Genomic DNA, 72,089 nt, shown 5'->3' with positions numbered 1-72,089 from the left:
TGATATTGCATTTTGCTTTTTTTGTTTTGTCATTTTCACCTTTCAGGCTAATATTTGTTCTTTCAATTCCACTCTAGTCTCTACTGTTGGTAGTGTGTATTTTAGGGTCCTCCTGTGTGATTGATATATGTCAATTGCTGGGTGCCACAATGAAGAGGTGGACCAGTCATGTGAATTCCTCCTGAAAGGCCTGTTGGGTTAGCCCTATATTTTTCCTAGGCTGACAATCTAAGAGTATTGATATAATTCAACCATTAGTTACTGCTGTTACTATGTTTTCAGGTTGTTCCAGGTCACCAGATCTCCCTGTTAAAAGTGTTTGTCTTGGCTGGGACCCTACTGTGCCACTGGTTATGTATCAGAAGCCCTTTTAAATTTCTCCAGTTTGGGGGAGGCCTTATTGGCATCCTCCTCAACCTGCCTGATGTTCTTTGTGTGGAATAAGGGCTCATCCACACTCTTGCCAAGATTGCCAAGGTCCTACATCTGGAAGGAGTTTGCTATTGCTCCTATTTTCCCACTGAAAGTGATAAACTCTATTCCTATTTTAGGGGCAAACACCAGACTGAGGGAAGCCTGCTGAGGTGTTCTCTTTGGATGAGGGGTTACTGAGTCTCCCGTTAGCCCAGCATGGTTAATCCACTGCAGTTCAAGATTCTGGGAGGGAGAGTAAGAGCCAAAGATTAACAGCAATACTAGGTCCAGGAGGTGGTGGTGGGGTCCCCCAGGGTGGCGGGCATGGAAGCAGCATGGCCCAGCCCAGCCCTGCATGCCACTGAAGGTCCTGTGTTCTAAGGGCAGGTGGCTCTAGTACATTTTTTTAAAAAAGAATAACAGTGAAACCTATCCCTTATAAGGGAAGGATAAAAACTGTCTCTGGCAAGCATCACTAGCAGACCAGACTTATGTGAAACATTTAAAGGATTCCTATATCTAAAAACAAAAGGGCAACAAATACCATCATGAAAATATGTCAAAGTACAAAGCTCACAACTAGAGCAGACACATAATATAGAAAGAGAAAATCAAATCTCATCAATATAGAAAATATCAAACTACAAAGATGAACAGAGCAGAATAAATAAACAATAAATATACAGAACAATCAGGAAAAGTTAGAACAAATGAGAGGAGTAAGCCCTTACTTGTCAGTATTAACTTTCAATGTAAAGAGATTAAACCAGTCAGTTAAAAGTTTTAGTCTATATTATCTTTTTTTGAAGTCCTGTAAGGTCTCCAGTATAGGTTTTATTAGTCTTGTTCTGTACTGTTTTCATCAGTTCTATTATACCTGATGATATAGGCAACTCAATTTAAAAATAGCAAGAGGCACAATTGTAACCACTTTTGATCACTTGGCATTCTATTTTTGCATCATGTACTATGCCCATCCTTCTGTTCTGACTCTGTTTTGCTTAGTCACGTTTGGGTTTATTCTCTTCAAAAAAAAAAGTAACAAGAACTGTGGGAGTAATAAAACCCAAAAAGTGTAATTGTTATTGTAAAAAAGAGAGGAAAGGAAGGTGGACTAAGGGATATAACCACAGGTATGTTTGAGTGTGTAGGATGGAAAACCATATTACTGAGCTTTTGCTGGATCATTGAACGGAACTGTTTCCAATATCACGGTATGAATGTCCACTTTATATGCTTTAATTTTATAATTTGGACAACTGTTTCTAAGAAGACAATATGTAACCTATTAACTAGTGATTTCTTACTGTATATTTTTTTCTTGATGTTCTGTATTACTTGTACCCTTTTACTGTTTGTTTTTTATGTCCTTTCTTTTTTCTCTTTAAACAAAAAAATTTTTAGTCTAGCTGAATGGAAAGAAGGAGGGAAAGAAGGATGAAAGAAGCAGGGAGGGAAGGAAGGAAGGAAGAAAAAAGCCTGCCAGCAATGTGTTGCCTATAAAAATTCAGTTCACCCATAAAGACATAAATAGAGTGAAGTGAAGGGACAGTGAAAAGTATTCCATATGAATGGAAAGCAAAAAATAAACAGCAGATTAAACAGACTTTAGGTCAAAAATATGAAGTAAGGCCAGGAATTTAGCTCAGTAGCATAAATGCCTGCCTGGCAAGTGTGAGATCACAAGTTTGATCCCCAGTACCAAAAAAAAAAAAAAAAAAGTAAAATAAGACATAGAAAGTAATTATATAATAATTGATTCAATAGGAGGAAATATATAAACACCCAATGCCAGAGTACTCAATTACATTTTTTAAAACCACTTTTAGACCTACAAAGGGAGGTAGACTCAATACAATAAGAGCAAGGGATTTCATCCCTTCCTTTCCATCAATGGTAAGGTCATCCAGAACAAAAAAAAAATCACCAAGAAACACTGGATTTATATGGAATCACACACCAAATGCACCTAACAGATATTGATAGGACATGACAAGCAAAAGCTGCAGATTGCACGTTCTTTTCATCAGCACATGAAACAGTTTCTAGGATAGGCCATATATTAGGCCATGAACAAATCATAGGAAATTCAAAATGATACAAAGAAAAACAAAGATTGGGGAAGAAATAAATACAATCAAGATTTTTAAAAATACAAAACCTCAGCAAAGTAAAGAAGTGGTTTCTCCAAAAAATAAAGTTGGCAAACCTTTAGTTACATTAGCCAAGAAAAAAATGAAATAAAAACAGTAAACAAGAGCAAGAAAAAGAGGAACCATCACAATCACTATCACAAAAAGTATCATTTAGGGATAATTATGAACAACTATGTGCCAACTAGAAAACCTAGAAGAAATGTTTAAGCTTCTAGGCACATGTATCTACAAAATTGAATCATGAAGACATAGAAAACTTGAGCAGACTACAAACAAACAACTGAGTTAGTAATTATCTCCCAAGAAAGAGTATATTACTACCAGAAGGTCTCATTGCTGAATTTCACCAAAGTTTTGAAGAATTAAAACCAAATTCTTCTCAAACTATTTCAAAAAACTTAAACAGCAGGAATTGCTTCAAATAGATTCTATAAACCTAGCATTTTTCTGATACCAAAACCAGACAAGAACATACAAACAGAATATAGACCAATAGTCTTTTTTTTTTAATTTTTATTTAAGGAGAAAAGAAAAGAAAGAAAAAAAAACAGTGAAGGGGTACAAGTTTTACAGATTTACAGAATAAAAAAATGCGCAGTAGGAAATCACTAGTTAATGGATTACATATTGCCATCTTAGAAATAATTGTTCAAGTCACAAAATTAAAGCTTGTAGAGTGGACATTCCACCAATGATACTGCAAACAGTTCTGTTCAATGATCCAATAAAACTCTGTGATATCATTTTCTATCTTATACTTTTAAATATACATGCAGTTATATAGTTTAGAGCACTTTCTTTTCCTCTCTTTTGTACAGTGACTATTACACATTTTGGGTTTCATTGCTCCCACGGTTCTTGTTGCTTTTTTGGAAGAGAGTAAAACCAAATGTGACATAACAGAACAGAATCGGTCAAGTCAAAAGGGTGGACATAATAGATAATATAAAAACATAATACAAGGTGATCAACAATGGTTACCCTAATGCCTCCCGCTATTTCTAATAGAATTGCCTATATCATTAGTTGTACTACAATTGAACAAAACCGTAAAGAATAAAACCGACAAAACCAAAACACTGGAGACATTGTAGGTCTTCAAAAGTAGATAAAAGTCAACGAGAATGGGCGTTATAATGAATCTCATTATCTTCTCAGCTGATGCCTAAACTTTCGAACCTGATACTATCCAGCAAAACAGAATATAGGAACCTCAGTCAAAAACAAGATGGTGAGAGTAATACAGGGCTTCAAATCGAGATAATAGAAAGTCAAAGTGGGTTACTATATTATATCCTGCTATATTTTTCCCTGTAATTAAATGGGTAAAAATAAAAAAGTAAATAATGGAGTGGAGATTGAGAAAAAAAGAGGGCATAACAGCGAAACAGGGCAGATCAAAACATAACCATTTAAGCAGAATAGTGTTTCACCACCAGCTAATCCTGACCCAAAAATAGTTACCATATTGACTCCCTCCCTGAAGTCCTTGAGTACAACTTCATATACTGTAGCATTAAGTATATCAAAACAATGTAAATCCATTTAAGAGAATAACAGCATTATAGAGTATTTAGAATCGACTAACAGAAAATGAACAATGGTCTCTGTATAATCTCCTTGTCTTTAAAAGGTTTTTTCTTATACTATCGTACATAGTAAAATCCAATAAGATACAACCTGTTTAGACCATTGGAGACAGAAGAACAAAAGCTAGATGAGACTTCAAAACAAGATGGTACTAAATCAGCATTACCTATTAAGATGTCATTTTCTCCAAAAAAAGCTGTTCCTATCATCCAATCTTCTCTGTCTCATTTCTGTTGAGCTCTTTTTCTGTCAGTAGCTGTCAGTTTGTCTTCTTCGTTTTGGTCTCTGCTCTATTCGTTGTGGCCTCCCCGCCCCTATTTCTGGGTTCTTTGTATTTTTCTTTTTTTAGAATATCCTGCAATACTTTCTGTAGGGTTGGATTGGTGGTTGCAAATTCCCCCAGTTCCTCTTTATCTTGGAAGCACCTCGTTTTTCCATCAATTTCCAGGGACAGTTGTGCAGGATATCTCAATCTTGGCTGTAGATTATTATCTTTCAAAGCTTGAATTATTTCTCCCCATGCTCTTCATGATTTGATGGTTTGTGAAGAGAAATCTGCTGTAATTTTGATGGGTCTTCCCTTGTAAGTGATCTGTTTCTTGTCTCTTACAGCTTTTAATATTCTGTTCTTGTATTGAATTTCTGGAATTTTTATTATTATATGCCTGGGTGTTTCTCTGTTAGGGTTGTAGGTAGCTGGGGTCCTGTATGCCTCATACATTTGAGTATCTTTACCTTTTGCTAAATTAGGAAAATTCTCCTGGATTATTTCTGTGAGTAGCTTTTGTAGTTCACTTGTTTGTGTCCCTACTTCTTCTTTTATGTTCTTAATCCTTAAGTTATGGCTCCTCTTATCATCTTCTTGTCTTTGTATTATTGCTGTGTGTTTCTTTGTTATTTTTAAGAAGTTTTTCATTTCATTCTCCCATGTTTCAAGTCTGCCCTCCAATTCAGATAGTCTGTCCTTAGTTTCTTTCAAGCTGTTATGCCAGTCTTGGGTAGACTTCTTGATTTCTTGATAGTCCCTTTGCACCTGCTTCACATACTCAATGCTTTCTCTGTTTTCTCCATCAAGCAATTCTCCCCTCTTTTTCTGTTCTTCCACTCCACCATCTGCTTTTTCCTGGGTGGTGCTTAGCATTTCTCTAACTATTCTGCATACTTCTAGCTTCAGGTCATTGATAACTTCATTCCTGAATTGGTCTATGAGGCTCTCTAAATGGCGCTTAATGTATATTGGTACAGTGTCCACTATTGCCTGATTCTCAGGATTGGGGGTCGAGGAGCCTTCTTTGTTGCTTCCCTTCCCCATATTTTCTGTTCCTTATAAAATGTAATCTTACACAGGAGGCCCGGCTTCCCTGCCTGTCAGCTACAGCTTGATCGAATTGCGCTGGCTAGTTGTTCCAGCTCACCGCTGCGCCCCAGGGAGTTGCGGAGGAGGCAGCCTACGCGGAAGTCGGTCGCTCCTCCGGGCCACCGTCAGGCTCTGGGATCTGGGTTAGGCCAGCCTAGGGAGTCCGCGAGCAGCGTCCCTCCGGCAATGGCACCTTTCACCAATCCCGTCCGAGAGGGAAATGCGCAGCTGGAGTTGCCACCGCGCCCTGCTCTTACAGGACTGTCCGCGCCCAGAAAATACTCCGCTGGAGTCAGACTGCGGTAGGGAGTCAGTTCCTCGCTCACCTCGCCACCAGTCAGCCTTCCTTCCTGCCCGTCGCGTTTCCGAGACCGTTCCCAGACGCCCGTTCCCAGAGCTCGGGGGTCGCGTCTCTCCTTGCTGAGCCGCTAGGAGGTAGCCGGCCGCCGCGCGGCGGGAAATCCAAGCCGCGGTTTCCAATGGCGCGGAGTCGAGCCTCCACACCGAGATTTTTCTGTTCCTATTTTAGCGCCAGGACTGTATTCCAAGTTGGATTCTCTCAGCCCAGTTCGTTCCTGAGTCAGCAGAGCATATCTCTACTGGTTCGTATCTCCTTAGTCCGCATCATTCCTGGCCTCTGAGCCGAGCCTTTAGAGAGCGTTCAGTAGTTGCTGTTGTCTGTCTGCCATGTTCTCCAGAGTCCGAGACCAATAGTCTTGATGAACATAAATTCAAATATTTTCAACAAAATATGAGAAAATTAAATATAAAGGCATATTAAGGTCATATATATATGTAATGATCAAGAGGAATTTATGCAAATGATGCAAGGATGGTTTATCATATGCAAATCAATATATGTAGTACATCAACAAAAGGTAAAACCATATAATCACTGCAATAGAAGCAAAAAAATTTTTTTAAATTAAATAGCCTTTTATTTTAAAAGTCCTCAACAAATTAATTATAGAAAAAAAGTTACCTCAACACAGTGAGGGCTACATGTGACAAACCCACAAGCAACATCATATTGAATGGGAAAAGGTGGAATTATTTCTGCTGAGATCTGGAGAAAGATAAGGTTGTTCATTTCACCACTCATATTCAACATAATGATAGAAACCTTAGACCATCAGGCAAGAGAAAGAAATAAAGGACATCCAATAAGACAGGAGGGGATCAATTTATTTTTTTTCAAAGATGACATAATTTTATATCTAGAAAAACCTACAGACTTCATTAAAAAGTTAGAACTGATAAATTCAGTAAATTCGAAGAACATAAAATCTCATACAAAAGGTTGTAGCATTTTTGCACACCAATAATGATTTTTTCAAAAATAAAGGAATCTCACAGTAGCTATAAAAATAAAATATCTAAGAATATGTTTAACAAGGAAGAGAAATGTTCTCTAAAATGAAAATTGCAAAGCACTAGTGAAAGAAATTAAGAATGCAAAAATTGTGAAAACATTCCATATTTATGGATTGGAAGAATAAATAATGAAAGAATATTAGTCCATAATATCTAAAGTAATTCATGTATTCAGTACAATCCTCATCGAAATACTAATAGTGTCTTCACAGAAATAGAAGAAAAACCCAAACATTCATATAGAAAAACAAATGACGGATTCTGAAAATGGCGGCGGGCTAGGGGATCGAGCGAAGAGTCTCACCAGAGAATTCAAACTCGAAGCTAAAAAAAGACAGCATGGAGAGGGCCAGACAAATTGATAGCAATTCTTATTAACCAAGACAGTACAGCTGGAGGATTTAAAGTCGTGCTGAGACCTTCAATGCCAATATCTGGAGGCTGCAAATCCCGCGCCCTTAAATCAACAAACAGACTTGTGGACCCAGCACGAAAAGCTGAGTTGCTTTTGGGGACTGCGGGAAACGGAGACCCGGACCGAGACTCCAAGTAGCAGCCGGTTCTGCACCGCTGCACCAGAGCGGATGCACAAAGCTCTGGCATTTCAAATCTAAACGGCTCACAGATATCTGACTGGTCAGCATTGTGCTGGGAGTGCGGGAAAAGTGGACAGCTTGGTGTGCGGCGGTCCCGGAACGAGGACTTGCACCGGACTCTGGTGAGTACAGAGAACCCCGTGGCTGCTGGGTTTGGCCAGAGAACAGCTGGCCCGCCACCACGGGGAAATCAATAACAGAGTCTGGTGCAGACATATTAGCCTGGCGGCAGAAACCACAGCTTGGTGACATCACCAGGTCCCCTTGTAGGGAGGGCTGGTGGAAGACATCTTGAGTCCTGGCAGAGCCTGATTACTTGCTAGCTTCAGCTCCACACAGAGAACTTAGTGGGAGCCATCTTAGTTTTGGGCAGATCTGCTTTTCTGGTGCTCCTGTCACAGAGAGGTTTGGAAGAGAACGGCTGGGACTTGGGCAGAATCCTGTGCCATTACTCAGCTGCTTCTGATTCAAAGAGAACTGTCAGGAGCTACTGGGGCTAAACCAAGCCTCTGGTTGGGGCCCAATAAGCGGATACAAAATAGTCACAACTCAGTGACAACCAGAAAGTACAGCCTAATTTATGAACTAACTGACACAGAGGCTAGAGACTAGACTGTACCGCCCCTGCATCCCAGCCTACCCAAGATAACAGCAAATTGGGGAGGACAGCAAAAACTCAAGCCAGCATGCTTCTGAGAGGCCCTAGGCAATTCGGAGAGGGCCAGAGACAGTCTGGACAGTCCTGGACAGTCCAGGACAGTCTGAAAGAAACCAGAAACATGACAAGAGATAAAAATAAAAAAAAACTCCAGCTGTTCAACAGGACAAAATAAACCCAAGAGAACTAAACACTGAAGAGAACAAACACAGTAACCATCCTCTACTCGACACAGCATCAGCCGAAATTAAAAAGTACTTACATGATCTCATAGAGGAATTTAAAGATGTACTCCTGATCCAAGTGAGGCAAGATATAAAGAGATTAATTAAAGAAATGACAAGCCCTGCCCAAGAGAACACAGATGGAAGAACTGAGGAAATCAGAAATGAAAGAGAAGCATCTGAAGAAGAATTTAAGCATAATTTAGAATACATGAAACAGATCCAAAGAGAATATCAGGAATCTAAAAACTCCATTGAACACTGGCAAAATGCCTTGACAGAAACTAAAGACAACCTTCTGAAACTTGAAGAGAGATTTAGGGCTTATGAACGTGAAAGAAAAAGCCTCTTAAAAATAACAAGGAACCAGAAAGAAGCAATTCTAAAACTGGAAGATGATAAAAAGATACATAACCTAAGAATAAAGAATGTGAGTGAGGAAGCAGGAACATCCAAAAATGAAATACAAAAAATATTCACAGATATATTAAAGCAAAATTTCCCACATATAGCAAAAAGAAATGATATCCAGATAAAAGAAGCATACAGAACGCCAGCTACCTACAACCAAAACAGATCTACGCCTAGGCATATAATAATCGAGATCCCAGAAATCCACCAAAAAAACAGAATATTAAAAGCAGCCAGAGAAAAGATGCAGGTTACCTATAACGGGAAATCTATCAAAATAACAGCAGACTTATCAACACAAACTCTTAAGTCAAGATGGGAGTGGGGAGAAATATTCCAAGTCCTGAAGAAAAAAATATGCAACCGAAGTTCATATAGCCATCAAAACTCTCTCTAAAAATTAATGAAGAAATAAGATACTTTCAAGACAAGGAGGAACTGTGGGAGTTCGTGGCCACCAATCCAACCCTACAGAGAGTGCTGAAGGACATTACAGAGAAAGAGAGGAAGAGATATCAGGATTACAGCTACAGTGGCAGAGAGGCCTCAGTGAACGGGGCAGACAATGGAATGAGGGAATAAGGTGGACAAATTATAGCAGAAAAGTGGAGTAGCAGACATGAGGCAGAGACAGTAAGCTAGTCTTTAGTAGAGACAGCTCTGAAACTATATTTTAAAAAAAAGCAGAGGTCATTGCTAATGGTGTATAACGATTTAAAAGACACAGTAGTCCTAGTGCCATATTTAGATTGAATTAAATTTGTTCTGGTCTGTCCACTCATGTCAGATTTGAGGACACAGACCTCTAGAACCAAAAATAGCAGGTTATACCATGGTAACTATCCTTACTTTCCTATTGACTTAGGCTGAAATCCTGTATTACTTACATTGTCTTACTATGACTGATCTTAATTGTATCTGAATCATAAGACTATTGGTTGGCCTTGACTGATCCTATTTGAAATCGGTATGCGTGTTAGAATCAACCCTAAAAGTAGAGGAAACTACTCTGAGCATGACAAGATGTAAAGGATATCCATACTGGTATGAATCAGTAACAGCTCTCAAATACTACAATGCAGTCAAAGATAAGTTTTTATAAAAATAGGTGATAGTATGTTTAACTATAATAAGCCAGCACCTGGCCATAGGTCTGCAGAGGAGGAGCTGGGCAGATCTGGGGTGCCCTCACTGGCCTCTCTGCGTGTCTGGAGGACTCTGGATATCTGCGCCCAGACTGCTGGAGTTCCCTCAGGCTTCCAGGTGAAGTGAAGGAGAGAGGTGGGTTTGAGGCTTCCACATCAACCTCCCCATTCCTGGCTTCACTTGGAGACCTGCTGAGCTCCCCATAGGTGGGCTGGCCCACACTTTCAGCCTAGCCCAGCCTGTTTAGCTGCCGCGCCTGGCCATAGGTCTGCAGAGGAGGAGCTGGGCAGATCTGGGGTGCCCTCACCGGCCTCTCTGCGTGTCTGGAGGACTCTGGATATCTGCGCCCAGACTGCTGGAGTTCCCTCAGGCTTCCAGGTGCAGTGAAGGAGAGAGGTGGGTTTGAGGCTTCCACATCAGCCTCCCCATTCCGGCTTCACTTGGAGACCTGCTGAGCTCCCGATAGGTGGGCTGGCCCACACTACCAGCCTAGCCCAGCCTGTTTAGCTGCCGCGCCTGGCCATAGGTCTGCAGAGGAGGAGCTGGGCAGATTTGGGGTGCCTGCATCGGCCTCTCCATGTATCTGGAGGACTGTGGATATCTCTGCAACCAGGGAGGGTCCACAGGTTCCTGAAGCACTGCGGCCTGTGGTGAGTACCCTAACCCGGCTGCGATTGAAGAACTGTGGAGCTTCCAAGGGGCAGGTGGGCGCACAGTGTCCCTGAGGCCCAGCTTGTCTGGAACTGCGGAGTTCTGAGCAGGCAGAGGAGGGCCACTGGTTCTGTAGGCCTAATGGCTTGGGGTAGCGCGGCGCCAGAGTCTCAGTAGCTCCAAACATAGAAGGGGATTTTCAACAGATCCTGAGGAAGCTTTCAAATAACACTTGAAACACAGAAATATAGGAAAATGACAAAACGAAAGACCAAATTACAACCTCAAACCTCCAGCCCATCTCAAGAAACCCTAGGAGTGATGTATATAGAAGAAAATATATCCCATCCACCTCATATATCGGACACAATAGCCACTGAAATTGACAAGCAACTCCAGGAAGCTTTAAAGAAATTCAAACTCGAAATAATCTCCCAGATAAAAGAAGAAATGATAAAAGAAATGAAAGAGATTCTAAATATATCTAAAGAAAACACAGATAAAAAATTGGAGGAACTAAACAAAAAGATAGAATCCCTAGACGAGCAATATAAGAAACAAACAGAATACATAATGCAGATGCACAGAGATATACAGGAAATAAAAAACTCCACTGAAAGTTGTAAAAACCGCCTTAATGAAAGTGAAGATAGAATTTCAGACCTTGAAGACATGATTGCAGCTAGTGAACAGGAAAGGAAAGATCTTTTGAAAATAACAAGGAATCAGGAAACAACAATTCAACAACTGCAAGACGATGCAAAGAAGAATAACATAAGAATGATAGGGATTAATGAAAGAGAGGGAGACAACATAAAGGATGTCAAGTGGATATTTAGAGAAGTAATAGCTGAAAATTTCCCAAGCATGAGATCAGAAACTGACATCAAGATCAGTGAAGCATATAGAACTCCAAACACTCATAACCAAAATAAAACTACACCCAGACATATAATAATCACCATCCCAGAAATCCAACACAAGAATAGATTACTAAAAGCTGTCAGAGAGAAAAGACAGATCACTTATAAAGGAAAACCTATCAGAATCACAGCAGACTTCTCAGCACAAACGATAAAGTCAAGAAGAGCATGGAGTGAAATATTCCAGATCCTAAAGCAAAATGATTTCCAACCAAGACTGATATATCCTGCAAAACTATCATTCAAAATAGATGGTGCAATACGATACTTCCATGACAAAGAACACCTGAAGAACTTCATGAACACCAAACCGACCCTGCAAAAAATATTGAAAGACAGTTTAGATACACAAAGGAAAAAACCACTAAGCAAAGCAAATAATTAAACAGGACAGAAAGATAAAGATGCAACAGCAGAGAGATAACATTCCTACAATTAACCAGCATTTAACAGTAATAACCATTAATGTAAATGGTCTCAATGCACCAATCAAAAGAAACAGACTAGCAGAATGGATCAAGAAACAAAATCCAACCATATGCTGTTTACAGGAAACCCATCTAACCCAGAAGGATACTCACAGACTGAAAGTCAAAGGATGGAAAACAATTCCTCATGCAGCAGGAATCCAGAAAAAGGCAGGAGTAGCCATTCTGTTTGCAGACAACGTGAACTTTAAACCAACAATGACCATAAAGGACAAAGAAGGTCACTACATACTTGTAAGGGGAAAACTCCAAGAGGAAGAGATAACTATCTTAAATATATACGCACCAAACTCCAGAGCACCAAGTTATATAAAACAATTATTAACAGAAATGAAAACTCAAATTATCAGTAACACAATTGTAACAGGAGACCTTAATACGCCATTGACACCAAGGGACAGATCAACCAGACAGAAAATGAGCAAAGAAATAACAGAACTGAATCATACCTGTGAACAAATGGGTTTGATAGACATATACAGGATGTTCCACCCAACAACATCAGAATACACATTCTTCTCAGCAGTACATGGATCATTTTCTAAAATAGACCATATATTAGTTCACAGAACATATTTAAACAAGTGCAAAAGAGCTGAAATCATCCCTTGCATGTTATCGGATCATAGCGCTCTGAAATTAGAAATTAATGATAAAAGATACTCCAAAAATCCCACAAACACATGGAAACTGAATAACACACTCTTGAGTAATCAGTGGGTCACAGAGGAAATTAAAGAAGAAATCAAACAATACCTAAAAGAAAATGAAAATACAGATACAACTTACCGGAACCTGTGGGATGCAATGAAAGCCGTCCTGAGAGGAAAATTTATTGCACTGAGTTCCCACATCAGGAAAACAGAACGATACAAATAAATAACTTGATGCTACACCTCAAACAGCTAGAAAAAGAAGAGCAAGTCAAGCCCAAAGCCAAAAGAAGAGAGGAAATTATAAAAATCAGAGCAGAAATCAATGCAATAGAGACTAAGAAAACAATCCAAAGAATCAACAAATCAAAGAGTTGGTTCTTTGAAAGAATAAATAAAATCGATAAGCCCCTAGCCAACCTTATTTAAAAAAGGGAAGAAAAAGCTCAAATTCATGCAATAAGAAATGAAAAAGGAGAAATCACTACAGACCCAATAGAAATACAGAAGATCATCAACACCTACTTCGAAAACCTCTACTCTCAAAAGTTTGATAACACAGAAGAAATAGACAGATTCTTAGAAGCATATGAAGTGCCAACGCTACATCAAGAGGATGTAAAACTGTTGAATAACCCAATCTCTGTTACTGAAATTGAAAATGTAATTAAGTCCTTACCCACCAAGAAGAGCCCAGGCCCAGATGGATTCACTGCAGAATTCTACAAGAAATACAAAGAAGACCTAATGCCGACACTCCTCAAACTGTTCAATGAAATTGAAAGGGAAGCAATCCTTCCTAAGTCGTTCCTGGAAGCAAATATTACTCTAGTACCAAAACCTGAGAAAGACCCAACTAAAAAAGAGAACTATAGACCGATCTCCCTAATGAACACAGATGCAAAAATCCTCAATAAAATATTGGCAAATAGGATCCAGCAAATCATCAAGAAGATTATACACCATGACCAAGTGGGATTCATCACAGGAATGCAAGGATGGTTCAACATACGCAAATCAATAAATGTAATCCACCATATCAATAAAGCCAAAAATAAGAATCACATGATCATTTCTATAGATGCAGAAAAAGCCTTCGATAAGGTCCAACATTTATTCATGATAAAAACTCTACAGAAAATTGGAATAGATGGTCTTTACCTCAATATAATAAAGGCCATTTATGACAAACCAACAGCCAGCATCATTCTAAATGGCCAAAAATTGAAAGCCTTTACTTTAAAATCAGGCAAAAGACAAGGATGTCCTTTATCACCACTCCTATTTAATATAGTACTGGAAGTACTAGCCAGAGCAATTAGGCAAGAAAGAGAAATAAAAGGGGTAAAGATAGGAAAAGAAGAAGTTAAGTTATCATTGTTTGCAGATGACATGATACTCTACATAGAAGACCCCCTAAACTCCATTGAAATACTCTTAGATACAATAAATAAATTCAGTAATGTGGCTGGATACAAAATCAATACTCAGAAATCAATAGCATTCCTATACACGAACAACAAAATTACAGAGAGGGAAATAAGAGAAACTGGACTATTCACATTAGCAAGCAAAAAAATGAAATATTTAGGAATTACTCTTACGAAAGAAGTGAAAGACTTATACAGTGAAAACTATAATACACTGAAAAAGGAAATTGAAGATGATCTCAGAAAATGGAAAGACATCCCTTGCTCATGGATAGGAAGAACAAACATTGTGAAGATGGCCATTCTCCCAAAACTCTTATACAGATTCAATGCAATCCCAATAGAAATACCATCAACATACCTTATAGATCTAGAGAAATCACTCCTAAATTTCATCTGGAACCAGAAGAGACCTAGAATCGCAAAGGCAATTCTAAGCAGCAAAGGCAAAGCAGGAGGCATCACAATCCCTGACTTGAAATTATACTACAAAGCAACAGTAGTAAAATCAACATGGTATTGGAATCAAAACAGAGGCGAAGATCAATGGAATAGATTAGAAGATACAACCACAACTACAAACACACTCAACCACCTTATCTTTGATAAAGGAGCCAAGCAGGTTCACTGGAAGAACGACAGTCTCTTTAATAAATGGTGCTGGAAAAACTGGCTCTCCATTTGCCGAAAACTAAAGCTAGACCCATGTCTATCACCATGTACTAAATTAAAATCTAAATGGGTCAAAGATCTGAATATTAAAACAGAAACACTAAATCTATTGGAAGACAAAGTGGGTAGAAACCTTGGAGACATAGGAGTAGGTAGAGAATTCATGAACAGGACTCAAACCGCACGGGAAACACTTCCCAGAATCAATAACTGGGACCACATCTTATTAAAAAGGTTCTGCATGTCAAAAGAAATCTCCAGCATAGTGAAAAGAAAACCCACAAACTGGGAAAAGATTTTAGTGAACTCTCTCTCAGACAAGGGACTCTTGTCTAAAACATATAAAGAATTAAAAAAACTCAGACCTCCAAAATTCAAAGATCCAATCCAAAAATGGGCATCTGAGATGAATACGCAATTCTCAGATGAAGAAATGCAAATGGCAAATAAATATATGAAAACATGCTCATCATCATTGGTCATCAGAGAAATGCAAATTAAAACCACACTGAGATACCATCTCACTCCTGAAAGAATGGCCAGGATCAAGAAAACCAACAACAACAAATGCTGGAGAGGATGTGGGGAAAAAGGAACTCTCCTGCACTGTTGGTGGGAGTGTAGACTGGTACAGCCTTTGTGGAGGTCTGTCTGGAGGTTTCTCAAAAAGTTGGGATTGGAAATCCCATTTATTCCAGCTATTCCACTTCTAGGCATATTCCCAGAAGAACTGAAAGCATCATACCACAGTGATTTATGTGCACCTATGTATATAGCAGCACAATTTGTAATCGCCAGATCTTGGAAACAACCCAAGTGTCCATCAACTGAGGAATGGATAAAAAAGTTGTGGTATTTCTATACAATGGAATATTATTCAGCTATAAAGAAGGATCACATTGAGATATTTATCAATAAATGGGCGCAGCTTGAGACCATACTCATAAGTGAAATAAATCAATCTCGCATGTATGAATACCGAATAGTTTCCCTAATGTAAGTAATGATTCAAATATATGAAAATATGTGGCAATCATGATTCCCCATTATGTGGCCTTGAAGCCTTATAAAATTTTCACTTATTAATTAGAAAGGCTTTATTCCGGGCTTCTTGATATGGAAATATTTGAAGCTATAGTATATGAAGTTTTATCCAAATATCTCAAGGAAAAAGACAGACACTATGGTAACTATTATTCTTTAAAAAAATTATTTAGTTATTTCTTATGTTTATTTTAATTAAGGGAAAAATTTAAAAAATTAGGATATATAATAGTAACTCTTTTCGATTTCCTATTAACTTGTTTTGAAGTCCTGTAATGCTCCCATGATCTTGTTTTGACTGATTAGACTGTTCCATTCTGTGGGATAGTATCAGGTCCGAGGGTATAGGCAACTACTTTGAAGGCAGTAAGATTCACTAAGATGCCCATTCTGGTTTGACTATTGTCTCCTTTGGAAGTCCTGTAATGTTTACAATGTCTAAGTTTTATTGGTCTTGTTCTCTACTGTTTTGTCCAACTTTATAATATCTAATGAGATAGACAAATCTTTTTAAGGAAACAAGAGACAACGTTGATAACTATTGTTAATAACCGTATACTCTGTTCTACATCATGTGCTAAGTCTATCCTTGGTTTTCACTAACAGCTTTGTTCTGCCATATTTGACTTTATTCTCCCCCCCCAAAAAGTAATAAGAACTAAGGAGTAATAAAATCTAAAATGTGTAAATTTTGTTGTAAAAAGAGAGGAAGGGGAAAAAAGAGCTCTAACGGATATAACAGCAAGTGTGTATAGGGATGTTGAATAGCTGACTATATTAATGTTTTTGGATCATTGAACACAGCTGTTTGTAGTCTCTCTGTTTGAATGTCTACTTTGTATTCTTTGATACTGTGATTTGAGCAACTATTTCCAAGATGATAATATGTAATCTATTAACAGGTGATTTCTTACTGTTATGCTTTTTTTTGTAGTTCTGTATTATATGTAACCTTACACTGCTTTGTTTTGTTTTGTGTTTTTCTCTTTTTCCTCTTAAATAAAAAAAAAAGAAAGTTGTAAAAACCGCCTTAATGAAAGTGAAGATAGAATTTCAGACCTTGAAGACAGGATTGCAGCTAGTGAACAGGAAAGGAAAGATCTTTTGAAAATAACAAGGAACCAGGAAACAACAATTCAACAACTGCAAGATGATGCAAAGAAGAATAACATAAGAATGATAGGGATTAATGAAAGAGAGGGAGACAACATGAAGGATGTCAGGAGGATATTTAGAGAAGTAATAGCTGAAAATTTCCCAAGCATGAGATCAGAAACTGACATCAGGATCAGTGAAGCATATAGAACTCCAAACAGTCATAAGCAAAATAAAACTACACCCAGACATATAATAATCACCATCCCAGAAATCCAACACAAGAATAGATTATTAAAAGCTGTCAGAGAGAAAAGACAAATCACTTATAAAGGAAAACCTATCAGAATCACAGCAGACTTCTCAGCACAAACGATAAAGTCAAGAAGAGCATGGAGTGAAGTATTCCAGATCCTAAAGCAAAATGATTTCCAACCAAGACTGATATATCCTGCAAAACTATCATTCAAAATAGATGGTGCAATACGATACTTCCATGACAAAGAACACCTGAAGAACTTCATGAACACCAAACCAACCCTGCAAAAAATATTGAAAGACAGTTTAGATACACAAAGGAAAAAAGCACTAAGCAAAGCAAATAATTAAACAGAACAGAAAGATAAAGATGCAACAGCAGAGAGATAACATTCCTACAATTAACCAGCATTTAACAGTAATAACCATTAATGTAAATGGTCTCAATGCACCAATCAAAAGAAACAGACTAGCAGAATGGATCAAGAAACAAAATCCAACCATATGCTGTTTACAGGAAACCCATCTAACCCAGAAAGATACTCACAGACTGAAAGTCAAAGGATGGAAAACAATTCTTGATGCAGCAGGAATCCAAAAAATGGCAGGAGTAGCCATTCTGTTTGCAGACAACGTGAACTTTAAATCAACAATGACCATAAAGGACAAAGAAGGTCACTACATACTCGTAAGGGGAAAACTCCAAGAGGAAGAGATAACTATCTTAAATATATACGCACCAAACTCCAGAGCACCCAGTTATATAAAACAATTATTAACAGAAATGAAAACTCAAATTATCAGTAACACAATTGTAACAGGAGACCTTAATACGCCATTGACACCAAGGGACAGATCAACCAGACAGAAAATGAGCAAAGAAATAACAGAACTGAATCACACCTGTGAACAAATGGGTTTGATAGACATATAAAGAATGTTCCACCCAACAACATCAGAATACACATTCTTCTCAGCAGTACATGGATCATTTTCTAAAATAGACCATATATTAGCTCACAGAACATATTTAAGCAAATGCAAAAGAGTTGAAATCATCCCTTGCATATTATCGGATCATACCGCTCTGAAATTAGAAATTAATGACAAAGGATACTGCAAAAATTCCGCAAACACGTGGAAACTAAATAACACACTCTTGAGTAATCAGTGGGTCACAGAAGAAATTAAAGAAGAAATTAAACAATACCTAAAAGAAAATGAAAATGCAGATACAACTTACCGGAATCTGTGGGATGCAATGAAAGCCGTTCTGAGAGGAAAATTTATTGCACTGAGTTCCCACATCAGGAAAACAGAACGAATACAAATAAATAACTTGATGCTACACCTCAAACAGCTAGAAAAAGAAGAGCAAGTCAAGCCCAAAGCCAAAAGAAGAGAGGAAATGAAAAAATCAGAGCAGAAATCAATGCAATAGAGACTAAGAAAACAATCCAAAGAATCAACGAATCAAAGAGTTGGTTCTTTGAAAGAATAAATAAAATTGATAAGCCCCTAGCCAACCTTATTTAAAAAAGGAAAGAAAAAGCTCAAATTCATGCAATAAGAAATGAAAAAGGAGAAATCACTACAGACCCAATAGAAATACAGAGGATCATCAACACCTATTTCGAAAACCTCTACTATCAAAACTTTGATAACACAGAAGAAATAGACAGATTCTTAGAAGCATATGAAGTACCAAAGCTAGATCAAGAGGATATAAAACTGTTGAATAACCCAATCTCTGCTAATGAAATTGAGAATGTATTTGGGTCCTTGCCCACCAAGAAGAGCCCAGGCCCAGATGGATTCACTGCAGAATTCTACAAGCAATATAAAGAAGACCTAATGCCGACACTCCTCAAACTATTCAATGAAATTGAAAGGGAAGCAATCCTTCCTAAGTCATTCCTGGAAGCAAATATTACTCTAGTACCAAAACCTGAGAAAGACCCAACTATAAAAGAGAACTATAGACCGATCTCCCTAATGAACACAGATGCAAAAATCCTCAATAAAATATTGGCAAATAGGATCCAGCAAATCATCAAGAAGATTATACACCATGACCAGGTGGGATTCATCCCAGGAATGCAAGGATGGTTCAACATATGCAAATCAATAAATGTAATCCACCATATCAATAAAGCCAAAAATAAGAATCACATGATCATCTCTATAGATGCAGAAAAAGCCTTCGATAAGGTCCAACACTTATTCATGATAAGAACTTTACAGAAAATTGGAATAAATGGTCTTTACCTCAATATAATAAAGGCCATTTATGACAAACCAACAGCCAGCATCATACTAAATGGCCAAAAATTGAAAGCCTTTACTTTAAAATCGGGTACAAGACAAGGATATCCTTTATCACCACTCCTATTTAATATAGTACTGGAAGTACTAGCCAGAGCAATTAGGCAAGAAAGAGAAATAAAAGGGGTAAAGATAGGAAAAGAAGAAGTTAAATTATCATTGTTTGCAGATGACATGATACTCTACATAGAAGACCCCCTAAACTCCATTGAAAGACTCTTAGATACAATAAATAAATTCAGTAATGTGACTGGATACAAAATCAATACTCAGAAATCAATAGCATTTCTATACATGAACAACAAAATCACAGAGAAGGAAATAAGAGAAACTGGACTATTCACATTAGCAAGCAAAAAAATGAAATATTTAGGAATTACTCTTACGAAAGAAGTGAAAGACTTATACAGTGAAAATTATAATACACTGAAAAAGGAAATTGAAGATGATCTCAGAAAATGGAAAGACATCCCTTGCTCATGGATAGGAAGAACAAACATTGTGAAGATGGCCATTCTCCCAAAACTCTTATACAGATTCAATGCAATCCCAATAGAAATACCATCAACATACCTTATAGATCTAGAGAAATCACTCCTAAATTTCATCTGGAACCAGAAGAGACCTAGAATCGCAAAGGCAATTCTAAGCAGCAAAGACAAAGCAGGAGGCATCACAATCCCTGACTTGAAGTTATACTACAAAGCAACAGTAGTAAAATCAACATGGTATTGGAATCAAAACAGAGCTGAAGATCAGTGGAATAGATTAGAAGATACAACCACAACTACGAACACACTCAACCACCTTATTTTTGATAAAGGAGCCAAGCAGGTTCACTGGAAGAACGACAGTCTCTTTAATAAATGGTGCTGGAAAAACTGGCTCTCCATTTGCCGAAAACTAAAGCTAGACCCATGTCTATCACCATGAACTAAATTAAAATCTAAATGGGTCAAAGATCTGAATATTAAAACAGAAACACTAAATCTATTGGAAGACAAAATAGGTAGAAACCTTGGAGACATAGGAGTAGGTAAAGAATTCATGAACAGGACTCAAACCGCACGGGAAATACTTCCCAGAATCAATAACTGGGACCACTTCTTATTAAAAAGTTTCTGCATGTCAAAAGAAATCTCCAGCATAGTGAAAAGAAAACCCACAAACTGGGAAAAGATTTTAGTGAACTCTCTCTCAGACAAGGGCCTCTTGTCTAAAACATATAAAGAATTAAAGAAACTCAGACCTCCGAAATTCAAAGATCCAATCCAAAAATGGGCATCTGAGATGAATATGCAATTCTCAGATGAAGAAATGCAAATGGCAAATAAATACATGAAAAAATGCTCATCATCATTGGTCATTAGAGAAATGCAAATTAAAACCACACTGAGATACCATCTCACTCCTGAAAGAATGGCCAGGATCAAGAAAACCGACAACAAATGCTGGAGAGGCTGTGGGGAAAAAGGAACTCTCCTGCACTGCTGGTGGAAGTGTAGACTGGTACAGCCTTTGTGGAGATCTGTCTGGAGATTTCTCAAAAAGTTGGGACTGGAAATCCCATTTATTCCAGCTATTCCACTTCTAGGCATATTCCCAGAAGAACTGAAAGCATCATACCACAGTGATATATGTGCACCTATGTTTATAGCAGCACAATTTGTAATCGCCAGATCTTGGAAACAACCCAAGTGCCCATCAACTGAGGAATGGATAAAAAAGTTGTGGTATTTCTATACAATGGAGTATTATTCAGCTATAAAGAAGGATCACATTGAGATATTTATCAATAAATGGGCGCAGCTTGAGACCATACTCATTAGTGAAATAAATCAATCTCGCATGTGTGAATACCGAATAGTTTCCCTAATGTAAGTAATGATTCAAATATATAAAAATATGTGGTAATCATGATTCCCCATTAGGTGGCCTTGAAGCCTTATAAAGTTTTCACTCATTAATTAGAAAGGCTTTATTCTGGGCTTCTTGATATGAAAATATTTGAAGCTAGAGTATATGAAGTTTTATCCAAATATTTCAAGGAAAAAGACACTATGGTAACTACTATTAAGTCAGGTTATAAGGTGGTGAAGTACTAGGTTGTTGAAACAGTCATGCTGTGACCTCTATTGTTATATTGTTATGTCCTGTTTTATCTCAATCTCCCCTTATTGTTTCAAAAAAATTATTTAGTCATTTCTTATGTTTGTCTTAATTAAAGAAAAAATTCAAAAAAAATTAGGATATATAAATAGTAACTCTTTTCGATTTCCTATTAACTTGTTTTGAAGTCCTGTAGTACTCCCACGATCTTGTTTTGACTGATTAGACTCTGTTCCATTCTATATGATAATATCAAGTTTGAAGACATAGGCAACTACTTTGAAGACAATAAGATTCACTAAGATACTCATTCTGGTTTGACTATTGTCTTCTTTGGAAGTCCTGTAATGTTTACAATGCCTAAGTTTTATTGGTCTTGTTCTCTACTGTTTTGTTCAACTTTATAATATCTGATAAGATAGACAATTCTTTTTAAGGAAACAAGGGACAACGTTGATAACCATTGTTGATAAACTTGTACTCTGTTCTACACCATGTACTATGTCTATCCTTGGTATTGACTGACAGCTTTGTTTTGCCATATTTGACTGTATTCTTCCCCCCCCCAAAGAAAGTAATAAGCACTAAGGAGTAATAAAATCCAAGATGTGTAAATTTTGTTGTAAAAAAGAGAGGGAAAAAAAAAAGAAAAAGAGCTCTAACGGATATAACAGCAAGTGTGTTTGGGGGTGTTAAATAGCTGACTTTATCAATGTTTTTGGAACATTGAACACAGCTGTTTGCAGTCTCCCTGTTTGAATGTCCACCTTGTGTTCTTTGATACTGTGATTTGAGGAACTATTTTCAAGAAGATAGTGTGTAATCTACTAGCAGGTGATTTCTTACTGTTATGTTTTTTTGTTTTGTTTTGTTTTGTTTTGTTTTGTTTTGTTTTGTAGTTCTGTATTGCGTGTACCCTTACGCCGCTTTGGTTTGTTTTGTGTTTTTCTCTTTTTCCTCTTAAATAAAAAAAAAAACTATAATAAGCCAGTGTTGTGGACAAATCTATTGAAAATAACAAGAGAAAACATAGTAGCTACGGAAGATCATTTATATTATAGTTTTATATGTCTTATCCATTGCATGTTTTTCTAGGAAATTGTTTCACTGTCTTGTTATGACTTGGTTTTCCCTATAATACAAAGAGGATAGGAACAAATACTCTGAGGAAGAGACCTGAAAAACCCGAGGCTTATTTTGTAGCATTATAATATAAATTCTAGCAATCTATTGTTTGCTGAGTAGAATGACATTGGACTGGTTTCTTCAGCTCAACTTCAGCATATGCAGAGATGGGGACGGCTATCACAGAGAGAATGAGAGATGCAATGGTAGTTGCTATTGTCTTCCCTAATTTGGAACTTGAGGACCTAAAAAGACTTCATCATCCTGTAATGATTTGATTAGTTCTATAATATGCAATAAGTATATAAAGTGGGTGAAGTTAGGGACAACTATTTGTAAGAAGCTAGAGACAGTTAGATAAGGAAGATCTCCAGTGGACTTGCTTTGAAATCTGTATTTCTTTAAATTGTCTTTTATTTTTTTTTTAATGTTCTGTTCTGATTTGATATGGTTAACCTTACCCTCTTTGAGATGTAAAACAAATAGGTGGGACTGATAATCATATTACGGAGCTTTTGTTTGATCATAGAGCAGAATGGTTTGTAGGGTCACTTTTTGGAATGTCATTCTAAATACTTTAATTCTATAACATGAACAGCCATTTCCAAGATGACAATTTGTAACTTATCAACCGGCAATTTCTTACCTTTTGTTTGTCTGTAATTTAGTATTATTTCTACCCTTTTTTTTTATCTCCATGTATTTTTTTTCATTTCCTTTTCTTTAAATAAAAAAAAAAGAAAAACAAATGACGCAAAATAGCCAAAGCAATATTGAGCAAAAAGAGCAAAGTTGAAGGCATTATAATACCCAACCAAAACCACATTACAAATTATAGTAGCAAAAACAGCATGGTACTAACATAAAGACAAACACATAAACAAATAGAAGAGAAAACTCATCAGCAAGTCCACATATCTATAATCAACTCATCTTGGACAAGGTATCAAAAACACACATTGAAGAAAGGACACCAGCAGTTTGTAGAAAACAGCATAACCATAAGAATGAAATTAGACCCATGTGTCTCTCATCAGTTACAGAAACTGAGTCAAAATAAACCAGACCTAAGTGTATCAAGTATAATCAAAATATGGTGAACGTTTCAATTTTTTTAAATTTATTATAATAAAAGACACATACCACTAATCCTTTCTCAAAATAATCCCCCTCACTTCAAACACATTTATGCCATAATTCTTCACATTTTCTGAAACAGTTCTGGAAGTCCTCTTTTGTGTCTTTATGAGTTGTGATTAAAAAGGAAGGGAGGGAAAGAGGGAGGAAAGGAAGGAGAACAAAAGGAGGAAGGAAGAAAGAAAGGAAGGAAGGGAGGGAGGAAGATGGGGCCAGCCTTTAAGTAGAAGGCAGGAAAAGGACAGACACAGCGCTGAGAAGGTTTCTACCACTGGTTCCAACACAACACATCTAGTGACACCAAGACAAAAAGTGGAGGAGTGCTCAAGTCCCTCATGCTTCAAGTATGAAAGAAAAACAATCAAAATGTCTCCTAAAGGAAAAGGGTTAAAAACCAGTGAGAAAATGCCTAAAGATAAAAGGAAAGATAGCAGTGAAGTCAGGAAGGAAAACTTGCAGTCCATGTTGCCAGGCTGGCCCCACATGAGCTAGATCTCTCTGCATTAATAACAGAAGCATAATCAGAAAGAACTCCACAGTCAGACAAGATAATGCCAAGTCTGCATCACTTGTTGCCTTGCAGAAAGCGCCCACATTTATCTGGCATGATGGAAATGATGGAATTCCAAACATTAGTGGCTGACCCTGCTAACCACAAAGATGGAGAACAGTTTCACTCAGTCCAAACAAAAGACAGAAAAGAATTTATTAATACTATCCAAAAGAAAAGAGAAGCTACAGGAAAAGTCTTGTGGACTGAAGTGAAAATTTGTAAGAATCAAAAACTGGAACACATGCTCAATGCCCACAGAGGAATGCAGAGCTGCCATCAGGCAATGACTGAATGCTTTAAGGAGCAATACGAGACTCGCCCCCACACCCTGGTCACCAAAAAGCACTAACTGCCTATGAGAGTGATCCACTTGTCTCTCCTGGAGGAAGACAGACACCAGTGCTTAGATGTCTGAATTGACAATCATTTACCATCTACTGGGAGAACTCAGCATTGGCAATTCAGAGGAAAATGTGCAGGTGTCAGATTTATTGAGGGAATTTAAGGAGCTTCCCACAAAGGTGAATAAAGTGGTGGCCTTAATAGACGTGTGGAGAAAGGCTCAAAGCCTGGGACCTTCACTTAAGATACTGCTTTAGCAGCATAGCTATTTTTTGTGATAATCATGCTTAATAATTACAACATAAAACTTTTACAATAGTAAAAAAGAAAGAAATGATAAATGTTTAAAGATGTGAAAGTGTTAACCTGATTTGATTAGAACATACTGTATCTAAATATCACACTGTATCTTGTATATATGAAGAAATAAAAGAAATAATAAATGACATTCAATTTTAAAAGGAAAAGGAAAATAAACAGATAGATGAATAAATAAATATTTGTGTCTGATATGGAGGGGGGAAGTGGGTGTGTGCATGATGATTGCCACTGTCAGCTGACAAAGCATTTTCTGTCTTCCAAAGTAGATTATCCATGTAAATAAACGACTAATAAAGTTCTGCCCTCATGCTGCTCCCTCCCACTAGTGGGCAGGCAATCTTCCACAAAACAGGCCAGGTGGTGAGACTAGTCAGAGATCCCGAAGCCACTGCACCATGAGCGTCTCTGCCTTCAGCCCCACCAGATTCCCAGGCAGCATCTCTGGACTCCTCCAAGTGGTCTCCCTGCTCAGCCTGCTTCTGCTGCTGTTCAAAGCAGCCCACTTCTACCTGTGCAGACAATGGCTGCTCAAAGCTTTCCAGCAGTTCCCGTGTGCACCCTCCCACTGGCTTTTAGGGCACAAGGTAAGAAAAAGCAAGAAGGAGAGAGCAGGGAAGCTGGCGCTTTCAGAGTCTAGCCAGCAATCCACATGACAAAACTACCATGTAGCAAGCATGTGATCTTCAAGAAGCACCCAGTGACCCTCTCAGGCTGTGCTTATCTCAGCCTCAGGGAGCTCACTCTACAAGAAGCTGGTCCGGCTGTGACTCAGCTCTATCATACACTCCTTTTTTTTTTTTTGAATATCTGTCACTTGACCTGGCAGCCTTGCACTTGGAGACACTGTGGTTGACCCTTCCTGAGTTCTGTCTCCTCCAAGCTGAGCACCCCTGGCTCTCTCAACTGTGTGCAACAAACCAGACCTTGTTTATTTTCTATTTTGAGATGGGGTCTTGCTTAGTCTCTGAGTTGCCCAGGCTGGGCTCAAACTTGCAAGTCCAGCCTTAGGATCCTAGAGTGCTAGAACCAGCCGGGATACCACCTACTCCAGTCACTTGATGCCAACCTCTGTGCTTGGGCCTGAGCTTGTCTGGAGATACTGATATGAGTGTGATAGAATCCCTGCTCTGAGGGGAGCACATGGTAAACATGAATCTCAGGAGGTGTGGGGCCACAGGCAAAGACTAACAGGGAGGGCGATGACATCAGGTGGAGGAACCAACTAACTAGATTTGCCTGAGACTGGGGGAATCTCCAAAATGGGTGATCATGGAGGCTAACATATTGAAAATTATGGACACACAGAGTGAGACAACAGCACAATTCTGCTGATGAAGGGGACTGACATTAGAGTCACTTATGAAACAGCCTTTTTATTTGCCAGCTCAGCCTCCACTCTCCCCATGCTATGAGCTCACTGGAGTTGGCACAGGTCTGTGGAGTCCCCCTCAACAAGTCTTCCAGGAAGGAGAGAAAGGAACAATGTACAAGCTGAAGAGAGACAGCAATTACTCCCTGCAATGCCACCCCGTGGCTTGATGAGGGACTGCAAGAAGAGGAGCTCAGCAAGAGATTGCGCACTGAATCCACTTAAGAAAAGAGAAATAAGGAGCTCAGAAAGACACCTGAGTTGCTGATTCCCATTGCTTCTCTCATGCACACAACTTCATTTCGTGGGGCACAGAATCTGACTTAGGGAAAGTCCTGGGAGACAGCAAATTCTGGTTGACAGCATAGATAGGTTATGCATCCAACTCCAAATTTCTAATTTTTGCTGAATGATCCACAACTATGTCCCTCTGGTAGTCCTACCCTTCACTTCACTGCAAGGACTAGAACTAAACAAAAGTACTTACTGATTTGTCTTTCCCTTGGTGACAGATCCTGCCAGAAGACGAGCTGCAGCAGACGCTGAAATGGGTAAAGGAATTCCCAAGTGCCTATCCTCGCTGGTTCTGGGGGAGTGAAGCTCACCTGATCATCTACGACCCTGAGTACATGAAAGTGATTCTGGGGAGATCAGGTGAGACTAAAGCCTCATTTTAGCAAGAGGAGCTCCTTCCTCTGTAGTATACACATCTGACCCATCAAATTTCAAAGCACTTTTGAAATGTTGACCCCAGCCTTCCACTATGACCCACAATTTTCAAAGCACAGAGTAACACTTCAGGCATCAACTCAAAATGCTACCCATCATTTACCCAAGCCACAATTCAGCACATGGCCAACAATTCTTATTCATTACTGAAGTTTTAAAAATAACAAACTGCATGGGAGAGGAGGAGCTGGGCGGATCCGGAGTCCCTGCAGAAGCCCGTTCCTTTGTCTGAAGGACTGAATACTTCTGCAAGCAGAGAGGCATCGCAGCTTCCTGAGGCACCTCAGCCTGTGGTGAGTGCCCAGCACAGTCTGCCCAAATCTCAGACTGTTCCGGACCCCCCAGGCTTCTGGGTGCAGAGAAGTGGAACAGTGGGTTAGAGGCCACTACAGCTGCCTCCCCATCCCCCCCCCCCAGCTACACTTGGAAGTCTGCTGAGCTCCTGACGGATGGGCGGGCCTACACTAACCCCCGAGCCCAGCCGCACCTAGCCATCTCCTGCAGAGGAGGAGCTGGGCGGATCCGGAGTCCCTGCAGAAGCCCGTTCCGTTGTCTGAAGGACTGAATACTTCTGCAAGCAGGGAGGCATCGCAGCTTCCTGAGGCACCTCAGCCTGTGGTGAGTGCCCAGCACAGTCTGCCCAAATCTCAGACTGTTCCGGACCCCCCAGGCTTCTGGGTGCAGTGAAGTGGAGCAGTGGGTTAGAGGCCACTACAGCTGCCTCCCCATCCCCCCCCTCCCCCGGCTACACTTGGAAGTCTGCTGAGCTCCTGACGGATGGGCGGGCCTACACTAACCCCCAAGCCCAGCCTCGCCTAGCCATCTGCCTGCAGAGGAGGAGCTTGGCGGATCTGGAGTGCCTGCAGAATTCCCTTCCTTTGCCTAGAGGACTGTGGATATCTCTGCAACCAGGGAGGGATCACAGGCTCCTGAGGCACTGTGGCCTGTGGAGAGCACCCTAACCCAGCTGCAATTGAAGAGCTGTGGATCTTCCAAGGGGCAGGTGGGCGCACAGTGTCCCTGAGGCCCAGCTTGTCTGGAACTGCGGAGTTCTGAGCAGGCAGAGGAGGGACACTGGTTCTGCAGGCCCAATGGCTTGGGGTAGTGCGGTGTCAGAGGCTCAGTAGCTCCAAGCATAGAAGGGGATTTTCAACAGATCCTGAGGAAGCTTTCAAATAACACTTGAAACACAGAAATATACAAAATGACAAAACGAAAGACCAAATTACAACCTCAAACCTCCAGCCCATCTCAGGAAACCCTAGGAGCAATGTATATAGAAGAAAATATATCCCATCCACCTCATATATCGGACATAATAGCCACTAAAGTTGACAAACAACTCCAGGAAGCTTTAAAGAAATTCAAACTCGAAATAATCTCCCAGATAAAAGAAGAAATGATAAAAGAAATGAAAGAGATTCTAAATATATCTAAAGAAAACACAGATAAAAAATTGGAGGAACTAAACAAAAAGATAGAATCCCTAGACGAGCAATATAAGAAACAAACAGAATACATAATGCAGATGCACAGAGATATACAGGAAATAAAAAACTCCACTGAAAGTTGTAAAAACCGCCTTAATGAAAGTGAAGATAGAATTTCAGACCTTGAAGACAGGATTGCAGCTAGTGAACAGGAAAGGAAAGATCTTTTGAAAATAACAAGGAATCAGGAAACAACAATTCAACAACTGCAAGACGATGCAAAGAAGAATAACATAAGAATGATAGGGATTAATGAAAGGGAGGGAGACAACATAAAGGATGTCAAGCGGATATTTAGAGAAGTAATAGCTGAAAATTTCCCAAGCATGAGATCAGAAACTGACATCAAGATCAGTGAAGCATATAGAACTCCAAACACTCATAACCAAAATAAAACTACACCCAGACATATAATAATCACCATCCCAGAAATCCAACACAAAAATAGATTACTAAAAGCTGTCAGAGAGAAAAGACAGATCACTTATAAAGGAAAACCTATCAGAATCACAGCAGACTTCTCAGCACAAACGATAAAGTCAAGAAGAGCATGGAGTGAAATATTCCAGATCCTAAAGCAAAATGATTTCCAACCAAGACTGATATATCCTGCAAAACTATCATTCAAAATAGATGGTGCAATACGATACTTCCATGACAAAGAACACCTGAAGAACTTCATGAACACCAAACCGACCCTGCAAAAAATATTGAAAGACAGTTTAGATACACAAAGGAAAAAACCACTAAGCAAAGCAAATAATTAAACAGAACAGAAGGATAAAGATGCAACAGCAGAGAGATAACATTCCTACAATTAACCAGCATTTAACAGTAATAACCATTAATGTAAATGGTCTCAATGCACCAATCAAAAGAAACAGACTAGCAGAATGGATCAAGAAACAAAATCCAACCATATGCTGTTTACAGGAAACCCATCTAACCCAGAAGCATACTCACAGACTGAAAGTCAAAGGATGGAAAACAATTCTTCATGCAGCAGGAATCCAGAAAAAGGCAGGAGTAGCCATTCTGTTTGCAGACAACGTGAACTTTAAGCCAACAATGACCATAAAGGACAAACAAGGTCACTACATACTTGTAAGGGGAAAACTCCAAGAGGAAGAGATAACTATCTTAAATATATACGCACCAAACTCCAGAGCACCAAGTTATATAAAACAATTATTAACAGAAATGAAAACTCAAATTATCAGTAACACAATTGTAACAGGAGACCTTAATACGCCATTGACACCAAGGGACAGATCAACCAGACAGAAAATGAGCAAAGAAATAACAGAACTGAATCATACCTGTGAACAAATGGGTTTGATAGACATATACAGGATGTTCCACCCAACAACATCAGAATACACATTCTTCTCAGCAGTACATGGATCATTTTCTAAAATAGACCATATATTAGCTCACAGAACATATTTAAACAAGTGCAAAAGAGCTGAAATCATCCCTTGCATGTTATCGGATCATAGCGCTCTGAAATTAGAAATTAATGATAAAAGATACTGCAAAAATCCCACAAACACATGGAAACTGAATAACACACTCTTGAGTAATCAGTGGGTCACAGAGGAAATTAAAGAAGAAATCAAACAATACCTAAAAGAAAATGAAAATACAGATACAACTTACCGGAACCTGTGGGATGCAATGAAAGCCGTCCTGAGAGGAAAATTTATTGCACTGAGTTCCCACATCAGGAAAACAGAACGAATACAAATAAATAATTTGATGCTACACCTCAAACAGCTAGAAAAAGAAGAGCAAGTCAAGCCCAAAGCCAAAAGAAGAGAGGAAATTATAAAAATCAGAGCAGAAATCAATGCAATAGAGACTAAGAAAACAATCCAAAGAATCAACAAATCAAAGAGTTGGTTCTTTGAAAGAATAAATAAAATCGATAAGCCCCTAGCCAACCTTATTAAAAAAAGGGAAGAAAAAGCTCAAATTCATGCAATAAGAAATGAAAAAGGAGAAATCACTACAGACCCAATAGAAATACAGAAGATCATCAACACCTACTTCGAAAACCTCTACTCTCAAAAGTTTGATAACACAGAAGAAATAGACAGATTCTTAGAAGCATATGAAGTGCCAAAGCTACATCAAGAGGATGTAAAACTGTTGAATAACCCAATCTCTGTTACTGAAATTGAAAATGTAATTAAGTCCTTACCCACCAAGAAGAGCCCAGGCCCAGATGGATTCACTGCAGAATTCTACAAGAAATACAAAGAAGACCTAATGCCGACACTCCTCAAACTGTTCAATGAAATTGAAAGGGAAGCAATCCTTCCTAAGTCATTCCTGGAAGCAAATATTACTCTAGTACCAAAACCTGAGAAAGACCCAACTAAAAAAGAGAACTATCGACGGATCTCCCTAATGAACACAGATGCAAAAATCCTCAATAAAATATTGGCAAATAGGATCCAGCAAATCATCAAGAAGATTATACACCATGACCAAGTGGGATTCATCCCAGGAATGCAAGGATGGTTCAACATACGCAAATCAATAAATGTAATCCACCATATCAATAAAGCCAAAACTAAGAATCACATGATCATTTCTATAGATGCAGAAAAAGCCTTCGATAAGGTCCAACATTTATTCATGATAAAAACTCTACAGAAAATTGGAATAGATGGTCTTTACCTCAATATAATAAAGGCCATTTATGACAAACCAACAGCCAGCATCATACTAAATGGCCAAAAATTGAAAGCCTTTACTTTAAAATCAGGCACAAGACAAGGATGTCCTTTATCACCACTCCTATTTAATATAGTACTGGAAGTACTAGCCAGAGCAATTAGGCAAGAAAGAGAAATAAAAGGGGTAAAGATAGGAAAAGAAGAAGTTAAGTTATCATTGTTTGCAGATGACATGATACTCTACATAGAAGACCCCCTAAACTCCATTGAAATACTCTTAGATACAATAAATAAATTCAGTAATGTGGCTGGATACAAAATCAATACTCAGAAATCAATAGCATTCCTATACACGAACAACAAAATTACAGAGAGGGAAATAAGAGAAACTGGACTATTCACATTAGCAAGCAAAAAAATGAAATATTTAGGAATTACTCTTACGAAAGAAGTGAAAGACTTATACAGTGAAAACTATAATACACTGAAAAAGGAAATTGAAGATGATCTCAGAAAATGGAAAGACATCCCTTGCTCATGGATAGGAAGAACAAACATTGTGAAGATGGCCATTCTCCCAAAACTCTTATACAGATTCAATGCAATCCCAATAGAAATACCATCAACATACCTTATAGATCTAGAGAAATCACTCCTAAATTTCATCTGGAACCAGAAGAGACCTAGAATCGCAAAGGCAATTCTAAGCAGCAAAGGCAAAGCAGGAGGCATCACAATCCCTGACTTGAAATTATACTACAAAGCAACAGTAGTAAAATCAACATGGTATTGGAATCAAAACAGAGACGAAGATCAATGGAATAGATTAGAAGATACAACCACAACTACAAACACACTCAACCACCTTATCTTTGATAAAGGAGCCAAGCAGGTTCACTGGAAGAACGACAGTCTCTTTAATAAATGGTGCTGGAAAAACTGGCTCTCCATTTGCCGAAAACTAAAGCTAGACCCATGTCTATCACCATGAACTAAATTAAAATCTAAATGGGTCAAAGATCTGAATATTAAAACAGAAACACTAAATCTATTGGAAGACAAAATAGGTAGAAACCTTGGAGACATAGGAGTAGGTAAAGAATTCATGAACAGGACTCAAACCGCACGGGAAATACTTCCCAGAATCAATAACTGGGACCACTTCTTATTAAAAAGTTTCTGCATGTCAAAAGAAATCTCCAGCATAGTGAAAAGAAAACCCACAAACTGGGAAAAGATTTTAGTGAACTCTCTCTCAGACAAGGGCCTCTTGTCTAAAACATATAAAGAATTAAAAAACTCAGACCTCCAAAATTCAAAGATCCAATCCAAAAATGGGCATCTGAGATGAATACGCAATTCTCAGATGAAGAAATGCAAATGGCAAATAAATACATGAAAAAATGCTCATCATCATTGGTCATCAGAGAAATGCAAATTAAAACCACACTGAGATACCATCTCACTCCTGAAAGAATGGCCAGGATCAAGAAAACCAACAACAACAAATGCTGGAGAGGATGTGGGGAAAAAGGAACTCTCCTGCACTGTTGGTGGGAGTGTAGACTGGTACAGCCTTTGTGGAGGTCTGTCTGGAGGTTTCTCAAAAAGTTGGGATTGGAAATCCCATTTATTCCAGCTATTCCACTTCTAGGCATATTCCCAGAAGAACTGAAAGCATCATACCACAGTGATTTATGTGCACCTATGTTTATAGCAGCACAATTTGTAATCGCCAGATCTTGGAAACAACCCAAGTGTCCATCAACTGAGGAATGGATAAAAAAGTTGTGGTATTTCTATACAATGGAATATTATTCAGCTATAAAGAAGGATCACATTGAGATATTTATCAATAAATGGGTGCAGCTTGAGACCATACTCATAAGTGAAATAAATCAATCTCGCATGTATGAATACCGAATAGTTTCCCTAATGTAAGTAATGATTCAAATATATGAAAATATGTGGCAATCATGATTCCCCATTATGTGGCCTTGAAGCCTTATAAAATTTTCACTTATTAATTAGAAAGGCTTTATTCCGGGCTTCTTGATATGGAAATATTTGAAGCTATAGTATATGAAGTTTTATCCAAATATCTCAAGGAAAAAGACAGACACTATGGTAACTATTATTCTTTAAAAAAATTATTTAGTTATTTCTTATGTTTATTTTAATTAAGGGAAAAATTTAAAAAATTAGGATATATAATAGTAACTCTTTTCGATTTCCTATTAACTTGTTTTGAAGTCCTGTAATGCTCCCACGATCTTGTTTTGACTGATTAGACTCTGTTCCATTCTGTGGGATAGTATCAGGTCTGAGGGTATAGGCAACTACTTTGAAGGCAGTAAGATTCACTAAGATGCCCATTCTGGTTTGACTATTGTCTCCTTTGGAAGTCCTGTAATGTTTACAATGTCTAAGTTTTATTGGTCTTGTTCTCTACTGTTTTGTCCAACTTTATAATATCTAATGAGATAGACAAATCTTTTTAAGGAAACAAGAGACAACGTTGATAACTATTGTTAATAACCGTATACTCTGTTCTACATCATGTGCTAAGTCCAACCTTGGTTTTCACTAACAGCTTTGTTCTGCCATATTTGACTTTATTCTCCCCCCCCAAAAAAGTAATAAGAACTAAGGAGTAATAAAATCTAAAATGTGTAAATTTTGTTGTGAAAAGAGAGGAAGGGGAAAAAAGAGCTCTAACGGATATAACAGCAACTGTGTATAGGGATGTTGAATAGCTGACTATATTAATGTTTTTGGATCATTGAACACAGCTGTTTGTAGTCTCTCTGTTTGAATGTCTACTTTGTATTCTTTGATACTGTGATTTGAGCAACTATTTCCAAGATGATAATATGTAATCTATTAACAGGTGATTTCTTACTGTTATGCTTTTTTTTGTAGTTCTGTATTATATGTAACCTTACACCGCTTTGTTTTGTTTTGTGTTTTTCTCTTTTTCCTCTTAAATAAAAAAAAAACTGCATGGGGCCAATTTTCTGTTTTCTTTCTTTTTAAACTTTCTTTCTTTAAATCAAAGTAAGGAATGCGTTGTATAAAGTGATCTAAATCTGAAAAGCAAACTATGTACACCAATTTGGGTTCAAAACCACTAATTGTCACCTGTTTGATGTCATGAAATGACTGAGCCAGGACCCACACTAGCAAAGCAATAAGCTCTGTTTTATTCCTTGGCATTGAGGCTGTAGCCATTGTTTCTCCCCAGTTCCTCATCACAGTCCTGGGAGTGGTCAGCTTCTAGTACAAGGAGCCTACCTTCCTGAGACAAACTGACTGTCAGGTTTAAGGGATTAGAAGCAACAGCAGGTGCCATAACATCAGCTGCCACCTGGCAGTCATCAAGAATTTTAACGTGCCATAGTTTGAACAACAGTTTCCTTAGGGCCACATTATTTGGCCTTCAGTTTCCTTTAATGCCCTTGCTTACCTTTCAGATCCAAAGGCCATTTCTTTCTACAGATTCCTGGCACCCTGGATTGGTATGTATGTTTAAATTGAGAGCACAATTATTGTCCAATAAAGTTTCCCTAGTGCTACTTCTCTGGTTTACAGAGAACAAGTACCTAGTCAAGACTGTCATGAACCATCCCTAAATCGACCCTCATTTTTCTTCTCATTAGACACTTATCCCTTCCTACTGCTGAAATGAGCCCTCCTGAAGATCAGCTCCTGCCCTATCTCTTCAAGCATTCCTACCTGGCATTTTTTATGCCCCTCCTTGACCTAACACCAACACTTTTTAAAAATCTTTATCTAAGAAGAGTTGTCATAATCACAGCAGATGGACCATCCCAATTGGAAAAGTCTATGTTCATGAATATACGTGACCTTCCTGCCTTTGTCCAAGAAATTCTACCCTCAAGGGTTGTCTTCCCCAGTTCCACATTAGAGTTCCTCCCAAATTATCCCAGGGATCTGATTCTGTCACATACATACATACCACACACACACACACACACACACACACACACACACACACACAGATTACATACACCTATCTCTGGTGCAGGGTATGGTTTGCTCCTGTTGAACGGACCAACATGGTTCCAGCACAGGCGAATGTTGACCCCAGCCTTCCACTATGACATCCTGAAGCCCTATGTGGAAATCATGGCCAACTCTGTTCGAGTGATGCTGGTGAGTCTGTCTTTCACGAATGTACACTCACAGCAAACACTCAGATGCTGGTCTTCAACACATGTGACCTCAGACAGTCATATGGAATAACATACTTTAAGTTAACCCTGTGACAGTACACAGGACACAGAGGATCCAAGCATCAGGGTCAAGCCACATTGTGCTCATCACCCATGACAGAGTGTCATGGTGGATACAGGACCCACCTTGCACTTTCAGGTCTTTAGCACAGTGGATTAGTGGAGGAGTCAGGCCTGCTCAACACCAGGACTGCTTGTCCCCGGCTGGCCTGAGGAACAGCAGCAGCTGCAGTGGCTCAGGGAATCTCACAGCATATCATTTAATTGCCTCAGGCACACATTTTCTTCGTGGGTTTTGAGTAATACATGCAGTAAAATGGACAATAGGAGCACATTCTTACAGCCAACCTGCCATCCCATCATGTTTCAACAAGACTGGTTCTGATCCAGCTGGTCTCAGCAAACGTTTTAATGAGTAAACAAGAATTAGAGGCTAGGGATTTAGCTCAGCGGCATAAGCACCTGCCTTGCAAGCAGGCAGTCGTGAGTTTGATCCCTGGTACCGATAAAAACAAAAAAGACAAAAAAAATGACTAAACAAGAATCAAAGTCTCTTATGGCCCTCATTAGAAGAGCCCACAGTAAAAGCTTAGGTTTTCTTTTAGTTGACACATTTGCCTTCTAAAATTGGAGTCCCACTATTCCCTCAGATCAAGCCCAATTCTCAGAATATTGAAGAATCATCTTCCCTTTTATCCCCTGAAAAATCTATTTTGTTGGTTGAAAAAAAAAAAGAAATGAAAAACATAGCTGGTTGCCAAAACTTTCAAATTTATTTCAGGTCTTACAGAATGCTATGCTTAATTCTTAAATAAGTCGAGAGAATCTGGAATATGGGGCGGTGGGGGAATTCTAGTCTATTTAACTGAAGAATTCTGGAGAAAGTAAGAAGGTAAATGTTATCCTCCCACCATAGGACAAATGGGAAAAGCTCATCAGTCAAGATGCCTCTATGGAGATCTTTCAACCTGTTTCCTTGATGACACTCGACTCGATCATGAAGTGTGCCTTCAGCTACCAGGGCAGTGTCCAGCTGGACCGGTCAGTGACAGCCTTTCAGCTGAGAAGTCCTTATTCTTGCTACTGATATAGACTCATTTGAGAAGCAAGTGGCGCAGCCCACCTAGTGCATCCAGCCATATTTGGTTTGCACTATTTCTGCTACAAAACAAGATTCTGTTTTAAGCCCCAAACCACCTGTAATTCCAGTCTAGATCCAAACCTGCCTCAGCCATACACCCCTGATTCCTAGCAAGATTGAAAACCCAGCTGCTCACCATTTTCTAAAGGCCAGAGAGTCACAAAGACTATAAGATAGAAGTAACACATGACTCAGTGTTTTGTGCCCCCACCTTTGAGGGAATAGCCCCTCTACCTCCAGGTCAGATCTCCTTTCAGTTCAATCTGTTCTGTATCTTCTCCCTCAGGAAATCCCGGCCCTACCTCCAAGCCATTGAGGAGATGAACAACATGTTTTTTTCCCGTGTAAGGAATATGTTTCACCAGAATGACACCATCTACAGTTTGTCGTCAAATGGCCAACGCTGCAAACGTGCCACTCAGATTGCCCATCACCACACAGGTACTTTCTCCCCCTCCTGTGTCCCATCTTTACCAGACTTAACCCAGTAGAAATGGCGTCAGCCCTTCAGATAGAACCAAGCCCTCTGGTGCCCTTGCAAAACCTGAGGCTCATGCTGGTCTTCCCTAGTGCAAGGGAGCTGAGATGTGAAGGTGTTAGGTAAGGTGCTCTCACATTGGTGATTCTGAGCAACACTGAAGAGCTGTACTCCTGGGGAAAACTTGACCTGTATCAAATAGTGCTGAATTCCCACTCCTGACCCACACACTGCACTCTCATCCTGAGCTCCACAACACTTCCATATTGGGTCCGGGGAGGGAGATACAGGTTGGGTTGCTGTAGGTTTCTGTAGTTCTTGGTTCTACCTAGGAACTTTTGTTCTGGGATAGACCAAATAATAAAGCAGAGGAAGGCTCAGCTGAAGGATGACAAAGAGTTGGAGAACATCAGAAAAAAGAGACACTTGGATTTCCTGGACATCCTCCTGTTTGCCAAAGTAAGACTGTGTGGGAGAGCCTAAGGCTTTGATCAAACTCACAGAGCAGGGACAAACCCTCTTTGGTTGTTTGTGTTCCACCTCAGACAGAAAATGGGAGCAGCTTATCAGACGAGGACCTGCGTGCTGAGGTGGACACCTTCATGTTTGAGGGCCATGACACCACAGCCAGTGGTATCTGCTGGACCTTGTATGCTCTTGCTACACACCCCAGCCATCAACAGAGGTGCAGGGAAGAGGTCCAGAACCTCCTGGGAGATAAAGGCTCCATTACTTGGTGAGTAAGAGCTGAAGAGGTGGGAGAGCACAGCCTCTTTTGCCAGGGGAGACCTCAGTCTTTCCAGACTCTTTCTGCCCTTCAGGATGGGCTTCATTTCAGGGAACACCTTGACCAGATGTCCTATATCACCATGTGCATCAAGGAGGCCCTGAGGCTCTATCCACCAGTTCCATTTGTTGGCAGAGAGCTCAGCAAACCTGTTACCTTCCCTGATGGAAAATCTTTACCCAAAGGTATAACCTTTCCAGGATCACCTAAGTTCTCCTCAAGGATAGGGAAGAATTAGGAAATTCATGTGTGGTTCAGCAGTTCTGAATCTGGCTGGGTCTTTCTTTATTGTCAATAAATGAATGCTTCTTACTTATAGAGTACATTTTTCTTATGTAGAACATAAGCCTACATGAACTATACAGCTCCTTCTAATACTGTCTATTCACATGGTTACCACCCTACACTACTCCTGTTCTTCAGCTGACATTCGTTCTTCTTTAGAATGCACAGTCTTGCAATGTTGCAGTTAATTGCAGTTTGGTGATAGTGACATTCTTTGATTCTAACACTCTAGGCTCCAATTCTAGATGACATGTATGACCATATTTGTCCCTTTGATTGCCAGGAATCTCAAAGGGTAGATTTTTCTCACATCTTTTTTACATCTTCTATATTTGATATAATATATTGCATAATTGAGTAAAAAACTATATGTATTAATAAATGTAATGCGATTTATCCTGTGGGAATTTCCCCACAGAGAAATATTAACTTTTAGATTTTGGCCTCTAAAATTCTAACACCCTAAAATGTAGAGGATGATGAGAGAAACAGATAGGGGCTAAGGAGACGTGGTTCTTATGCGGAGTCAAGACAAATGAGCAGTGAATTCTATGCCATTGGTCAGCTATGGTCCAGTCCTTGAGGAGCACTCATGTTGAAGGCAGAAAGCAGCTGATAGCCAGATCTAAGAACCCTGCTATGGTAGCAAACGACTTGTTGGTTCACCCTCCACTAAACGTGAGTCCCAGTCCTGCCACATCCTACCTGCGCAATAGCTGACAATTCCTCTCTGAAATGTAGTTACCTCATCTGAAAAATGGGGCTATATCAGTGCTTTCTCTGGAGGGTTGTTATGAGGACTAAATGAATTAATGTATGCTCCTCAGTGAAAATCCTTTATCAACAAAAGTTCTCATTTGATTTATAACAAAAAGGAAAGTCCAATTCTTTCTTGCATCTCTCTTAAAGTCATAGTTTTCTGTTCTTCACCTGTGTTCAGGTAGTTTATTTACCAAGTCCACCCATATCTTTAGCAACAAGATCACTTTGCTCAAAATGATGATTTGTGGCATTCGGACCTTTTGTGCATGTCTATCTCCTACTGGCAGAGGGACCAGGAACTAACATCATGTGCATAATCAGTCTTTTCTCTGTCTTCCTCTGTCCCCCAGGTATTAACGTCATACTCTCTTTTCATGGCCTTCACCATAACCCGAAGGTGTGGCCAAATCCTGAGGTATGATGTCCCTGAGAGGAAAAGAGGGAAGGGAAGGAGGTGATTCCTCAGGAACCCCTCCTCCTTCTCTTTCCTCTGGGCTTCCTGTCCCCTCTTGGTTTGGAACAAGGGACTTGGCCCCTACCTGTGCAGACACTGGTTCTCTTTCTGCAGATATTTGACCCTTCCCGATTTGCACCTGATTCTTCCAGACACAGCCACTCATTCCTGCCCTTCTCAGGAGGACCAAGGTGAGGTGTCCTGTGTTGGTAATTTGGTAATAGGGAATGAGGCTACTTTCCTGTAGCAAACCCTGCTACCTCCTATGCTCACATAGGGCCTCTTCTAATATACCCTTCTTTGTTGGTGTTATGGAAAGAAGCCTTGTGCGGATACATCTCTGCACATAAGAAATAGAACATTTCGGGGCACACCACAGAGACCTTGGCCCAATGGCCAGGTCAAATCCCAGTGTCAGTAGACATTACACATTCCAGTGTGTCCTGCTGCTTTCCTCAATTTAGAAGTATGATGTTAGGAATTAGAAATGTTTGTGTATGTCTGACTTCAGATGACGTGCTTTTTGACTGCCAGGAATCTCCAAGGGTAGATTTTTCTCACACATTTGCAATCCAGCCACCACTCTTTCTATTGATTCATTTTTTCTCAAGTCACTGCAGCAAGTGATTAGTTTGCCTGGATTCACTTTCTGGGTGCCTGCTATCTGCCACCTCTTTAGTCATATTTTGAAAATTTACAGTAAGCCATCAAAGAAAGTTTCACAGCACATTTTCAGTCTCTCCCAAAGTAATTTTTGACTGCGTTTCAATGTTCACATTCTTCTTACTTTTCCAGTTGTCAAAATGGGATAGATGAAGTCCAGTGTAAATACTTTGAAATTACACTTAGATCCAACATAGTTCCACTTTGGATTTTTTAAAAAAAAGCATTAAAATGAGAACAGTAAACTTCCTTTGAGAGAAATCTACTATTTTGTATATACTGCATGTCACTGGACAGGTTCCTGGTGTGTAAAATATAAAACACAATTGAAGTAGCTGCTGAGCTGGACAAGAACACCTCAAAAGGGCTTCTTTGACCCTCAAAGCCCATGAGACTTGCCCAGTAGGATGTAACTTACTATAATGTTTATAAAGAAGTGGTAGAAACAGGTTTTTCTCAGTCAGTATTTTTATGAATTCTTCAAATTCAAAATAAAACAACTTTCCTAGAACCAGCTTCAAGGAACTTGCCTTTGCAAAAATAGACTTTCTAGAATTTGATTTTTGTTCTAAGACAGTACCTCCTTGTACACTGACTATAAGTCATATTGCTGCCACTAGAGGACAGGAGAATATGAGGTAGCTCAATTTTTAGGTAAATTTCTTATATTATTTTAAAATCAATTAAATTGAATTTCTTAACTCTTGTGAAGTTAATTAACTTAACTCAACTATAAAGGAAGGCCTTACATCAGCCTCTATGTGCCAAGTCCTATACTGGGTTATAAAATTAAAGATATCATTCCTCTCTCCAAGTGTTCAGTCAAGGGCAAATATGTGCTCTACAGAAAGAAGTAGCCATGCTTAAGGAAGACATCCTTCCTTCCTTTATTCTTTCACTCTCAGTGGGATGGTCCACATTCCCAGCACTGTCTCAGTCTCTGGGTTGAGTAAAGTACCAGTGGTATCACTGCGACCCCAGGAAGGAAAGGGACAGCGGAGCAGGGATGAGGACCAGCTGGTCATTTGTCTGGGCCTTAAGGATGTACAGGCAGAGATGGAAGAAGAACATGTTTGTGATGTGAGCTAGAACATGGGATCACATAGGTAGGAGGTGAGAGAGACAGCAGACATAGAAGATGTGGATGCACCATCCTGCTTAAGGAAAGACATGGAAGTATCAGTGTGGAAGAAGGGAAAGCACAGACACAAGAGAAATCTGGGACAAAAACACTGAAGAAACAAGCAGGGACATTTCTGAGATGAATTTAGAAGGATACAGATTGGTGGCCTGGGGTGGGAGAGGGAAGTAGGTGCCTGACCACTGAGTGGGATCCCCAACCTGACCCCCCTTTGGTTCCTTATTAACACTTGGCTCCTGTCAGTGAACTTTCTTGAATCTCTAAATGCAATGAACTAACCAACAGTTAACGCTTTAAATGACTCAAGAGATCAGACTGCCCCTCTGGCTCTGTCCTAAGAGAGTGATTCCATGCCTGTGAGAGCAACAGTGGGCCAGGGGTAGCCATGCACAACTAGAAGACTTTGTCAAAGTTCAAGAGAGAGTGACCCAAGACCTAGGGCAGAGCTTTGCGTGAGTCAAACCGGGCATATAAATAGCCTGAATGCCCAGCTCTGGGCTGGGACTCAGGCACTAGTTCCTGACCAGCTCAGCATAGCTTCTGAGGCTATATCTTGTTTCACTGTTCCTGTCTGGCCTAGGAACTGCATTGGGAAACAATTTGCCATGAATGAACTGAAGGTGGCTGTGGCCCTGACCCTGCTCCGTTTTGAGCTACTGCCAGACCCCACCAGGGTCCCCATCCCCATACCACAACTTGTGTTGAAGTCCAAAAATGGGATCCAATTGTATCTCAGGAAGCTCCACTAACCTTGGTGAGTCAACAACAGGTTCTGAGGGTCTGCTGCCTACCATCCTGTCGTCAGGTCCCCAGCCCGTCTCTCATCTCCTGCTTTCTATCTTCTCATCTTCCTGCTGTCCTGCCTCCTTCCTATGTGTCCTTCTTTTTTTTCAAACTCCCTATTTGCTTGTCTGCTACCTGTCTCCTTTCTGTTGCATCTCTGTTTATCTAGGCCCTGATCACCTGCCTATCCTTCAGCCTACCTACCTCTCTACCTGTTCTTTCCTTTTCTGCCTGCTGATTTTAATCTGTATGAGTTCCTGCTGATGTTATAATCAACTATCACAACCTTTGTGATTTGAAGTAATGAAAATCTACTCTCTCATAGTTCTGGAGATCAGAAGTCAAAAATAGGTACCACTGGAGCTAAAGATTTAGCTCAGTGGCATACGTGCTTGCCTTGCAAGGGTGTAGTCATGAGTTCGAACCCCTGTACTGATTTAAAAAAAAAAAGGTATTACTAGGAGAAGATCTAGTTGTTAGTGTAGCCATCTTCTGCAGAGTTTTGGAGAAAATAATTTTAATTGTCCTTCCACTTTACAGATTCATTTCTTGTATTCCTTGGAACTAGCTCCTCTTTCTTTAAAGAATAATTTACCCATCTCAAAGTTTTTTACTTAATCAACCTTTCAACTTTCAGAGTTCTGTTTGCCATATGAGATAACATAATCCTGAGCTTCAAAGCTGAGGCATTGGACATCCTGGGAAAACATTATGCAGTCTGCCACTGTCCCTCCTGAACTGTCACCGGATTTCGCCTGCAAGGCGTCTATCTGCCTGTATTTCTCTCACTCGAGCTTCTCTATCTCCTTCTTCCTTGCAGTAAAGTTCCTAATGTCACATGGAGTGTCTTGGCCTCTTGTAAGACTATGGCAGGAAAAAAGAGATCGAAGGAAAGGAGACAAGTCCCTTCTGAGGAAGAAGAAAATGACATGTGGCCTGTGGTGCCAGAACTTCTTCTTGGCCTTATGGAGCCCACCCTCTTTGAGTGGCCTCACACATGTGACTCCTCATGCCCCATACCAATCCAGCTGCTGAGGCTCCAGTAGCTGAGTTTAGACAAAGGGCTTTTCTCTGGGATCTCAGAGAAGCTCACATCTGTCATGGAAGGAGACAAAAGCCTCTATTATATTCAAGGACTACGTTACTTGCCCTAGACTTTTCAGAAGCTCCAGCTAAAGCTCATCTTGAGCTGAGCAGGAAAGCCTTCCAACCTGATCTGGCATGAGAGCCTCAAGACCTTGCTATTCACAGATCCAATGAGATGTGAGAAGAGAACCCGGCCTGGCCGTGTCACCAAGTCACCTGTCAGCCTCCTTCACATATAGGACCTTAATACTCCTCAGGAGGCTCAGAGAATGGACAACTGTCAGTCAAGAGCTGGCAAGAGTCTCCTCATCTGACCGGAGGGGATGTCAGAACCCAAGCAGCTCCTCCTGCCCCATGAAGTCTCCCTGGCTGGCTACCCTGAAGGATGAGGGGCATCAACAACTCTGCCCACAGATGGAGGCTTCCTGGTTCCTGGTACTTCTGACCCTGGTCCTGCTCCCTACTTTCATCCCTCTAGGTACTACCACCAGATTCCCTGGTCTTCTGTTCTTGCTTCTGTGAGTCTCCATTAAATAAGCCTCTGCTTGTTTTGCTGGTTCTGAGCACAGATTCCCCAGTTGCCTCAATAGCTGTAGATGCTATAGACAGAACTTCCTGCAGTCATCTGATGTCCCCAGCATGTTATGGTCCATATCTTCTCTCTAAGTTGAAACCTGCTGCCAAGACTTCTGTCCCGTCCTTCTGGCCTCCTAAGTCACTGGGCTCATTTGGTCTTGCTCTGAAGAGGGGCAGGAGAGACCAGACTGGATTCTAAACCAAGAGGAAAGGGAGAGTTGGGAAAAAGAGTTATCTGGGAATATCACAAACAGCATGTCCAGCAGCAGGCCCAGCATCAGGAGGTGCAAAAAGTGGTGCAGGGCATGTTCAGAGCACACAGGACAATAGAAGCTCAGAATTCTGGATGACCAGCCATGAACATGTGGTGCAACTACAGGATTCCACAGGATATGGAAGTGTGACTCAAAAGTGACCTTGCTGCCTCCAAGCAATAGGCAAGACCCAGGTTGAGTTCCATTCATATGCACAACCCCCTCAGACACATGAATAGACACATAAGCCACTCTTGTATACACCCTTTGCAGACACCACACTACCCACACACACATGCACACACATTCATTTCTAGGGTCACAGGAGCCAGCAGTGTGTGTGTTTGAAGATCTAGAGGGGTTAAAGAGAACTCATCTGTGGCACCTATCACTCACAGCCTCCATCCTCTCTCCTCCAGGGAGCCTCTCTACACTCTGATTCCAGAGCTTTCAGCTCTATTTTTCCATCAGCATCCATCCTCAGGAGACTGTCAGTACTAACCTTGGAATACAGTCAGTTCAAGCTCCTCCCAGATGAGTGTCTCACAGGCTCCTTCTGTTAATACTGAAATAGGATCACAGTCTACTCGCATCAGGGGATGTTGACCCTGCCCACACTTAATGACTGCATGGGTGCTGAAGGTCTGGAGAGACTTAGGAAATGGATACAGTTGTGCTCAGAGGCCATCCCGGAGTATAAGATGGTTATGACCTCAAGGCTTAACTCCCACCTAGGTCTATATCTTCTATAAGGTGATCACTGCTGGAGGCATAGCTCCCATTCCACAAAATTGTGATGATTGTGATGATCGTCTTCACTTGTACAGAGAGCAATCTATTGAGATACTGGAACACAGCAGGCTGTTGGTAGCATGAGGTGCAGAACAGACAGCCAAAAGTTATACCCTGGCTAGGTCCTCTGAATTATACTCAGTTGGGCAAGGAGATTTGGATCTTTAGCAGATAGTGTATGGCAGGTCAGCCTGAGTGAAACTTTCTTCTGAGAGTGAAAAAAGCAGTATCCTGAAGGATTTATCTGCCATGGTGCACCCTCAGAGCACCATCGAGACATCACCAAGTTCCAAAATTGGAATTCTTCTCTCCTGTCCCTAACCCCAATCCTGAGTCCTCTTCCTTCTATAACTGTGGTAATTCCTGGACTGCAGGCTCCTAGTGGCCTTACACCTTGAACCCCAGAAGTGCATGAGCTTACAACCATCATGCAGTTGCTGCAGGAGCTGCCAGAAAAGACCTCTAAGTCATCACGTAACCCCATGCTTGAGGCTTTCCTCAAAAATTCTTTGTACCTTCCTACCTCACTCATGACTCAACACCTGATTCAAGGAAGGTTTTCTTTCTCCAGGAAGTCCCCCTCTAATGACAACTCTGCCAAACTTCCCTGGCCTAACTGTGAATTCCCAGAGCATTACATGACTGAGACCTTAATGCTGAGAATGCAAGATGCCACAGAGAATCACTCAGCCAAGGAAGAAGCCCCACAAAACCATCCTGAATATTCTTTGACTTTGGCAATGGGAATTTGCTTTAGAATTACTCGTTATTTTGTATAGTTTTGATTTAGATAATTTTTCTTCATTTTAATTATATTATACATACACAATTAAACATAAAAACACATCTCCATGAGGGACAATTCCCTGAGCCACCCCACAATCACATGCTACCAGGTCATAATCATGAATCCACAGCAAAGCTTCTACTGTATTCACTATGTCACTAAGGCTGCAAAGCACATTTCTCCTACATTTTAGAAAGACTGTTAATTATAGGAGATAAATGACACTTCTTGAGATGAGTCTGTACTCCCCAACTAAGTGAATGAATGAGATCTTGAATATATAGGTAACAAGTATTTGCAGACACTCAACATTTGAGTGGCATTGTCCTCCTGGAGGTTGTCTGTGCCAGTGCCTACTCCCCTCCCAAACAATAAGATTCCTGAAAGCAGAAAGCTACAACTACTCTACATTCATCTGGGAGAGCGGTGCTCAGGGAGAAGGAAGAGCTTGGGCTGACTGGAGCTTTACTCTCTACAGAGTTACTTCCCAGACTCAGGGCGCAGTGACTTCAGGTGGAGGTAGATCCCATTCTTTGAACGCAGAATCAGCTGGGGCAGCTTGATGGGCAGCTGTGAAGGGTCCAGGGAGAACTCAAAGCGAAGCAAACAGAGAGCTGTGACCACCTTCATCTCATTCATGGCAAACTGTTGTCCGATGCAGTTCCTGCAGTGAGCAGTACAGAGAGGCCCTGGGCTGTGAGATATCCAGAGTGATGAACTTCAGTTCTCTTAGTGGCTAACAAAAAATCAGTAACTATTTTTGGATGTATAACTGCTTGATACACTGATTGACCTGGGCTTAAGAAAGAGATCTTGGGAACATAGCGAAAGCCTTAACAGAGTAGCTGCATGATGGGATTCTGGCTTGTGGTCTCTCTTGGAATGACTGCCATCCACCCACTTCCCAGGGAAAAGAATATAATAGCAAGAAGAATATCCCTGAAGCTTTCCATGCATTTAAAAAACTCAATACAGTCTCCTCATCACAGGATATCCCATAAGAATATCTCCCTAATGGCATCTCCCACCTTCTTTCTCAATTCTGGGGAACTGGGGATTTTGGACTCTCCCTACCTGGGCCCAGCAGAGAAGGGTATGAAGGCAAAAGGATGGCGTCCAGATGCATTCTCAGGAGAAAAACGCAGAGGATCGAAGACCTAAGGACACAGGCTTTGCTTAAACACCCACCAAGTCCTGGCATGTGAGAATTCCCATAGCACCCACCCTGTCTGATCTCAATGCACAAACAAGGTACCTCAGGGTCAGGCCACACTGCACTGTTCCTGTGGAGGGCATAGATGTGCAGAGAGATCAGGCTGCCTGTGGAAGAAAGACTTGGTGACCAAATGGGCCTGAAGCAGCTAGTCTTGCCTCCACATAGGACCTGAATGCCCTAGTGTCTACCTAGTGACTAGCCCTGCCTGACCATTGCCAGTAACCTCAAGTTCTTGGCAATACTGTTCTTCAAAGTATTTTTATTGTTACCCTGTCCAGTTCCTGTAGCACCAACATAGAACACAGCACCCGACACAGACATCTATGGCATGAAAAAAGAAAAGGAAATACGAGCCCACCCTACCATAAAGTAGGACAGGCAGAAACCACTATAACCTTTCTGCTGTCCATTAAGTAACTCTCAAGAAGCTATTATTCATAACATTATGCTATCAATAGTAGTCACTACCATTTCATTAGGTAATTGCTCCATGTCAGGTATACTTCTAAACACTCTGTATGAAGCTACTATATACAGTTTTACAAGTTGTATGCAGCCCTGCATTAACTTCAAATTATGCAAATCATGCCCTGAGGTTATCCAAGACACAACCTGAAAGTGCATGGTGCTATGGGGCAGCGTTGGTGAGCTGTGTCTCTTTCATCTTGACAACACCCTTGAAAGGGGGGTACTCTTCTTTTCCTCATTTTATAGATGAGAAAATGAAGATTTAGAGGCAGACAATTAACTTATGTGCTGTGGAGCTAGGATTTGTACCCAGGACTCTCCGAACACAAAGCCTAAGCTTGCCGAGTGTTAGGCAACGTTGCAGGAGGTGTCAAAGGAACATCCAGGAGCCCCTGAATCAACCCCCTAGCCCACCTCCTCCCACCTGCAGGTAGAGAGCGGCCATCCACAAAGTCAACAGGCTTGCTGAGCTGGCGGTACACCTGAGGCACAGGTGGGTAAAGGCGAAAGCACTCCTTGATACACATAGTCAGGTATGTCATCTTGCCCAGATCATCCCTGGCAGAAACACAAGACAGTTTGGAATGATGAGTAATGGGGTCCTGAGGAAAGATGAGACCCACCTCCAACTTCATACCTCACCATGTTGCCTTCCCCTCAGCACCAGCTTACATCCAGGAATTAGAGGGGCCCAAGGGCTACAAGAAGCTGAGCCAGATTAGACAGAAGGTAGCCACTCAGACACATTGATCTGGCTTTACACCCCTCTATCCCATCCCCATCTTCACTGCGAGGAAGGAAAGGGACAGGACCCTAGATGTATGTGCACCCAACTATGAAAGACAAGGTCACTTCTGTGTCTCTCACTGCCACATGGAAACCACCATTAGGGACTGTTGAGGTTCTATTTAGCTTTTCTCTGTGTGACACTGAAAAGGCTCCATTTACAGGGAATGAGGTAAAAGATATGTCCACATTCAGCACTCCAAAAGCTGAAGACCTGGAGGGAGCGGAATCCTCACCTTATTTCCAGGATGGTGCGGAGCTCCTTGGGTGGAGCAGGACAGGTCAGATACCTCTCAACCTCACTCACCACTTGAAGGAGTCCTGGTCCCCTAGGATCTCACGGGCCTCCTCCCTGCAACGCTGCTGGTGTTCCGGGTACAGAGCCATGCAGTAGAGAAACCAGGAGATGCCACTGGTAGTGGTGTCATGACCTTCGAACATGAATGTGTCCACTTCAGCCCTGAGGTCTGCATCAGACAGCTTGATGCCACTTTCATCCTGGGTTAAGATATAACAGGCTCAAGGCTTTGAGGTAGGTTCCAAGAAGTTGGAAGAATAGCTATCAAAAGCAGGTCTGACAAGGGCAGTGAAACCTGCTTAGCAGACTGAGAATAAAAGCCTTCTCCAGGGTCATATCTTTCTTCTAAGCCCACCTTGGATGCCTCCTATTCCATGATTCCCTCCTTGACCCCTCTGGCCAAATGACCTGTGACCTTACCCAGCCCTGACTGTCAGCCCTACTGTCTTGTCACACAGAATGCCACCTACTAGAGGAAGGCATCTCGTCAACATTCATCAACTATAAGTTCCTTCCACTAGACTGTAAGAATCTGAAGGGCAAGGACAAAGTCTTTCCCATCTAAGCATCCTGACACAGGAAGTGACTCAGTGAGTTTATGGAATGGAGGAATAAAGAACTGAATGAAGGAATGAATGAATGAAATCTAAGTTCTAAGATTCTACAATGTCAAGATTCTTGAGGATCTCAGAAGTCTAAAAATGTCTTCAGGTCACCACCATGTGACTCAGGCCCCCAGTTTCAAGATACTGTAGTCTAACACAACATACCCTGCACCTTTGTGCCTTTAGTGATGTATGTTGAGGGGCAAGAATCAAGTTGCTTTTGCTGGGGAAAGAGAGGAGTACTCAATGGTCTCTTCTCATTGGCAGCACTCTCTGCCCTCACAAGATTGTCTGAGGACCCTCTAGGGCAGTAGGTACTTGCCCGAGCACCCAGAAGAATGTCCAGGAAGTCCAGGTGCCTCCGGTGCTGGATCTTCTCTTGCTCCTTCTTATCTTGCAAGACTGCCTTCCGATTCCTGATGACATGATCTAGGCCAGGAGCACAGGTGTCACTCCCTGGGGACTGTCCCCAAAAGGGAGCTAAGGATCTACAATGGGCAAAATGCAGAGGGACCAAGAAGAAAAATGCAGACTTCCTATCAGTAGGCCCCACAGGAAGGTGCACCTGTATGGTCATGAGCTGCCTGGCAGGCCCGCAGGAAGCGACGGCCATGGGGTGTGAGCCAGTAGATGAAGTCATTGTGGTACTGGAAGGAGTCAATGCGCTGCTGCACCAGCAGTGTGAGGTCAGCCACTGTCTGGTAGTAGCTGCTATCCCTGTGTGGCAAGAGTGGAGTGAGAGACTGCTCAGACTCTCATCCAGGGGCGAAGCCCTGTGCAACCCTCTTCCAACCACCATGCCCCGCTTAAGCTCCCTCACTAAGGCACCTCTCCTCTGACCAGGACCGTAAAGCTCTCCCCTCTGAGCTAGCTTGGGGAGGAAGGAGTGTGGTCAACTACAAGGCACCCCCTGACCTGTAGCTCAGGCCACTGTCTCCTTTGCCAAAGGTGCACTTCATGAGTGAGTCCAGTGCCATGTGGCCCACATCACAGAAGATGTCGAAGCTTTTATTCTCACGAGCTTTTTCCTCCCACTTGTCCTAGAGTCCAGGAATAGAAAACAATATGAACACCCACACTGCCCTCCAGGTGCACATCCTGTCCTCCACCACCAAATCCATCTCCACACCCACCCCAGCCTCTACCCTGCCCTGCATCCTGCTGGAATGTGGATTTGGCAGCCTCTGGGTATCAGACTCAGACAGTAGGACCTGGAGATAGATCTCCCACAAGACAGACACCTTCCCCTCCTCAGGGCAACCTAGATATACAAGCAGAAGACTGAGAGATGAGCTCCCCAGCACAGCATGGGGGCAGGGGAAACTACAGTCACACTGGACAGGAGATTCTTGCAATGGAAAAGACTAGCCTGAGTATCTCTGATAATTCTCCAGCCCTGAGACTCTAATTCTAACCTGACATACCACAGTGGTACGCTACAGTAGTAGAACAGAAACACATTTTAGATGTGAAGAGCTTTTCCGATACTCTTAAAAAGTAGACAGTCCTCACTTTTGCAATAGTGGGCACCTTACTGAGGCTTCTTGGACCACTTTGGTTTAGCAAGACAGAGGGCCAGGTGCCCTGGTAGAAACAAGGACCAGGGCTGCCCACACTCTAGGAGCTGCAGCACTCCTATGGTGGTATACAGCAATGGACCACAGGGCAGGAATTTGGCACTGTGGTTACCAGAAGACTATGGACTCAGGGCCACAGGGATCTTTCCCATGTCATCTGCTCTCCCCCATGAGGGAGCAAAGGACTAGCCCAGTAACCCACAGCTCCAGAAGCTGATCATAGGAAGCTCACCAGCATGGCATTTGCAGAGCTTGTGAACACAGCCACATAGGGCTTTAGCACATCATAATGGAAGCCAGGTGTGAGAAGCTTGCGGTGCTTGAACCACTGGCTTCCCTCAAGAACAAGCAGGCCTTTCCCTGGGAAGGAATGATAGAAGGGAGGATCATGAGTCCTACTCCACCTCCAGCAGTTGGGACTAAATTGCATTATCTTCCCTCCCTAAGCCTGGATGCCTCCAGGGTTGGGCTGCCACATCCAATATTACCCCTCCTCCTCCACCCCTAGGCTTCCAGAACCCCAGGCAGTCATTCTCTACTGAGCAAGCTTCTTGCTCAAGGCAGGATGACTCAATTGTGCCTCTTGACTGCACCACAAAATTTGGGCTCTAGGAACTTGTATTAGGTGGCACTGGACCAAGACCAAGAAGATGGGGCTCCCTGGGACAGTCAGGCAGAAAGGAGGCCCGCTGGGCCTTGCTTCTTAAGTTGCTGAGACTCTGGAAAGTCCTTTCAGCTTTAGGACTCAAGAATAATATGCCAAGTCTGGCCTTTGTGTCCTCAAACAGGAATCTATCGACTTCCCCTCCCCACACATCCAGCCATGGAAATGTGTTCCTCTCTTCAAAACTGCCTCAGAATTTCCTAAGCCTTTTTGGTTTTAATCTTTTCTTTTGTTGCCCCTTTGGTAGCTGAAGAGAGACTAAGAATCACTAAAGTTCACAAAAAGACTTCCTTGGTTTGTTCTATGAGTAAATAGCCTTGGGACTGTTTTTCTTACTCCTTCCCTCACTTTTCTCAGATCAGGAAACTGCTGAAGATTCCTAGGGATAATGAGTAAAGGAAGGGCTTTGGAAAAGCACTTGAACTTGGCTCAAGAAAATGCAATGACTCTCACTCACATTAACATCAATCTGCAGGACTCATTCTGACAGGAAAGGCAGCCATTCCCCGCCCAACCTCAACTCCCAGGGGAGGGCGGCTCTCCAGCTACCCAGACAGCTGTGGCCTCAGTCCTGGTCTCAGCCCTTGCCCTAGACAGCACTGCCTTTTAAAATTTCCTGTAGGATCAGCTCTAAAGCCAACTCCTCTAGGAAGCTTTCTTCACATCCATACATTCCCCAGAGCTCTGCCCCTGTCTGGAAAGAAAGGAAAGTAACAGCCCCAGCAGGAAAGTACAGTACCATGTTTCTCTTCCCCTGCCAGCCAGGAGCTTAGGACCAACTGAGCATGGCTGGGCCAGCCAGTATCCTGGTCACCAGTACCAAAGCTGGGAAGGGAAAGGAATGGAAGGGAACGGGAGGGGAGGGGACAGGAGAGGAGAAAAGGGGAGAGGAGGGAAAGAAAGGGAGAGGAAAACAGATGCTCACTCACCAATCCACTGGAGGAAGAAACTATACACATCTGGAGCCTTTGGGTCTGCAAGAGATGGAGAAGTGAGTTAAAAAGGGGACCTGTCAGGACAGGGGCTTTCCAGAGGTGGCTCACTGATGAATGGGGTGGTGCTCTTGATCATTTTCTACCCAGATATAGGACACAAGCCCTGGTCTCCTCCCCACATCATGTTCGGAGCCTTTTGCCCTCAGGAAGACTCACCCTCTTCCAGAGATATCTCACCTCCTCGGCTGTACACAGCTTTGGCATAGTCAGGCTCATAGATGTTCAGGAAGCCAAGAAATGGTCCCACCCAGAGTGGGAAGGCATGAGGGAACTGGTGGGCCCAGGACACCATCTTGTCCAAGCTTCCCGTCTTCTGGATCTGAAATGACAGAAGGTCAGGACCCCTGAGGAACTGAGTCACCATCCAGGTCCCTGGTTCCTGGACAGGGAAAAGGAGGAGGCTGCCTAGACAGCCTCCAGGGCTTTCCTCCTTCCTCCTGTACCCCTTCTCTCCAGCCCCAATCCTTGTCTTCCCCCAAGCACTAGCCCTAAGGGCCTTCAGGATTTGGCTTTCTTTGGTCCCCTGCTGAGACAGAAGGTAGGGCTGGCTAAACTTGGCTGAGAAAGGAGGTAGCACAAGAACCCAGGTCACATTTGCAGAACAGTTTCCAAACCCCTGCTCATAAACTTCTTGTAAGAACATCTCATGAAGCCTTCAATCCAATGGCCCAAAACTGATAGCCGTCTGAGGAATGGATGATACAAAAAGGATGCTCCATGCTGCGTTGTGCTCTAGCGTGGTGGCCCACACTCACGCTGTAGGGTGTACTTCTTTTCTTACTTTTATTTAGCCCAAACCTGCTCTACAGACTCTGGTTTTTTTCCCTTCTTTTAATAAAACTTTGCTATGGTTTGTGCTTGTTTTGACTAATTCTTTGCTCAGGGAGGAAAGAACTTAGAAACTACCTCTAGAAGAAGACTCCAGCATCCAAAACCTAGAAACACATCTACTAGTTGTACCTTCTCTGGGCAGTCCTCTCTGCCCAGACCCTTTGTACAGTTTGGAATAATCTCCCCATAGACAGATTCATCCCTCCAAATCAACCCAAAATGGTTGTAAGGTTTCTCATCACCCTGAGCACACAATGTCAGGAAGAACACACAGGAATAAAAATCATCTCCACTCACAGGCAAAGAGAAACTTCTGATGTCTCTGCCTCCTTTTTAGCTGATAGCCCTGGCAGTGCTCCCTCCCCTTATGTCTCTTCTATTTTTCCATCTGTCTCCTGGGTTTTCCTTACCAACTTTCTGATCACCATGGTCACTCCCCTTCTCTCTCACATCCAGGGAGCTTAAGATACCATGGTAGGTAATGTTTTAAATTAAAAAAAAAAAAACAGACTCTAAGATCTTGAAGGTGGAAAGAACCTATAGCTTATCTCATTCATTTGAGTCCCACTTCCCTCCTTACTGGCCATGCTGTGCCCTTCTGAAACTTCCCTACTATAGAGACCCTGACTTCACATTAACCTTGACCTTGGACACTTACAGGTTGCCATGGTCTTCCTGGGTCCAGCTTTCTCCTGTGTTTCCCATTTTGCCCTGTGAGTTCTTGGCTGCCCCAAGAACCTAAGAACAGTAAGAATACCTCCCAGGATTCCCTGACCACACTTCTGTAGTGCAGCCCCTCCAAAAGAACAATGATTTCTTCCTTTCAGATTTCGTATGGCTGCAGGCCAGCTCCTCTGGACTATATAACAGGATGTCTCAGACTTATCCTCACATGTCCTGAGCTGGGACACTTACTAGGAGGGCTGGGCCAACTTGTTTTTCTCCACAAGTAACAAAACAGGGAATGCACAGGGTATAAGATCATTCACTGACCTCAGCTTTCCAGCTCCACCCTCCTCGTCCTCTCATTTGCCCTCTTTGTTGACTCTTCTAGGAATGTATAATGACAGGGAATGAATGAACAAGCACATGTCACTCCTCTGCTCCCCAGAAGTCTAAAATTTGCTCCAAGAATAAAATCGGAAAAAGCATAAACACTATCCAGACAAACCATGAACTCATTTTGTAAGTGGCAGTAGTACAACCCAAAGGGAACTATTCCAGCTGAGTCAGGGACTCTGAATGAGGCTCTTCCTCCTGGCCAGATGACCCGAAGCTCAGTTGGCCAGTGTCTAAGGAACAAGATGTTTATGGCTGCTTGATAACAAAAACAAACTGCCTGCAAAGTAGGGGTAGCCATTTAGAAAAACAATAGTCGTAGAGGGAATAGGAATTTTCCTCTTCCTCAACATTTTGAAATCCCTGGAAGCAAATCATATTAATCTCAGATTCTCAGTACCAGCTGTTGTCTGACCCAGTACTTCTACCATATGAAAATCGCTATCTCCCAAGTTCAGACAGCTTTAGCAACAGCAAATTTATTGCTTTTCAAAACAGCCACCTTTGAACTCTTAAAATTCTTAACAAGACTTCTTAATCACTGGACTAAAAGCCACCTCCCTGGAGCCTTCCCCATGATCTTCCAAGGTCACTCAGGATGACACTGTCCAAGGAAGCCGTGCAGGGATCTGCCTGGACCTGCTGTCCTCCAGCACGGACATCCCAAGGTGCATTCTGCTGCATTAGTCTAGATTTTCTTCCCACTGTGGATACTTTATCACCACACACAAGATCATGGCTCAGCACATACTTGAGCTCAAGTCAGTGTCAAGATTTTAAATAAAACTAGAGAACTAAAAGCACTTGCCAATAAGAATCAACCAAAATCCAAAAGAAGCAACATCTCTGAAATAACTATTAAGATTTGATTTACACAAGCCACCAGTAATTCAGCTGTAGGATTGAGCAGATATATAAAAGAGGCGTTCTAAGGTATAAGGTTTCAAGAACTAGAGGCATTATAGAGAAGTGGCTATAGCCCACTCTGTTAACAAACAGGTGCCTTCATCCTCCATTCCCCCTTTCAGAGACAAATGTACACATGAACTTGAATATGCAAGTTGCAGAAAGAACCTCCAGCTCAATAGAAAGACCAAAAGGGCTTTGAGTGAAATCTATATGGGCCACTGTGACTCTCCTAGCCACCATGTTTCAGCTAAGAAGTGACAATGGGGGTCTTAGTTACTTTTCTCATTCTTGAGACAAAATACCTGACAACCTAAGTTAAAGGATAAAAGATTTATTTAGTTCACTGTTTGTAGAGGTTTCAATTCGTAGTTAACCAATTCTAAGGCGGAGGCAGAGGAGCATCCCAGAGGAGAAAAAAAACAATTTGTGGCATAGAAGGCCGGAAGCAGCAAAAGCAGTAAGCAGCAAGTGACAAGTGACCCTAGCAGCCCTCTTTCTGTCCCTTATATTTTGTCCAGGCTACTTGTCCTAAGGGCAGGTAGCACTCACACCCAGGATGAGTCTTCCCATTACCCACTCCCACACTATGCCAACCAGCCAGTGGACTAATTTAGTAACCACACCCCCTTGGCCCCAGCATCACACACTCTAGATCTAGCCACCTCTGAAAAACCCCACCTATGACCACAGGAGGCTTTGGGGTTACATTTAGATGCAAGCCATAACAATGGGCCTTCACACAACTGGCATCTCAACCAGGGCTTTCAATTCCAAAGCTTGTGTTCTGAATCCCTTGCCTCTCCTGTCTTCAGGATCCAATGGTAGACTGTAGCTCCTGGAGTGACTTAGGTGGGACCAGAGTTCAGGGGAACCTAAAGAGTCAGGAAAGCAAGGAGCCCAAGAAATACCTGAGTCAACAGAGATGTAGTCATTGATCCTTAGCCTATGTGAGTGACCTTGCTGCCATGAGTTGGCGTGCCAAAAGAATAATAAATATTCTCCATGTCAGGCATTGCTAGTTCCTAGGGAAACCATGGTAAACAAAACTTGCCTATCCTCCAAATGTAAATAGCAAGTGAGGAGAAAGGAAACAAACAAGAATTGAATACACTAATAATAGAATTTCAGTCAATGATAACTCCAGGAACAAAAATAAAGAGAACAAAAGGGCAGGGCTGCTTGGAATTCAGAGAAGTCAAAGAAGACCTTGCTGAGGTGTCATTTGAGCAAAGATAGGCAGAAACACCTTTGAGAAAGGCTGGTAACATTGGCCACAATCTGTTCCTCAAAAATACTTCTCTTTCCATGACTACTGTCACCACCACCACCACCACCCCTGTCCCCTGCTCCCTTTTCCCACTGACGAGTCTTGATCTATTTCACAGAGAAAATAGAAGTCATCAATAGACGCCCTAAAAGTCAGCTGCCAAACCTGAAGAACTACTTGACCGGCACCCAGCCTTTTCACCTGTCTTCCTGTTCCAGAAAAGGGTGTCTGGGGCCTCATCCAAGTCCAGGCCCCTTGGAGTCCTCCTTCCCCCTCCCTTCATCCCCCTACATCATCACAGTCTCCCCTTCTTTGCTAAATCCTTCCCACCCACATTTAAAACATGTTCAAGCCTTTACCAACTAGAAAAAAGACACAGGGGTTAGGAGACAAACCTCCCTTGGTCCTGCTTCCACCTATTTCAGCTAGCACTCAGTTTTCCTCCCCCCTTCAAAACCTAAATTTTGGGCCAGGCATAGTGTCACACACCTGTTGTCCCAGTACTTGGGGGGCTGAGGCACAAGGATCTCCATGAGTTCAAGGCTAGCCTGCACTGCACAGTGAGATCCTGTCTTTTATTTTTCTTTTCATCTTTTTGTGGCAGGGTCTTGCTGTGCAATCTGCACTGCCTTGAACTCACTCTGTAGCCCAGGCTGGCCTCGAACTCACAGTGACCCTCCTGCTTCAGCCTCCCGAGTGCTCGGATTCCAGCCATGTGCCATCATCCCTGGCAGAGACCTCATCTTAAAAAACAAATTTTTTAAAAAAGGAAAGAAAGAAAAAAAAGAAAGACACCAAACTTCTCAAAGGGATTCCTCATGCTCTAGCCCTCACCTCCTCACCCGCTCAGTGCCCTCCTGTTACTAAGCTCTGAAGTCTGCCAGCTTCTGTGCCATAAGTGACTCTCCTTTTCTTGCTCTCTCCTAGATCACCCCCCTTCTCCTCATTCCCTATCCATACATTATCCTCCAGGATGATGCTCTCCTACATCCTGCTCTTGGCCTTTCCCCATCCTGCACCTTCTTCCTGGAGCCTTCATCTTTTCCTGTGGGCTTCTTTTGCAACCTACCTGCCAATGATTCCTCACTGGATAGCCCATCCCAGCTGATTTTTCTTCCAAACCCAGAAGGATCATCAAAACCCCCTAGATGTCAATATATGACATCCTACAGGCTCCTGAGACCTGGCATTTTGAGCCTCAAGTGCATACATGTGTTTACACACATCTCATTTGCCCACAAAATCTGCCCTCCTCCTAACTCTAGGAATAATGTCATTACTTATCTCAGTACCAGCTACTAATACAGGATGTGATTTTCTCCCAGATTTGTAGCCCTGCTAAAGGGGAGCCCTTGTGATGGCTGACCCTTCCTGCTGCAGACCCACCAAGTAACTTTTACTTTGAGATCAGCAAGGTAGACTTAAGAGAACCAGATGTAGCAGCTCCCAGAAAGAAGCTCCCACCGCAAAGCTCTACAAATTGAGCACTCAACTCTCCCACATCCAGACACTGAAAGATTCTGACAGGCCTCAGTATCCTCCTCCTGTTACTCCTCCTCCTCCTCCTCCTCCACCTCCTCCTCCTCCTCCTCCTCCTCCTCCTCCTCCTCCTCCTCCTCCTCCTTCTCAGCCTCAAATCTCCACATTTGAATTGACACAGAGGAATTCATTCCTCTTGGTTACAGTCCTTCAAATTCCATCCCTCAAGGATGGAGCCTTGAGGATGGAGTCCTTCAAATTCCATCCCTCAAGAATGGCTCCTTGAGCCATTCCATGGCTCAAGGAGTTCTTTTCTCTTTTTAGGTAGATTGCCAAATTATGCGCTGAGCTAGCCATATTGATGCCCCAGGTTAATGAAGTTCCAAGGAAAATTTTTGTCCCCTTTTCCTGATGAGTGAAAGGGACTTCAATGACACCCTCACATCTATGGCAGAAGCCTTCTATGCCCATTACAACAGTCCTAGCCTACTCTATTCCCCATTCCTCTGCATCCCACTGGCCAATCAAAGTCTGCCTGGATTGGCTCCATCCAAGAACCCTCCCTCCTATTTACTTTCCACCTTGCCTCCTGTTTGCCCTCTGTCAATCTGTCCACCACCCTAAACCAATGTGACCTTTCTCAAGTCTGAGTCTGACCTCATCTCTTTCATAATTGCTCTCACAAAAAAGCAAAGGCTTTTGGACTAATGTACGTGGGCTGAACGTGTAGAAAGATCATGTAGAAAGTGAAATTCCCTTTCTACCTCCACCTTCTTCCTCTCTATTCTGTCCTCCCTCTTACCAGTCCAAATATGTTAAGCAGTTGACACAAGCACGGACTACCTCAAAAATCAAATTGAAGTCCTAAGCAGATAATACTCTCTCCAGGTTTTGTGTCTGTTCACAGGCAGCCTCTTCTGCCTTTGCTTCTGCACTTCTCCAGGCTGCTGTTTCCGACCTCTTGGGGATCATCTCAGCACCACCTCCCAGGACTTCTCCTGATTACCGGGCTAAAGGCTCCCTTCTCTAAGCCCCAAATTTGTGTGTCTCCCATTCCTTTCTCAGGTCCAGTTCCTTAGGGAACTCTTTGCCTTATTTCTTCATCCTCTGGTGTCAGTACAAGGTCAGACATGGACTTGCTGATCAGGCAAGGCCAGATTAAGTGGAAAAACAAAAAGTCAAAGACTAAACTGATTTGAGAAGAAAGAAAAGGACAAAATGAGCAAATATCTCAGGGTGTTTTGCTTTAAGAATTTCTCTCCACAATGGTTTAGCATTTGATATTTATCTGTCCAGCACCTTGCCTAGTGATTATTCTTATAACTCTAAACCAGCAAGGTAAAGATGATTGCTGTATCTTCACTTAATCAACAAAGAAATAGAAGCATAGAGTAGGGAAAATAACCTATCAAACAAGGCACAGCAAAGGTCATGATCAATGTTTGCTGAATAAAATTATTCAAAGTTCTTTCTACCCAACACAAGAGCGAAGGACAATCCCAGTGGTGAGTAAGGCTGTGGAAGCCTCAAGGATCTCAGGGGATAGCTTTTCCTTGGGCTGGAAACTGGCATTTCATACACACACAAACTGGGAAAGAGAAAGAGGCAGAGACAGAGAGAGAGAAACACAGACAAGAGACACAGAGAAAAAGAGACAGAGATAGACAGACAGACAGAGATACAGAGACAGAGACAGAAACAGAGACAGAGACACAGACAGAAACAGATCAAATTTGCCTGCCCCAGTGTTAGGCCAACAATAAGTACCTTGTATACACACAAGTCCCCTTCAACCTCAGAGTGGAATGAGGAGAATGCTGCAAGAACAGAACATGCCCCTGCCTCGTGGGGCCACATTCTGCAAGCTGAGTAAGATGACAAATAGATACTACCAGGGCTTCAGGGGTAAAAGTAGACCAAAAAGAGAGAAATTAATCCTGATGGACAGCTCTTCCTCACCCTGAGGGCCTTTACCCACCAACCTTCTTCCTTCTTTCCCAATTCCCAATTCCTTCTTTCCCCTCACTGGGCCTAGGAATCAAATTTGTTGCCACTTGTTATGGCCTGGTCATGTCCTGAATTAAAATGTGGACATCCTGAGACCAGCCTTGATTCAATTACTAAGTCATTAAATGGATTTGGGCAACACTTTGTCCCCTCTAAACCCCAACTTCCTCGTATTTACATTAAGGACACTAATCCTCAAGCTTCCCTCCCCATTTCTCAGGTTCAGGTGTACACCCAACCTTCAGTACAAGTGCCAAGTCCAGAAGGAATGCAGTGCTATTTTGCTTGAAGGGTCCCTAGGAAACTTTTTATGATGCTTAAGTGCAGCCACCCTTCTCATCTTTTCATGCCTTCTGGGTGCCAATAAAAAGCACTTTAGACAATTTTGTTAGAGCCAAGAGGCCAAGGTGAGGCTATGTTTTAGTCCTGTCACATAGTTCCAAAGTAGAGGTGCAGGGGTCACTGCAGGGAAGAGGGTAGGATACTCCAGCACAGAATTGTGGGGAGATCAAGACCCCTGCACTAGGGAAGCTCACTGGCTGAAGACAAAACCACCTCTGATTGAGGCAGGTAGTAGTGGGAGTGAGTACAAGAAGAAGGGAATTGAAAGTCTCCCAAATGCTTCTTGTACCCATTAGGGTCAGGTTTCAGCCTCCCTATGATTCTCCTTCCATGTTTGGCAGACTCTTCCCAAACCTTTTGACCCTTCATTTATTTGTCTGTCACTTGCTTTCTCCTCTGTGGATACCCCTCCCTACACTCCAGCATTCCTTTTTGTTTCTTTTGGCAGTATGTCTTCTGTGCCAGACTTTATGCTGGACCTGGAGGACACAGGAATAAATCAAACCAGATCTCCATTCTCTAGAAGTCACAGACTGGTATAGAAGATGGACAAGTACTGAGATGAAAAGAACAGAGCTGATATGGAATCCTGAGAGCCACTTCACCCAGCCTAAGGGCAGGGAAGGCTCTGAAGTATGCTTTCTCCCACAGATAGCAAGCTCCTTGAGAGCCCAGGCAGGGTCTGATTCTCCCCCCAGCTCACCTGTTTTTTCCTGAATATTCCTAGATGCTTATAGGTTCCCTATCCATGAAGGATTATCCCTTGGAGCAGAATAAACCTAAAGGTCAGTCCCACATCCTATGTCAATCGCAGAAGGAGGCAACTCCCCAAATCGAGAGTGAGAAAAGAGGATTCAGGAGGTAGGAGCAGGAAGCATGATTTGCAAGAACGCTTAGTTGTTGGGGTCTATCTATATCTGGGTTTCCAAACCAGGCTTCAGATTTGAACATGTGGAGAGGTTTTTTTTTAACTCAGGCTCCTAAACTGGGTGTGGTAGCACACACCTGTAATCCCAGCACTTGGGGGTAGGGGCTTGAAGTAGGAGTATCCTTGTGAGTTAACAACCAGCCTGGGCTACAAAGTGAGCTCAAGGCCAACATTAACTGAATAGCGAGAACTTTTTTCAAAAAAAGATAAAAAGTAAGTAAGTACATGCATACATAGATACATACGCAAAGTTTAAAAATAGAAAATAAACTCAGTCTCCTAGTCCTATTCTGACAAATTAGAATTTCCAGGTGCTGGCGGCCCAGGATTTTGTTTCTCCATGGACTCCAATTCCTTGCCCTGTGTTCAGAAACTACTGATCTAGGCCCCTATGACCAAAGACATACCTCAGAGTAGATGATAAGATGGTCCCTAAAAGGAAGACAAGCCTGAATCGGAACCTAGGAAAATGCCATGACTCCAGAACCAACCAGAAGTATGGCAAAGAAAATCTCCTCCTTTGGGAAATACCAGCCTCCTGGACACTGGGAGATCTGTGTGGCTGCACTTACCTCTGCCTTCACTTTCATTTTCTGCCTGAGAAATGGAAATATTACATTACAGAGGGGAAAGAGGATGCTCATGACACTAAACATGATTTTCTAGTCCTATGTGACGATTAGGGCTTTGGGTTCTCCCCTGTGTTGACATGGAGCCTTTGGTACAAACTTGTCTGAAAATTGAGCTTCAGAATAATGGGAAGGAATCTGGTCTGTTTGGGCACCTACTTTGACATGCTTGCTACTTCTGGCATCAACTCAAAAAGCAGGAGTGAGGAAGCAGTTCCAGACAGAACTCTGATAGAAACCGCAGCTCCCAGGATGTGGGCTTCTACCCAGGTTGATGATGTCCCTCCAAAGCCCCCAAAGGATTAAGCCTGATTCTTTAAGGAAAGAAAGCCGTCTCCTTTCTCCACCCTTCCCCACATACCTCGAGGGCATGCCCAAAGAGCCAGTGGGTTGGGGGTCCCGGGAAGTTGTCCATGGCCTTGGCCAACTTGTGTCTCCGCAGCAGCAGGTGAAAAAGCTTGAGGAAGACTATGGCCAAGATCACTCCAGAAGCCCACAGGCTCAGGTAGGAGAGGCTTGGGGAGAGAAACGTGGGTGCCATGGCTAAAGTTTCCGTGCCTGAATTCTGCCAGCCTCCAGCTTCCTTTATATTCCCTTAAACACTAGACCCAGGCACCCTGCCAGTTCCACCCCTAGCCACACCCAGCGCCAGCAGCAGCCCAGGCTGGGCAGAGTTCCATAGCAAGGAGACAATAATCTCAAAAACAGTAACCAAAGGAGGGGTCCTAGCAGACTTCTCCCAAAATTTGCTTGAAGAGAAATCTAGTAGAACTTCAAAGAAATCAGAAATGTCATCTCATCGTGATTCTTGGAGGAGTAAAGAGACAGGAATTCCTGAGATAATTTTTGTACTCTAAGAAAATAGCTTCCTTATATGTGTATTATAGCAAACCTATAAAGTGGCTTACTAAATGTGTTTCTTTTAATCCTTTTTCCCTAACTGATATGTTAAGTGACCTAATTGATATGTTGAGCAACACTCTGCTCTGTAAAGAATTGCAAGAATCTCACCTAATTGATATGTTAACCATTGTTGCCCTCTACAAACTACAGAAGTTGTGCTAAAACAAGCTAACAAGGGTTGTTAATCACTGTTAGGTGCCTCTATTCTCCGCTAAAGAGCTAAAGAAAACTAGAAGGGCCCATTAATTTACATTTGTTTAAAGTAACCTGGTTGTGTACAGAGAGATTTGCATGTGAGTTTAACCCTTTACCCTGACCTTGACATATAACTGCCATTTTCTGTTCTGTATGGCGCCTTATTGCCTCCCTCTCCCCTCACCTATCTATCTAGGCCATAAAGAATTTGGGTTTCTGGTGACCTCCTCCCGACCCGGTGATGATCTGTCATAAAATGAGCCTGCCCCAAAGTTTAAGAACTGTTTAGCTTCAAAGAAATTCCTGGGAAATACTATGGCCCAAACCCCAATCGGTGCTTTCCTTTTGTTCTGTATGCATCAAATGAGTTAGATATCAGATGTTTGTAAAACTTAAGTTTCAGCTTCTTGTAACTCTTGACCTCTTCACACCCACTAGCGAAAATGAGCTGTCCTGGGATAATTAACTCTCCACTTTCTTCCCCAAATATTGCTGCAGATGTGCCACTCCAAGATAATGTCAGTCTGTAGGATGGGAGTAATTTGAGAAACACCAGGAACTCCCGAGATTGTCAGAGCTAAGTGGACAGTAATACAGTTTCCAGACTCAGGTCAACAAGTTTGATGGCTCTGCAGGTTTCATTGTTTCCCCCCACACTAGTAACTAAAGATGAGATTAGCAACTACTAAAATAGATGCAAGTTTCTTTGCCTATAACACATTGAAATTATCTCCATGGCTTTCTTTTTCAACAGAAGTCTTTTTTTTTTTTTTTTCTTGATGGCCAAACTAAAACCATTGGTTGGACACTGCAGAGAGGCACATTTTAGCTCTGAGAATCACTCTGTCAAGATGACTGGGTGTGAGAAGCCAGTGAGGTAGGAATGAGGAGTCATCTGCTTCTCAGTCTCTAGCGCTACCGATAGGGTCAGCCTATCCTTTGCTCTAGAAGTACAGGTGGCTACCAAGCTTTAGCTGGTAAGTAGAGAGACTGTTACTGCTTCTAAGAAATAGACCTTGAGTTCTGGGCTTGGTTTTAGCAGGGGAAGATATGCTGCATTTCTGAGAATGCAAATAACATATTCTGCTGATTCTTTCTGACTCACAATCTGCCAACACTAGTTGAGATTCAAAACCTTCCACCATAAACAGCTGAAAGTTGTGCCTTCTGCTACCTTCCTGCCCAGGCTTGTCATGTCTAAAGGACCAATCAGTGTATTAATAGCTCCCTCTCCTCATAATGGGTGGAGTCTTAAGCAGGCTCCATCCTCACGAGTTAGAGTCTCCACAAATAGAAAGACGGAAGGCTTTTCCGGGAACCCACCACTGACTACGCCTGTTCCTCCGCTCAAGGTCCCCCCCACAGCTTCCTGAAACTTGCAAGATGAAGAGGAAATTTCCTTACTTCTCTTTTGGAAGCTCCATGTGGATTCAACAGTTTTCTGACAGGTCCATCCCCTTTGTGTTTCTTTCTATTTAAAAAATTTTATCTTTATTAGCATTTGTTCGCAGTAAATAATGATTATATCCACCATCGGGGAGGTTGGTACATGTACATAACACTTCTTAATTCTGTTTTCATTCATTTCCACTTCACTGCATTCCCCCTCCCTCTGTCTCTTTGTCATCTTCCCTTTTGCAAAAGCCCTATCTCCTTGTTTCCTATTATCTATCTTTTAATTTGCTCCTTCATTTATGTATACTATGGATTTCTCATATAAGAGGAACCATGCAATATTTATAAGCTTGAGTGTCTGATTATTTCACTTAACATCGTGGTTTCAAGCTGAATCTATTTTTCTACAAATTTATCCTTCTTTGTGGCAGACTAGTACTCCCTTGTATATAAATACCATATTTTTTATTCAGTCATCTGTTCATGAACATATAGGCCTCTTCCAAGAAAGAGCTATTATGAGTTGTGCTGCTATACACGTAGGTATGTATCAATCATTGTAATATGATACTCTTTCGGGAAGATACCTAGAAGGGAAATATCTGAGTCAAATGAAATTCCTATTTGTAATTTTTTGAGGAATCTTCACACTGATTTCCAGAGTGATTGTACTATTTCATATTCCCACCAACAATGTGGAAGGGTTCCTTTTCTCATGGAACCTCACCAATATTTGTTACTATTTGATTTGTTGATGACAGCCATTGCCTCTGGGATAAAATGGAATCTCAGCATTGTTTTAATTTGCATTTCTCTAGTGGCCAGAGATGTTGGACATTTTCCCCGTATTTATAAACATTTTTTTTTCTTTTTCCTTTTTATCGGTACCAGGGATCGAACTCATGACCACCTGCTTCCAAGGCAGGTGCTTATGTAGCTGAGCTAAATCCCCAGCCCCTTCCCCATATTTATTTATTGACTATTTGTACTTCTTTCTTCTGAGCAGTGTCTATTCATTTCAGTTGCCCACTTTTTAATTTTTTTTTCATTTTGAGGAAGTCTAATTTTTTTCAGTTCTTTCTATCTCTAGGTATTATTCCTCTGCCTGAGGAATAGTTGACAAGAACTTTTCCATTGTGTAGACTGACTCTTTACTCTGTTGCTTGTTTTCTTTGGTGTACAGAAACTTTAATTTGATCTGATCCCATTTGTTGATTCTTTGTGCAATTGGGGTTCTGTTTAGAAAGCCCTTGCCTAAGTCTATTCATTATAGGTTATCTTGAACCCCTTCAGTCTTCATCAGAGCAGAAGTTGGCTTTGCCCCTCTCTGGGAGTGGACACAGTCTATTTTCCAGCACCATGAAGTAGGCACATTAGCTACCTCACACATAGAGCAGGGCCCGGGCGGTAGCTTGGCACAGTCATGTGCCTAGTGTCCAGTCCTTTTGTGTGTGTGTGTGCTGGGAATCAAACTTGAACTCATGACCTTGCACTTACCAGGCAGGCACTGTGTTACTGAGCTATATCACCAACTAATCTTCTTATATTTTAAGCAGAAACCTGTATTTTCAATTGTCCTTAGGTTTTCCTTCAGATGAGGAAGTGGTTGAGTGCGTTTAAAGCTTTGCCAATCATGACACCTATAATTTTGTACTGTCTTTATTTTTTTATTTTCCTCTAAATCCCAACTATCAAACAAAGAAAAGGCCGTGTCCAGTAATTGAAGTCCCATCAGCAAACCTACCAGGATCTCTTGAAGATATTGGGTTCCTGAGTCTATTTGCCTGAAGACGCCAAGAGGAATTTGAAGACTCTACTCAAGTGTGGTTGTTTTCATAAAACATGTGGGAAACACACACATTTCCCTGGGAGACAGACGGCGATCTGAGGACAGGATCAGCAACGATATCAACTTTCTGAGAGGCCCCTAAATACTATGGTTTCTGGGTATTAGGGATTAAAAGGCATGAAAGCCTGAACATAGGAGACTTCACTTTCTATGCTTCTCACAGAAATGATCTAAGTGGAAAATAGTACTGTTAATTAAATTGCCATCCTTTAGCCATCTCTTCACATTCCCTAGTTTGTACTAAACCCAAATGTATTGCAATAGTAGATAAACTGTTCGTTTTTCAGATTGGCAGTGTCAAATTATTTCCTACTGTTGAAGGACCATCGCCCAAAGTTGAGGACACTGGGATCTGTGGGACATTGTTCAAAATGTTTCCCATAGCATGTCTTGATGTCTATGGAGAAAGAAAACTAGGTCTGGGGTTCATCAGAGGGTATTCCCTGCAGAAACAGAAAGATTTGTGAGCTCACAGAGCACCTTTTGTGATACTCAAGTACTTACTAAGCAGACGTCTCTGTTCAAAGCTCTGGCAGTGGCATTGGTGCCTTCCTGGAAAAGCAAAACCTCCCCAGGGGGCTCCCTCAGTCTTGCGACTCTCAGTACTATGGCCTCCTTACTTAGTACTCCTTACATAGTACTCACTACTATGGCCTCAGTACTTACCTCCTTAGCAAAAAGAGTGGGGCCGCTCAGGGGTTCCTTTAGCCACTTGAGAAATAGCAGCTTGGGGTGAAGCCCTGCCAAGACTCTGCTGGCCTCCTGCTAAACAATATTGCTTACTCTCACGTGTCAATGTGTTGACAGTTTGTTTAAGACAATAAAGATGAGACTCTAAAGTAATTACCTGAATTTTGCAAGAAAGAATGGATCTAACCCAAATCCCACGTGTTCCCTGAAGGCAGAGGCTTTAGCTCTTACCGTAAGGATGAGAAAGCCAAGAGGACACTTGATTCACTTAGCAGTTTTTGTGCTCCCAAACTGCAAACTATGTCAACTCGCAAGACTTACAAAAACAAAATGTCAACTGTTTCATTTTCAAGAAATCAACAAATACAATGGCCGAAAGAATCTGCAGCAACTGCTCAAAATATTATTATCCTATTTTAATAGGCCTTCTGATGATTTTTTTCAAATTTACCATAGTTAAAATAACCTGAGTGTCTTGAGACCCTAGATTCCGGACCCTTCCTCTGTTCATGTCTTCTGTTTATACTTATGCTAGTCAGCTCTGGTTAAGAACAAGGTAACTATTAAATAGAGCACATTTATTAAATGAGACTTAAAATACAGAAGAAGTGGTCAGATCCATAACAACAAAGATATGTTGGTAAAAATGCAACTACAGTGTGACACTAGATACAGCTAAGATAGAAAAAGATTTTCTGAGACTCAAAGAGTTCAGATATAAAGTAAGTACATAACATTAGAAGTAACTATGTTTATAAAAGAGAAATTTAAACAGCTGTCACTATATTGTGAGCACCAATATAAGCTAAGAAACATTAGAAACCCAGGCTATAGACTATGTGACGCTGCTGGCTGAGACCCAGTAGGCTAGCACAGCCCAGGTCCCAGCTCCTGAAGGTAGATTGACCTGGAGAGGGGGGCCCGCATAGGCTGCCTGGTCTGCAGCTTCCTGGTGTGCTGCGGTGGGTGGGAACACCTAGCTGGCGCAATTCAATCAGACTGTGGCTGACAGGGAAGGAAGCTGGGCCTCCTAAATACACTTGCATATATAAGGAACAAAGAATATGGGAAGAGGCAGCAACAAGAAAGGGTCCTCAGTCCCCAATCCTGAGAAAGAGACAACAGCAGACACAGCACCAATAGACATAAAGCGCTATCTCGAGAACCTCATAGACAAGTTCAGGAATGAAGTTATTAATGACCTGAAGCTAAACATAAGCAGAATAGTTAGAGAAATGCTAAGCACCACCCAAGAAAAAACAGATGGTGGAATGGAAGAACAGAAAAAGAGGGGAGAATTGTTTGATGGAGAAAATAGAGAAAGCATAGAATATGTGAAGCAGGTTCAAAGAAACTACCAGGAAACTAAAAAGTCTATCGAAAACTGGCATAACAGCTTGAAAGAAACTAAGGACAGATTATCTGAACTGGAGGACAGATTTGTAATATGGGAGCATGAAATGAAAAACTTCTCAAAAATAACAAAGAAACAAACAGCAATAATACAAAGACTAGAAGATGATAAGAGGGTCTATAACTTAAGAATTAAGAACATAAAAGAAGAAGTAGGGACACAAACAAATGAACTACAAAAGCTACTCACAGAAATAATCCAGGAGAATTTTCCTAATTTAGCAAAAGGTAAAGATACTCAGTTGTATGAAGCATACAGGACCCCAGCCACCTACAACCCAAACAGAGCAACACCAAAGCATATAATAATTAAAATTCCAGAAATCCAATACAAGAACAGAATACTAAAAACCATCAGAGACAAGAAATAGATCACTTACAAGGGAACACCCATCAGAGTTACAGCAGATTTCTCTGCACAAACCAACAAATCACGAAGAGCGTGGGGGGAAATAATTCAAGCTTTGAAAGATAATAATCTCCAGCCAAGATTGAGATATCCTGCACAACTATCCCTGGAAATTGATGGAAAAACAAGGTGCTTCAGGATAAAGAGGAACTAGGGGAATATGCAACCACCAATTCAACTCTACAGAGAATACTGCAAGATATTCTAAAAAAGAAAAATATGAAAAATCCAGAAGTAGCGGCAGAGAGGCTACAATGAATGGAGCAGAAAACAAAATGAAGAAGACAAACTGACAACTAATGACAGAAAAAGAGTTCAACAGAAATGAGGCAGAGAAGATTGGATGATAGGAACAGCTATCTTGGAGAAAATGACGTCTTAAGAGGTAATACTGATTTAGTATCATCTTGTTTTGAAGTCTCATCAAGCTTTTGTTCTTCTGTCTCCATTGGTCTAAACAGGTAGTATCTTATTGGATTTTATTATATATGATAGTATAAGCAAAACCTTTTATAGACAAGGAGATTATACAGAAACCATTGTTCATTTTCTGTTAGTTGATTCTAAATACCCTGTAATACCGTCATTCTCTTAAACAGTTTTACATTGTTTTGATATATTTTATGCTATAGTATACGAAGTTATACTCAAAGATTTCAAGGAAAGAGACAATATGGTAACTACTTTTATGTCAGGATAATCTTGTGGTGAAACACTATTTTGCTTAAATGGTTATGTTTTGATCTGTGCTGATTTGCTGTTATGCCCTCTTTTATCTCAATCTCCATTTTAATATTTACTTTTTTATCCTTTTAATTAAGGGAAAAATAAATTTAAAAATAGCAGATATATTATAGTACCCCACTTTGACTTTCCATTATCTTGATTTAAAGCCCTGTATTACTCTCACCATCTTGTTTTTTTTTTCACAATTTTTTAAAAATTTTATTTAAAAGGAAAAAGAGAAAAAAAACAAAACAAAGCGGTGTAAGGGTGCAAGTAATACAGAACTACAAAAAAAAGTAAGAAATCATCAGTTAATAGATTACACATTATCATCTTAGAGATAGTTACTCAAGTCACAGTATCAAAGCATACAAAGTGAACATTCAAACAGAGAGACTGCAAACAGTTGTGTTCAATGATCCAACCAAAAACATTAATATGGTCAGCTATTTAACACCCCTAAACACACTTGCTGTTGTATCCTTTAGAGCTCTTTTTTCCCTCTCTTTTTTACAACAAAATTTACACATTTTGGGTTTTATTACTCCTTGGTTCTTATTACTTTTTTTTGGAAGAAAATAAAGTCAAATATGGCAAAACAAAGCTGTCAGTCAAAACCAAGGATGAAGACATAGTACATGATATAAAAACAAAGTACAAGGTTATCAACAATGGTTACCATAATGCCTCTTGTTTCCTTAAAAAGAATTGTCTATCTCATTAGGTATTATAAAGTTGAACAAAACAGTAGAGAACAAGAGCAATAAAACTTCAACATTGTAAAAATTACAGGACTTCCAAAGGAGATAATAGTCAAACCAGAATGGGCATCTTAGTGAATCTTATTGCCTTCAAAGTAGTTGCCTATACCCTCAAACTTGATACTATCATACAGAATGGAACAGAGTCTAATCAGTCAAAACAAGATCGTGGGACTATAACAGGACTTCAAAACAAGTTAATAAGAAATCAAAAAAAGTTACTATAATATATCTTGCTAATTTTTTAATTTTTCCCCTTAATTAAAAAAACCATAAAAAATAACTAAATAATTTTTTTAATGAATAAGGGAGATAGAAGAGGACATAACAACATAACAATACAGGTCAAAGCATGACTGTTTCAGCATGGAAATATTTGAAGCCACAGTACATGAAGCTACATTCAAACATTTCAAGGAAAAAGACAGACACTATGGCAAACACCACCAAGTCAGGCCATTTGGTGGTGAAGCACCAGGCCACTGCCATCACAATTAATTAGACAGTAAAACAGAATTACTCAATTCTGTTTTACCGGTCTGAATTACTTGGTCTGAATTCAAATTTAGAAAACATCAAAAATGTGCCACATGCAAAATCCTTAGATAACCCTAAAGCTGAAACATACCAGACTTGAAAGGTTGTATGCTTTACCCTAAGATGATAGCAAACCTTTTAGAGTTGACAATGATACAAGCAGCCTGCTTCAAAACATGTACCTTAAGTTCACCTCCACTGTTTTTCACGGTTAAATAAGGACAAGGAACTCTGCTTCTAGGCTCTGATAACAAATACAGCAATTTTGTAGCTTCCTTGTTCCCAGTTCATCATTCTTTAAGATGGGTAGAAAGAACATTCATTTTATAGGACTATTTTAAGAAAACTGGGTGTGGAGGCACAAGTCTATAATTCCAGCACTCAGGAGGCTGAGGTACAAGTACTAGGCCAGCCTGGGTTCCAAGGTAAGTTCAACAATCCCTTATTGTTCTCATATAAATTAAAATACAAGTTATCAATACAAATTCTAAAATTCATCTTTCTTAAAAAGTTTAGTACTTTAACTGAATGTTGTCTGAATATAAAAACCAAAATGTTTCATTCAATTTAATTATGATTTCAGGGACACTTAAACTCTTACACTATATGGGGTAAAAAAATCTTGTTTTTGTGGAAATCTAGATGGTAAATGGAAAAGGAATCATCTCTTTACTTAAATTTTAGCTTTAAAAAGGGTTCAGGGTATCCAATGAATAATAAAGCCTATTTTCTTTTTTCTCTCTCACACACCATTCGAATATATCTAACCTAGTCAAATTCCCACATGACTACTGTCAAAGCCAAAATATTCTCATTTTAAAATTAAAACTGAAAGCAAGATATTTAACTGTCAGGTATGTGTAGTATGAAAATAGTAAAGCCTACACTCACTTACTTCATATAAAGTGGTTGCATGCCAGGAAAACAATGGAAATTACTATATAACAGTTTTTTGATTTTTTTTATTTAAAGAAAAGGAAACAAAAAATACATGGAGATTTTTAAAAAGGGTAGAAATAATACAAAATTACAGAAAAACAAACGGTAAGAAATTGCTGGTTGATAAGTTACACATTGTCATCTCAGAAATAGCTGTTCAGGTTATAGAATTAAAGTATTTAGAATGACATTCAAAAACTGACACTACAAACCGTTCTGCTCTATGATCAAACAAAAGCTCAGTAATATGGTTATCGGTCCTACACATTTGTTTTACATCTCAAAGAGGGTAAGATTAAACATATCAAAACAGAACAAAACATTTAAAAAACAATTTAAAGAAATACAGATTTCAAAGCAAGTCCACTGGAGATCTTCACTGTCTTATCTAACTGTCTCTAGTTTCTTACAAATATTTGTCCCCATCTTCACCCACTTTATATACTTATTGCATATTATAGAACTAATCAAATCATTACAGGATGATGAAGGCTTTTTAGGTCCTCAAGTTCCAAATTAGGGAAGACAATAATAACTACCATCGCATCTCTCATTTTCTTTGTGATAGCTGTCCCCATCTCTACATATGCTGAAATTGAACTCAAGAAACCAGTCCAATGTCATTCTAATCAGTGAACAATAG

At 41.1% G+C, this 72,089-nt stretch overlaps 2 protein-coding genes across 5 annotated transcripts; one reads left to right on the top strand and one right to left on the bottom strand.

The window, feature by feature from the left end:
- Window positions 1-25,388: 25,388 nt before the first annotated feature.
- On the top strand, window positions 25,389-43,723 carry LOC106025284 (cytochrome P450 4A6-like). 2 transcript variants are annotated; one of them, XM_063236411.1, is made up of 13 exons: window positions 25,389-25,636; window positions 26,934-27,075; window positions 34,798-34,842; window positions 35,373-35,500; window positions 36,497-36,621; window positions 37,008-37,162; window positions 37,552-37,658; window positions 37,745-37,935; window positions 38,038-38,171; window positions 39,384-39,448; window positions 39,602-39,678; window positions 41,872-42,045; window positions 42,712-43,723. In XM_063236411.1, exons 1-12 carry the CDS (start codon window positions 25,448-25,450, stop codon window positions 42,038-42,040), a joined length of 1,527 nt encoding a protein of 508 aa, XP_063092481.1. In that variant the 5' UTR covers window positions 25,389-25,447; the 3' UTR covers window positions 42,041-42,045; window positions 42,712-43,723. The 2 variants fall into 2 exon arrangements, 1 of the variants encoding a protein (XP_063092481.1); XR_010043154.1 differs by lacking the exons at window positions 39,384-39,448; window positions 42,712-43,723 and having other exon boundaries at window positions 41,872-41,976.
- A 1,838-nt stretch (window positions 43,724-45,561) lies between these two features.
- LOC100729591 (cytochrome P450 4B1) lies at window positions 45,562-62,213 on the bottom strand. 3 transcript variants are annotated; one of them, XM_013144213.2, is made up of 12 exons: window positions 61,991-62,211; window positions 52,356-52,497; window positions 52,113-52,157; window positions 50,752-50,879; window positions 49,858-49,982; window positions 49,508-49,659; window positions 49,265-49,371; window positions 48,347-48,537; window positions 47,678-47,811; window positions 46,825-46,889; window positions 46,644-46,726; window positions 45,562-46,233 (listed from the first exon to the last, which is right to left on the bottom strand). In XM_013144213.2, exons 1-12 carry the CDS (start codon window positions 62,168-62,170, stop codon window positions 46,050-46,052), a joined length of 1,536 nt encoding a protein of 511 aa, XP_012999667.2. In that variant the 5' UTR covers window positions 62,171-62,211; the 3' UTR covers window positions 45,562-46,049. The 3 variants fall into 3 exon arrangements, with proteins under 3 accessions (XP_012999667.2, XP_063092480.1, XP_063092479.1); XM_063236410.1 differs by lacking the exon at window positions 61,991-62,211 and adding an exon at window positions 54,003-54,053; XM_063236409.1 differs by lacking the exon at window positions 49,508-49,659 and having other exon boundaries at window positions 49,265-49,430; window positions 61,991-62,213.
- Between the last annotated feature and the right edge of the window lie 9,876 nt (window positions 62,214-72,089).

The sequence above is a fragment of the Cavia porcellus genome, unplaced genomic scaffold (assembly GCF_034190915.1).
Source record: "Cavia porcellus strain 051 isolate PalLab524CR breed Dunkin Hartley unplaced genomic scaffold, mCavPor4.1 scaffold_25, whole genome shotgun sequence".
NCBI classification, from domain to species: Eukaryota; Metazoa; Chordata; class Mammalia; order Rodentia; family Caviidae; genus Cavia; species Cavia porcellus.
This window is presented reverse-complemented; position numbering and strand designations above follow the sequence as displayed.

Bases quoted from the DNA above. Each gene is read 5' to 3' on its own strand.
- LOC100729591 (XM_013144213.2), bottom strand. From the start codon at position 62,170: ATGGCACCCACGTTTCTCTCCCCAAGCCTCTCCTACCTGAGCCTGTGG. The intron at 52,158-52,355 runs GTGAGATATCTC...CATCTCTTGCAG, and splicing joins AGCTGTGTACAGCCGAGGAG to ACCCAAAGGCTCCAGATGTG. The intron at 47,812-48,346 runs GTGAGTGAGGTT...TGTTTCTGCCAG, and splicing joins GACCAGGACTCCTTCAAGTG to GGATGATCTGGGCAAGATGA.
- LOC106025284 (XM_063236411.1), top strand. From the start codon at position 25,448: ATGAGCGTCTCTGCCTTCAGCCCCACCAGATTCCCAGGCAGCATCTCT. The intron at 37,163-37,551 runs GTACTTTCTCCC...GTTCTGGGATAG, and splicing joins GATTGCCCATCACCACACAG to ACCAAATAATAAAGCAGAGG. The intron at 39,679-41,871 runs GTGAGGTGTCCT...TGTCTGGCCTAG, and splicing joins CCCTTCTCAGGAGGACCAAG to GAACTGCATTGGGAAACAAT.